The sequence below is a fragment of the Haliotis rubra genome, unplaced genomic scaffold (assembly GCF_003918875.1).
Source record: "Haliotis rubra isolate DU_JTF1 unplaced genomic scaffold, ASM391887v1 Scf852, whole genome shotgun sequence".
NCBI lineage: Eukaryota > Metazoa > Mollusca > Gastropoda > Lepetellida > Haliotidae > Haliotis > Haliotis rubra.
The window spans coordinates 30,482-102,570 of record NW_025767582.1 but is presented as its reverse complement, the minus strand read 5'-3'; the positions used below and the strand labels follow the sequence as shown (position 1 = coordinate 102,570).

The following is a 72,089-nucleotide window of genomic DNA, read 5'->3' as shown; positions in this document are numbered from 1 at the left end:
ATGCTGTTACTGTTTATATTGGTTAAATAGACGTAAATTGAATAGCCTAAGATCTGTTTTAATATCTTATTGCCAGCCTTTCAAGTTTCTATAATAATCGAATATTCAGAAACTTGACAGAAGCGCTTTATTCCTTACATTTCCGGGTACTCGATTCCGATTCGGGTAATTACGTGCGGGTACTCGATTCCAATTTTTCCTACCCGTCCCAGCACTATTTGGAATCTGTCATATTCTTTTTTAAATGGTTGTGTTGAAATTTGCAGTCACGTCGATATTATTTCAGCCATATCGTGATCAAAATGAGCAATTTTATGGATAAACAACCTCTTTACTGCAACACATGCGACGTTTCGGTGTAGATGCTAACAAGCAGGTGATACAGAACATTGGGGACAAGGATAATCTATACACGAAGGGTATTTGAGTTTGTACAATAGAATCACTTGCTTGATAACGGCTTTAGTATCTGCACCAAAATGTCGCATCTATTAAAAACGTTGTTTATCCAGAAAAGTCTTCCTCTTCATCACATCAGCTTCTAAATACCACTTAAAGAAGACCTATCGTGACCATTTGTTGTTTCTTGGAATACTCCTACTTGTTTTAATACTTTGCTAAATTTAAAAGGAGATTCAAGACTGGTCTGGAAGGTTCGCGAGCTTCCAGAATAATTCACCATATTCTTACATTGCATTACGTTGCAGAATACTTCTGGGAGGCTACGAAGGGAACATTGTTATATCACGGTTTTTATTTCTAACAGCACTGCTTTCGTGTAAGTCAATGTATTGTTATTAAATTTGTTTTTTTTTCTCTTTGTAGCAATAAAGACAACAAACAAATGAATAATTGTTGATTGTAGAATATTTCTTTGTTGCTTGTCCGTTTAACACCGAATTATTTTCAGACAAATTTCAGACCTATTTCCATAACAAAGAACTTAGTTAAGCACATCATGACTTATCTCACTATTGAATGAGCCCCGATCTTAACCCTATGGAGCATATCTGGGACATGATTGGTCGTCGTGTGCAACAAAGGGATCATCCTGTACAGAACCTGGCCCACGAGTTATGGCATAGACTATCCTTTCAGAGGCTGAGGAGGCTGACAGGGGGTATGATGGGGAGAGTGCTGGCTGCCATACAGTCACATGGAGGTTACACTCGGTATTGACCTTGAATCGTGTAAGACACGCAAAATGACAATCTAAATGTTCACATACACCAATAAATTCAACATTCAACATTCCAGGGCATACTTGTACAGTTATAGTTTTGTATGAAAATCAGTGTGTGTTTTTAAATGAGCAATTATCATCATAATATCAACATGGATTCAAAGCATTTCGTCTTTTTTATGAGTAAAAGAATCCATCGTGGTCACCGCGAAAAGCTTTATGTACGTGTTGATACCTATCATGGCAGAAATACAGGGGTGCTAAACTAAGTTATTTGCGTATAATTTCAGAAGTGAATTTTTTAGAAAGATGCATTTCCAAGAAAAATCACATTGACATTGTCGTTAAAATTGTCGTTATAAGGGCCCCATGCCTGAAAATGTACCTACTTACAATGACACATGCATTAAGTCGTCTTGATAACTACAACCAACAACTTTGTGAGATCTGTTCAATCGCGACACCTTGATCTTTTGATCAAAACGTTTAAATTAATTATTCTGACTATGGTGCACTTCTTGGGTGATTACAGGAATAAGTATAACTTGGTTAAACCGCATTTCGTTGCATGAAATTGTGGTATACTCTTAAAAAAGTATGGAACCTGAACTTTTCATTTGGATAGGAAGTATAAGCGTTAACAAACTTTACAAAGACAGACATGTTATGAACGCACCACCACATCGTTTTATCACCACACCTAAATACAACGCACGTTCATGGGTTGTCATTCTTGATTTTGACGGATGCCAAGAAGGTCGACAAATCCCTGTCGACCATTAATTTCGTTATCATCTTGCATCACACAGTTGTTTTCACATTCTTTTTATTCATTTCACTTCAGCAGGTGTAGAATGCATCACACAGTTGTTAGTGTTTGTTTCTTGCCGGGTTTTTTATGTTTGAAAAATGAAAGTCGTATACATGCAAATTTTACGTCATACGCCAATGATCTTTCAAGAGGGATTACTGTACAAACAACTATGGTCATAAGGAAGTGCAAGTGGTGATGCACTCTCAAAACATTCATTATGATCATATCAACATTGATTGACCTCGATACATCGCTCAATGTTTTCCATCCAGTGATTAACAGCATGATAATCAATCTGCGCAAATGGGATACTATAACATGTGTCAACCAAATCAGCAAGCCTGACCACCCGATCCCGTTAGCCGCCTCTTGCGACAAGCATGGGTTCCTGAAGGCCAATATTCTAACCCGGTCCTTCTCGGGTCCTTCATTGAGTGCTGTATCGAGAAGTATGACCCTGTTCTACTTATATCGCCAATCAAATACATAAGTTAATATTTATTTTCAAGCACTGTTCTCCTCCGTAAATTCATAACATAGAAAGCACCTTGCATAAAAAAAACCGATAAAGAGAGGATGAGGGTTGCAAGCAATATTTTACAGTAATTTTAAATTGCAAACGTCAAATGATATGGTTATTTGAAACTGTCTAATGTCATGAACGGTTCCGGTACATCATTTCAGACAATATGGAACAAACATAAATGTTGATGAATTACACTGAATTTCCACGGAGGATGAGTGCCGAAGGTATATGCAAAGGTTAATTGAACTATTGTCGCTTTTGACCGATTCGTGGTATGTGTAAATAATGTCATAAATTCACATTTTTAGTCTTGGTAATGAAGCTAAATTAGGCATCTAAACGTTTCAGAAGGTTTAATGTCGTTTTAAATATTGTTTCCTTGAGACATTTTTGAGTGAACTAATTTTTCCTGGCTCAACCCGGTTATGTTTCAAGGTTTGTCAGGGAGGGGGGCTATGTTGTTTGTTTGTGTTTTTTTGTGTGTGTATGTTGTTTGTTTTGGGGGGAGGTGTGTGTGTGTGTGTGTGTGTTTTACTAAACTGGTAAACACTTCAGGACAGCCTCCCACGCTAAGCTGACAAGCCGTGACATAGCTCGGGAATAGGGCTTAAAACAGCGTTGAAGCTAAACTGAGATACTAAAGAAAGCACACAGTCATCTTCTTTTGCTTGTTTGTTTTTTGTTTGTTTCGTGGGTAAGTGTGTTTGTTACCGAAAAACAACAACCGCGGCGTAAATATTTTGAAATGTGCATTGATTGTGACATGTAAATCAGACATTGTTTGTATTCGTGTTGTCAAAACACCACAGCTGTTCTGTTTCTTTGTTGTTTTACGCCGCACTCAGTAATATTGAGCATCGATGTTCGCAGTGTGGATACTTGCATTCTTGTCACTTCGCAGTTGACATGTGTCAACCAAGTCAGCGCGCCTGACCACTCCATCGCGTTAGTCTCCTCTTACAACGACATTCTGTACAGTATGTGATTGGGATATCATAAAAATCATGATTGATCTTTATCGCAGGAGCATGTATGTTATGCGGTGCAAACAGCCTTCAGTCGACTGAGATTGTTAGTGGTATACCCGTTAAAGGCACACATCACAATGCGAAGAACGAGCCAATGGAATAACGCCGATTGGCGCTTTAAACAGTCATATTTCCCAGAACGTTCAGCTGTAGAAGGCATACCCTAATCAGACGTGATGTCAACCAAACTGGGTAGAGTTCTGATAGTCCTCAGAACTGGTAGACCAAGAGTGACCACCTCGCAAGATGACCATCATCTGCGTAACTTGATCCTCACGGTGACGTCATCAGCATCAACAGTATTGGCTCGCCACATGAGCAGGGACACTGATGAGACAACTGTGTACTGTCGACATCCGGGCCTATCGACCATTTCGGGGCAAGTCATGGACCCGTCAACGTCGAATGATTCATTTTCGTTGGATGGGAAAATTGATACGCTGAAAACATTGCATTTGGGTACTTCATCTGTGGCGTTTTGCAACACGTACACAGTTTGCGACTTTCTCACAATAAAAACAAATCCAACATATTTTCGTTGTATTGGGGAAAGTAATTCCACAGCACTTGGTGTGTACTTTCTTTTCTACGTCAGTTTATCTCTAAGATCCATGTTACTTACGCCTGACGCATGTTTGTTGAGTGTGGATGTACGAGAACCCAGGAGTACACAAGCACGTCCCTTTGAAGCATACTGTGTTGGGAAGGCGGCATTCCACGTCATTTGAACAGTCCGCGTTGATGATACCTGCAAAAGAGAAACAGTAATATTTGTAAATCCAGTACTAATGTGTATATCTTCTGTTATACGCCATTGTAATATGTTGTTAAACAAGTTGTAGTTGTAGTCGTGTTACGTTTTTTCTGTTAAAATTCAGTAAAATTCCATAACATTTTGTTTTAATAAGAATCAGTCGTCAGGAATGTTTTACTGCCTAATGTAAGCGGTGGTGTGGAAGATACCATTGTCATCTTGAATCGCCTCATTCTTAACTACTCGTGTTATTCCGGTAAGCCGGATGGCAACTCGTACCAATCTCCATTCGTGACCAACTCGTGTTATTCCGGGACAAGCCGAATAGCGACTCGTGTCCTCTGGAAGGATGTCATATTGGCGCGTCAGAACTAGTTTAGGTAAGAACGATAACTCTAACTTCCTCTTTTATATTAAAATGGACCCCGTCCGTCCGTGCGTCCGTGTGTGCACATTTGTCTTTTCCGGAGCAGAACTTTCAAACCATTCAATATTTCTTCAACACACTTGGCACATAGATAGATCTGGTGCCTTTTGGTACTTTTGGAATTCTGAATAAAATATCATTTGCGTTTCCATGGCAACAAGTTTTACTTTGACTGAAATTGGTGGTAGTTCTCTTATCCGGAGGGAAACTTCAAACCGTTCACCGTTTCTTCACCACATTTCGTACATAAGTAGCTCCAGTGGTGAACTGGTGCCTTTTGGTAGTTTTGGATTTCTGAATAAAAATGTTTTTTGCGTTTCCGTAGCCACAAGTTTGGCTTCAACTGAATTTGGTGGCAGTGCTCCTTGCTGGAGCAGAGCTTAAAAACCTTTCAATACTCTCCTTCCACTTTGCTATATACACTAAACACCAAAAGAAACGTTACCCTCCTACATTTATGGATTACTTAAGGTATTAGTTGACAAGAATGCTTAACAACACAGCTTTATGCAAATCACGAAAAGAAATTCTCAAATGGATTCATATTTAAGTGAAATGCAAATTTTTCAGAAGAGTTAAATTGTCCTATTTTCGTCCATGCCGACATAAACCATTATCCAGCCTCATGTAAGAATGTCGAGTTTTGATTGGTTCACGTGACTCTGATAAAATACCATGTACACCCGTCATATCCGCGAGCAGGGAGTACAAAAGTCATATTATCCCGCCACGCCTCGGTGACCACGTGAAGTGAGAAAAGCGTGCATCGCCAAGCCTTTAATAACGTGCGCTGCATTGAGGTCAGTCGATCAACTGGTGTCAACATGGCAGCAAGGAAACGCTTTGCCACAACAACTGGGAATGAAATTGATGCGTATTGTTTTCTTTTGATTTAGTAAAAAACATTCGGCTAGATAAATGCGTTATCACATCGTGATAACTTATAATAACAGTGATTATGAAGAAAGGTTGAAATACAATTCTGCTTTGGGACAAAGATAAACCATTTAAAGTCCCCATGTTTCAACTATTAAAACAAGAAAAAAACTGTTGTAGAGTGTGTAAATTAGTTATGAGACTTATTCAGGGACTGGGGTCACTGTAGACAGACCAAGAAGTGGACGTCCACGCATCACAATGCCAGCTGAAGATAGGTACCTCCGTCATTAAGGAAGGAGGGTAACGTTTCTTTTGGCGGTGTACATAATCATAACTAGCAGACATATTCATGAAGAGTATTATGACTTTGCGGGGGATATTGATGACTTTGTCTTTCTGTTCCAATGGTACTTAATATCACCGAAGCACTCTTAAATTGTATTGCTGCTTGTTTTGTTTGTATGTTTTTCGGAGTTTGTGTTGATGTTTTGTGTGTCTGTGTGTGTGTGTGTGTGTGTGTTTTGGTTTGTTTTTTTATGTCATGTTGTTTGTTTGTTTGTTTTTGTTGTTTTGTTTTTTGTTTTTGTTTTTTGGGGGTTTATTTATTTTTTATTTTTTTTTTTGGGGTGTTTCTGATTTTTAATTAAACCTCTTTGATACAGCTAAAAGAAGGAGAAAAAACATATTCTAACGCAATTATTACAAGGTGTTCACCTTACATTTGCAAATGAATATTTCTATGTAGGGTTTAAGCATGAGAAACGGGTTTTGTTTTTGGAATATGCAAATACTCAACAATAACTTCAAAAATATTTCTCAAAATGAACTTTCATGTAACCTTGCTGCCATACCCCTGGTGGAATTTTATAATGGATACGCTGAACAAAATATGAATGATCCCCCCCAATAGTCAAACTAAAATATCCCTAGAGATGTGAAATATAAACCCAATGTTAAACACTAAAGCTAATTAGTTGTATAGTTCTGTAATATGTTTGTTTTGAAACTCGAAGCGATTCATGATTTATATTTCCTAAAATGTTGGAAAACGCACGTACAATCTAAAACAAACAAGCACACATGATCGTCAGAAATACACACAATTGCAACGATGACAACCGTTATGTAAACAAAGGCACGCGCGTGTATTTGAATCTCTCACCGTGCATGGCATAACCCTTATTAAAAACTTTACGTGAAGCAACACAATCCTGTTAGCTGCGTTCTTTGTACTTTCAATATGACGATATATATTTTTCATGATTTTTTAAACAATCACATCAAGCAATAAACGATTTAAGTACTCGGGATTATTTTTATAAAAGCACCGTAATCATTACGCGCGATTTGATTGGTTTGCCACGATTCTTGGCTTTTCAGGTACGAGCCTTCTTGTAGGTCACGGAAAAGGGCGAGTAGTTACGAATGACCCCTCTCGTGGGCCATGTTCACAACTGGGCCCTGTCTAAGCGCAAACGGACGCAGAGATTAAAAATAGTCTAGTACTATTTCCAAGGAAAGATAACTCTGATTTTCCAAACATTTTTCCATATCCCGTGTGCAAAAGAGCTGTACAGTCATTCCTTTATAAAGATGTTTCAGTGTTGAAATTTGCTGATCCTTTAGCTCAAAGTTTATGTTTAAATTGTGTTTTGCACAGTTTCAAAGTTCGACAGTGCCGCCATTGTCATGCTTCGAAATGCGTCAACAATTTCCTACGCCAAATAATTTTAATACAACACGAAAGTCACTTGAAGTAAGTTTCTTATGTGGTTAACAAATATCAGTAACAACATAACTGTATAATCACGGAAATACAAATGAAAATCGATAATCGTAAAGAAACTGTTTGACCGCATTTCACATTTTACCACGCGCGATTTCATTAATTTGCCACGATTCTTGGTTATAATGGAGTGCTATACAGTCTTCTTGTAGGTCAAGTAAAAAGGCGAGTAGTTACGAATAGAATGTCCTTGGACAGTTAAGAGTGAGCGAGTGAGTTTAGTTTTACGCCGGTCTTTTTTTCGGTATTCAGGCAACATCACGGCCAGGGGCACCAGAAATGGGCTTCACATATTGTACCCATGTGGGGAATCGAACCCGGGTCTTCGGCGTGACGAGCGGACGCTTTAAACATTAGGCTACCCCCAACCGCCCCGATCAGTTAAGACTAATCAATAGTGAGTGAGTGAGTGAGTTGAGTTTTACGCCGCACTCAGCAATATTCCAGATATATTGCGACGGTCTGTAAATAATCGAGTCTGGACCAGACAATCCAGTGATCAACAGCATGAACATCGATCTTGGGAACCGATTACATGTGTGAACCAAGTCAGCGAGCCTGACCACCCGATCCCGTCAGGAATCCGTCCATTTTCAGAGACCAAAATGATTGAACCGATTGTTATTTATATTTGACCCCTGTTTGTCTGAACTTCCGTCTTATATCAAAAGAGAACTTACACATCGAGCAAATCGAGTTGTAGCAAAATACTTTTCAAAGAGGTGTTTTATTTTACTTCTCAAAGAAATTCAAGATCACACATAACTGGATGGATGTGTTTCGTAACACCAACCAGCAATAACACTATAACTACATTGATATAAAAATAATCAGGTATTCTCTAATTAAAGTCTCCGGTTTAAAGACCCTTTCTGATGTCCATCGCCGTGACATTGATGGAATATTGCTAAAAGCGGCGTACAGCCATACTCACTCATTTTGTGCAACAGATATTGCTTTAAATGGAGTGAGGCTTAATTGATGTCAAATTCTCTATTTTGAGGGACACACAGTTTTGGGGTGTATTCTTGCTCCTTCGTTAGGTGAAATGACTCGAAGTCCATCAAAATAAAGAAGTTTGCATCTGTAAATTCTTGCCTTCAGATATTAAAAGTTGTATGCTTCTCTCGTGGGTAATACGCTACAAAACGGCGTACATCAGACCGTATATACGTATACAACGTATACTGAGTCAAAAAAGAAACTTCACAAAATGTAATTTGAAAAATAATGAATAATTTTTCTCTGATGATACATCTATGTATCCGAAATGGGATCCCTATCTTTCGACTCTAGAAAAACGTTAGCAAAACCCACTCAAACCCATCCATTCCTCGTGCAAATGACGTTAGTGCCAAATCAGGTTTTGCACGTGCAGTCGATCACGTGATCTTCGCATCGAAGTTTTCTTCATATGCACGTGTTTGCATTGGCCTCAAGAATTGAAAAAACACTGTTAAACCACAGTTCTAACGGTACTTGAAATGCCACGATTGTCAAATGTGCAACGTGAACGTGCCGTTGGCATGTTGCAAGCGGGAAGATCCGTTATTGACGTCGCAAGAGCAATGGGATGCAGCCGTCGTACTGTGTATGACTTGCGAGGTCGTCTACAACAAACTGGCACCACTTCTGATCGCCCACGGTCGGGTCGTCCACGTGTGACGTCACGAGCAGAAGACCGTCAAATCGTTCTACGTCACCTACGTGACAGATTTCTGCCGGCTACACGAACCAGGGCTGAGATGTTTAGAGGTCAACTGTCCTCACAGACCATTCGAAATCGGTTGCGGGCTGCCAATCTCCATTCTCGACGTCAATATCGTGGGCCAATATTGACGCCGTTTCATCAACGTCAACGTCTGCTGTATGCCCAACGTCACCTCCGATGGACCCAGAGAGACTGGAATCGAGTCGTCTTTAGCGATGAATCCAGGTTTACTCTCAGATTCGCGGACGGCAGGCATAGAGTCTGGAGACGACGTCGTGAACGGTATGCCCAATGTTGTGTACAGGAAGTCGACAGATTCGGGGGCGGAAGTTGCATGGTGTGGGGTGCTTTCTGTGGGAACAACCGTTCCCGACTTCTGGTCATCCGTGGAAACCTCACAGCTGCTGCTTATCGCGACCAGGTGCTCACCCCTGAACTCGTTCCTTTCATGGCGGCTCATGGCTTAGGTCTACAGTTCCAGCATGATAATGCTCGGCCGCATACAGCGATGTTGACACGAAATTTCCTTCAAAACGCTGGAATCAACGTCATGGACTGGCCATCGAGGTCCCCTGACCTTAATCCAATAGAGCACGTTTGGGATGCACTTGGGAGAAGGCTTCGTGGTCTTAGGAACCAACCTCAGAATTGCAGGAACTTGGCGCTGCCTTGCAAGAGCAATGGCGCAGAATCCCCAACCACGTGTTCACAAGCATCAGGCAGTCGATGAGGAGACGGTGTTTGGCAGTGGTGAGTGCGCGGGGCGGCCATACACGATATTGAACTGAGAAATTTCGCATTTTTATTCTTGTGACTTGACATTCTGTATACCCATGTTTTGGAACGGCGGTGTAGCCTAATGGAACTGATTATGGCACTGTCAGTGTATCGAGTACATCACACAGATCTCAGCAATGAAATAATACCAATTTAACCATCTTACCATCTCTTGTTCTTTTATAGTGCCCTGAAGAAAGAATGTGAAGTTTCTTTTTTGACTCAGTATATTTATCTCACCGCCATGTTGAATGTACAAAATACAAATTTATTTGGAAGATTAATAAGCTCGCTATCTCTAAAACAAAATGGCGTCTGCTTCTCGACTGGATATTTAATATCATTGAAACATAGTCTGACAAACATAACACTGCTATAAATATGGTTAATTGTGTTTAAATTGAGTGTGCAAGCGATGCAATGTATAAAATAGTTTGAATAAAGCAGTGAAAGTCGGTGAAAAAATGTGTACATAGTGAACTAAATAAACAGCTAATCGAACGGTTTTCGAACTCCATACACTGCATGCGTCATATTATTGTTAGCGATACAACTTCTCGGCGGAGAGTTTGGCGGTTAATATTTTTTCCCAGTTGTCACCCTCCTGGGAGGGGTGACACGGACATTTGTTAAAGCTTCATTGACTAATGAAATTAAAGCATTTTACATGAAGGTAAGATAATGCTGTTTGGTAACATCCTACCTTTAAATACACAGAGCCTGTCCTTTTCGTCCAAATGAGATATACGTGTTTCTTCCTCGTTTCGTGCAACACAGCAACAGCCAGTTTTGTCATGACGGGAAAACACAAAGCCTTTTGAGAGAGCAGCGTGCGCTGAACAGATTGTCCCACACTCTGGTACCGAGCTTACATGGTTGTAACACGTCAGTAACAAATTGGTCTGAGGGCCCACAGCAACACAGAACGCCTGGAAAACATACACCGCCATCGGTAGAAATATTAGGATAAAATGGACCGGACATATGTGGTCCACAGCTAAGCTGTTTGTGAAGTATCAATCGATACCTAGAGTTCGACAGTGCTGACGTCTACATCCATTATGTATGTTGCATGAAAAGCAGTTTATCAATGTAATAGAGGGTGTCATTGAGGAAGTGTCAAGGTGTCAAAGCTTAATTAATGTTTTTTGGAAGTAGTCACATGTAAAGTGTTGGTTTTTTATTTCACGTGACTTGAAGCTGTTTGGCTATGCCTAAGTGTCTGCTTATGAGTTTTCAAAACTATTTGGAAGTTTGATGCACAGTTGATGTAACGTAAAAGGGAAAAACGTGACACATTCGCATTCGCCTCAAGTTTGTGTGTTAAATTTGAGGAGTATACTTGCTAACTCTATATGTTATAAGATACAGCTTATTACGTACAGATATGAGAGAGAGAGAGAGAGAGAGAGAGAGAGAGAGAGAGAGAGAGAGAGAGAGAGAGAGAGAGAGAGAGAGAGAGAGAGAGAGAGAGAGAGAGAGAGAGAGAGAGAGAGAGAGAGACAGACTATATGACTGTTTGGCTTGGAATACGACTTTTTCATGATAATTTATAATGATCAAATAATAACACAGTATAGGTTGATAAGAGACGTGTCAAGCCCTTACAAGGGGCAGTAATTAGTTTGTGGATTCAACGTCCACGTTTTCAGCAATACAATCAAGTCATAAACGTCCCCGTAGTGGCCGGCTCCACGTCAAGACAGATGGATTCCAACCACGCACCTCCGATACAGCTTCCAGCCAGCAACTCATAGAGCTTGTACATACCTAGCAAGAGAGGTGTATCTGCAAGAACAACTTCACGACGTCTATGTATCCATGCAACACGCCTAGCTCGACGGCCAATTCTGACGTCAGAACATAGACGTTGACGTTGACGTCTACAGAGGCGCAGACAACACTTGACATGAGGAGCTCGGGAGCGGAGAAGAGTTCTCTTCACCGAGCTGACGTCAGGACATGTGCCTCCAGCTCAGATCCACGTGTTCTGTAAGGGGATCGGTTGGAGGTGGGGCTTTATGAAAGCCTGGGTTGGGATAACCTCAACAGCAGGAACGCCTGTGATTGTGATTGAGGGGGACTTGCATACTGTGAGGTACCGAGGCGAGGTTTTGCCAGTTTTGCCGAAAACTCCAGACAAGACCACGAATATCACCATCTCTGCCCTTCTTGTTGTAATCACTGCTTTTGTATTATACTGCCTTTGAATTTGTACCGCCACTTTGCACTGCCATTGTAATACCTTTGTAGTGATTTGTAGTACATTCTTCAAGAAAATAAACGCATAAGCCATTTTTAGAAGAATTTATTGCCTTAATTTAAGAGCAATTATTTCATGAAATTTCAATAGACATCTTCCATTGAAAAGTGCACACTGTTTGCCAGACTTGATGTTTGCAAATAAAATGAAAATAAAACATTGTTATTTTGTTTGTTTTCATTTATTATTGTTAATGTAAATACATGTAATTCTAAAAAGAATTTTTTTTTTAAATCAATGTATATTTTAGAAAATACCACACTTTATTGCGAGTGCTAATGTCAGCTATGTCAGCTATTAGCAACAATTAGGTCCGTCATAAATGTGACATTAGCAACAATAATCACATGCCAATTAAAAAAAAACAATAGAAATTCATTATTAATATGTGTGCATTAGATTAGATTAGAATCATATCAACCGCACTGTGATAATTTCTTACAATTCCAGCTAATAATTTGAAAGCAAAGATTTAATGTACTGGTATTGTTGCTAATGTCACATTTATGACGCACCTAAATGTTGCTAATGTCTGTCAAATGTCTGTCAAATTCTGACACTAACATCCTGTTGTTGTTTTTTAAAATAACAAAAATAGGGTCAGTGTCTTATTTTTCATATTTTGCGCATTAAGTAACAACAGACAATTCAAATATATCCCACATATTCTGATTTTTGTGTCTCTTTAAAATTGTTGTCAGTAACCCCTGATGTGTGCACGTTTCAATGGAAGTTGTCAATAGTAAATAAGTGAAAATTCAAATGTCTATAGACAAAGTGTTTACCAACACAACAGCAGCCCTTATTGTTATGTTTCTGTTTACTTGAATCTGCAAATCAGTACTTCGTGTGGCCACCAATGGCAGCAATTACTGCTCGGCACCGTCTCGGCACAGACTGGATAAGTCAACGCAGTCGCTCTCCTTCCCCACTCTTCCTGCAATGTGATGGCCAGATGAAAGTGTCTGATGCGTGCTTTGACGTTGACGTACACGTCGATCGAGTTCATCCCATGGGTGTTCTATCGAGTTCAGATCGGGAAGGCCATGGCAAGACATTGACGTTAGAATTGGCAAGGTAGCGGACCGTGACACGTGCTGTATGTGAAGTAGCGTTGTCATGCTGGAACAACTCCCCGTCTGTCGGTCCATAATCGGAAGCATGTGACGTGCAAGGCCTTCGTACCGATTTGCTGTCAAATTTCCCTGAACCACAACTAAATCAGATCTTTCTGTGCTGGATGTCGTACCCCACACCATGACGCTTTCTCCACCGAATCTGTTATGTCGAATGCAATAATTATTAGGGGCACATAACATAAACTTTATGAAAGAAAGACACGTAAGATGTTAATCAATAGATGAGACATAGTCAGCACACATGAAAAAGCACAAAATATCTTTGAGATGCCCCCTTGTGCCTGTAGGCAGCACATGCATTCCTTGCCCGGTGAGTCGATGCTTTCCTATTACGCATCCCACTGAATGCCAAGTTAGGCCGAAGTGGGTTATTTCGACATATGCAATTTGCAGTTGTGTAAATTTTAGGGATACAGAGTAACAGCCTAAAAACAGGGTTTTTTTCTATTTCCTACAGTACTTTAGATATGCTCAAAGCGCTAACAATGAATAGTAGAGCACGTTATTACCCCGGATAAGCCAAGCTGCATGTTATAGGCGCAAGAAGGTTATAGTCACGTGACTCATCCGCCCGGGTACCCATTTGTCAGCTGGGTGAGCAGAGGCAATTTGTATGCAAAATCGGCAGCATACTGTGTGCAATATCTGTTACACAAGCTGGGCTTTCGATGAGTTATTACCCTTAAGAGTTTGTCGAATTCTGATTGGTCAATAGCCATGCAGGCGGATTTGCCAGGGTGTACGAACCGTACATCCTGGAAAATCTGTCACGTGACACACTACACTGGTTGTACACATGACCTTGACCTTAGATGGAATGTAGCTGACAAAAAGCTGATCGATCCGAAATTTTAGAGAAGGCGTATACAATTATGAGTATAAACAGAGTAATAAAATTGTTGCCATAATTTCTTATTTTCTTGTGTCAATAAAAATATCACAAAAAATAAAATGTTTCTGTATTTCACTTATCGTTTATCAAAACCTCAAATTCGATCGTGGTTATCATAAACTAAGCCATCACGAGTTATCTCCCTTTATGACCGTCCAGGAAAAATCATGGCGAAATGTTTTGCGTCTCATTCTGCCGAAGATTGAACGTTGGTTCTTAAAGATAAGCTAAATAAAGAGACCTTAAAGGTAATAAATTCGTCCTACGGTGTTTTGAAAGGGTCTACGGGACTGTAAGACCCTTGGAAATTCGGCTGCGCCTCAGGAAATACGGAGTTTACAAGGGTCTTACAGTCACGCAGACCCTTTTCAAAACACCGTGTAACTAATAATATTAGACAATGACGGGATGATGGAATGGAATGGTGTTAGGTAGCTGTTTTCATCACTGTTGTTGTTTTTATAAGGGGATATCTCCAGTGTATCCACCTGTCCACAGAGAGTCCCCCTGACCAAGTAATATTCCACAGAAAACCCTACTGACCATTGGATAGTCTATAGAACGCCCTGACCACGGGCTAATCTACAGAAAATCCGGCGGTATCAGGGATAATCCACAGAAAGTCCTACCTGACCAGCTTATATTCCACAGTGAGTCCCCTTGACCAATGAAGTTCTACAGAAAGACCTACTGACCATGGATATTCTACAGAACCATCCCCACCCCCAGTTCTCCTTGAACAGCTTATATTCCACAGAGTGTCCCCTTGACCAAAGAATATTCTACAGAAAACCCTACTGACCATGGGATATTCTACAGAACACCCCTAACCCCCTACCCCCAACCCACCCCAGGCAAGGGTATATTTCATGCAAAGTTCCTTTGACTGGGGTATATTCTACATGAAGTCTTTTTGACTAAGCGGTATTTCACAAAAAAATCCCATTGACTCATTGATTTTCACAGAAAGTATGGGAGATACAGGGATAATCTACGGAAAATCCGGCTGACTGAGGGATATTCCACAGAAAGTCCCCTTGACCAGCTGATATTCCACAGAAAGTCCCCTAGAGCAGCTGATACTCCACAGAAAGTCCATTAAGCAGTTGATTTTTCACAGAAAGTCCCCTTGAGCAGCTAATACCACAGAGAGTCCCTTTAAACAGCTGATATTCTCCAAAAAGTCTCCATGACCAGCAGATATTCCACAGTAACTCCCCATAACCAGCAGATATTCCACAGAAACTCCCCATGACCAGCAGATATTCCACAGAAAGTCCATTTAAGCAGTTGATTTTTCGCAGAAAGTCCCCTTGACCAGCTAATAATCCATAGAAAGTCCCCTTGATCAGCTGATATTCCACAGAAAGTCCCATGAGTAGCAGATATTCCACAGAATGTCCCTTAGAGCAGCAGATATTCCACAGAATGTCCCCTAGAGCAGCAGATATTCAACAGAAAGTCCCCTAGAGCAGCAGATATTCCACAGAAAGTCCATTTAAGCAGCTGATATTCCACAGAAAGTCCCCTAGAGCAGTAGATATTCACAGAATGTCCCCTAGAGCAGCAGATATTCAACAGAAAGTCCCCTAGAGCAGCAGATATTCCACAGAAAGTCCATTTAAGCAGCTGATATTCTACAGAAAGTCCCCTTGAGCAGCCAATTCCACAGAAAGTCCAGTTGAGCAGCTGATATTCCACAGAAAGTCCCCTTGAGCAGCTGAAAATACACAGAATGTCTGTTTGATCATGGAATAATCTACAGAAAGTCCTTGTGATTCCTTTTGCTTGGGTACACATTTTACACACATTAAAATGCTAACGTAAGGAACATATTGCTGTAATATTTAAATAACAAATATTACTCCTTGTGTTTCAGTGGAATCGTACCCAAAATCCTTGTTTCTGTCAGCCACCTTGTTTTTTGAGGAGCTTGTCTACTAGTATACGATGTATTTTACGGGCGTTGCCTAAGGTTCATGCATATTTCGGAAACTGTGTTGAACAATTTTCTTTCCAGTCGTAAGATTGGATTGAGATGTTTACAGTCGGGAACGTGGTGAATGTGAATGTACAAGCTGTACGTGAGTCTTGATCTCGTACGCGTCTGTGGGTTTTGTTTTTCAATTTAAATTGTACAGTTTTATTTAATACGTTTAATTTTAAAAAAATACTTTTAAGGGTTTCTTTTAAAAACAAACACTAACTACTGTTCAATATCTTACCTTTGAAAATCACTAAATGTTGCCTTATATTTCAAACAAGCCAGGGGTGTCCTGATCTTGTGTTACGCAAGTCCTACGTCAGCCAATATGAAATAAAATAATCAAACAAAAATCAACCAAAAAAAACTGCCACTGATTTCGTTAAACGAAATGTCCTAGGAATGGGTAAGGGTCACATACGCATATCATATTGAACAACAGTTCTTTATAGAAACACCCGTGAAGATCCGGGTTAGAATTGATCTTCAGTAACCCATGCTTGTCGTAAGAGGCGACTAACGGGATCGGGTGGGCTCGCTGACTTGGTTGACACATGTCATCGTATCCCCATTGCGAAGATCGACGCTCATGCTGTTGACGACTGGATTGTCTGTTCCAGACTCGATTCTTTACCGCCATATTGCAGGAATATTGCTGAGTGCGGCGTAAAACTAAACTCACACTCTTTATATAGAAACAGCCTCGTTATACTTTCTTTTGCTCTTCAGTATATCTAGTTTGTCCGTCATGGGAGAGAATTTCTGACTGAAATGAAATGTCAGTGAAAATAATTATTGTCCCCTTTAAATAACTAAACGGTGCCGTTGTACAAAGCGATCTTAGCGCTAAGGTGATCGTAAATCCCATACTTTAACATAGCCTTAAGGTAGCCTTAGCGCTAAGGTTGCACCCTGGACTCTATGCTTCAGAATATTAAGATAGCATGACATACAGTTGCTTACTTTAACCTTTAATACCCCATACGGATATCAATACACGTTCCAAAGCAACAATTTCTGTAACCGTGGCAGCAAGAGAATTCTGTAAACTATGAGCTGTATCACTGTATCTAGTCAAACCAACAAATCCATTTGGTAATGTGTTTCTTGATTGTGTATCAGTTATTCTATAACAGTTTCACTTTGGTCGTATTATTCATGTGCTTCTATGCGCGCTCTTTCATGCACAGTTGGTCGGGTAAAGAGCCCCATGCAACAGGGGGGCACATGGGGTAATTTACACGAAACATCTCAAATGTATCTGAAAAAACATCATTGTCATACAGGAAACGTATTACAGTACAACCAGAAATTATTGAGAATTTAAATATTGTAAAAAAAAGAATTCACTCATTACTCACGTATTAAATGTGAATATTAGCAGAACATAACTCCAGATTCAAAGACAGGTGAACAGTTAGTATTTTGTCAAGTCACCATGGGTAGCGATGCAGGCTTCAATGCGGCGGGGCATACTACTGATCAAAGAAGTTAGAAAGTCGTGGTCCATGCTGTCCCAATATCGGACCACCTCTTCTTTCATTTCAGCAATATTTGTCAGAGTTTTCTTATTGACACTTTCCTTCATAAGTCCCCAAACATTTTCTATTGGATTTAGGTCAGGGCTATAGCTTGGCCAATCTAATAATGTCATATTTTGGGTCCGAAACCAGGCCTGTGAATGCTTTGAACGATGTTTTGGGTCGTTGTCCTGCTGGAAAATCAAAACATTTCCATAGAACACGTGAGCAGATGGAAGTAAATGTCCCTCGAGAATATCTTTGTACCGCTCACAGTTCATATACCCTTCAAATGCACAGAGGGGCGTTGCCCCTAACACAGATATGCCACCCCACACGTTAAGTTTCGGACTGTACTTTGGGCGCGGATACAAAGGTCTTTCAGTTTGTTTGGTCCAGAATTTCAGTGTATTAGGAAACAGCCACACAACACTTTCATCTGAGAAAATCACATTGTCCCAGTTAAAATTTCTATGCTGTAAGCACCAGTTCAATCTTCACTCCTTTTGTTCAGTTTCATGGTCGGAGATGGAATTCCTCGACTTTTTTGCCAACCCATTGCATGCAGCTCATTTCTAATTGTCTCCTTACAGACAGCCACAGTTCCTCTATCAATCATATCCAGCCTTAAGTTTTCTAAAGTCCTTCGTTTGTTTTTTGAAACAAGAATACCAAGCGGCCTCCATGTCACCGACAGTCAATTTTCTGGGCCTACCTGCGCCTCCCTGGTCCTCAGTGCCATATCCATTTGCAATATTTTTCAAAACACGATAAACAGTGGACAAAGGGATGTCTGTTCTACTTGAAATCACTTTAGCTGATCTGATGACCTTGTTAAAATACTCTAAAATCAACTTCCTCTTCTCTAATCATCCATACTGAGGATCACTGAAAATGTCGTCTGCTGGCAAGTAAACAAAGGGGGATAACTCTTCACAAACTAATGAAAAATGATTAACGGAGTTGTCTCTCTTGAATGAAACCAAGCACTTGATAGCTGGTCAAGGTTGTTTTTCTAGAAATCCAATTAAACATATTCCTAAAATTCTCAATAATTTCTGGTCATACTATATAAGGCAGTTAGTTTTCAGGACTGATTTTATTGAAAGTCTTGTCACACAAGCCTTTGATCATTATCTGTCTGACAAAGGAAAGGAGAGCACATTTCCTCAGTCACCGTTTGACATTCATCTGGTTACATCTTTACCATAATCGACCCGTGAAGATCCGGGTTAGAATTGATCTTCAGTAGCCCATGCTTGTCGTAAGAGGCGACAAACGGGATCGGATGGCCAGGCCCGTTGACTTGGTTGACACATGTCATCGGTTCCCAGTTGCGCTGATCGATGCTTATGCTGTTGATCACTGGATTGTCTGGTCAGGCTCGATTATGTACATACCTCCGCCAGATAGCAGGAATATTGCTGAGTGCGGCGTAAAACTAAACTCACTCACTCAAGTCTATGTCATTTAGACGTAAGGTAAGGTCTGTCACAGTGAACGACTACAGTATATGAATTCATCGTCCACCATTTTATCTTTTGAATTATAGCATTGTAACTATTGCTATCACCATTATTTTAACTATTGCTATTACTATTGCTATTACTATTGCTATTGGTATTGCTATTGCTATTACTATTACTATTGGTATTGGTATTACCATTATTTTACTATTATTACTATTGGCTATTGATATTGCGGGGGCTATTGCTGTTGCTGTTGCTACTACCCTTACCATTAATATTGCTATTACTATTACTACCACATTGAAGGATCCAGCGTTGGTGGGGGTGTTCATCCATTGACGGGTTCTGAACCACCCCACCCCTTCAAAATTCCTGGATCCGCCCATGACTACATCTGCGATTACTAATATTGGCATATGCTACTTGGTGTCGTGTGTCAAAAGTGAAACTCAAATACATGCATGTACTCAAATATCTTCCTGTATAATGATTGAAAGCTCTTGCAAAGCAAGGACTTGTCCACTTGAAGAGAGAGAACATACTATATGGCCTTGTCATATAAAAGAATAAAATTAACTGTCGTAAATAATTCAGTGCACGTCGTCAAGCCTTATGCTGAGGATTTAATCCCTCAAAGGGGCTGAACTTGAAGTAAACATGTTTTCAGCTTGTGTTGCGGTTATCTCCCTTTGACTAGTCATTATTCAGGTTATTTAAGGATATACGTTGAGGGTGTGTGTGTTGTGCACTTGGAGGTCACACGGAGTAGTGATGTGGCGAATTGTGTCTATTCTTCTTCCAGGTAGGCCGAATACATTAATATCATTAACACAATAGCCAACTGTTACATTTTATTAACATATCATAAACGAAGGACTCCACTTGAAGCGAGCTTTGTTAATTAATGTCTGTGAATTCGAGCATTCAACGGGATATAAATACACAGTTACATTTGACGCTATTTGAACATTCTGCAACATACCTGACAACATATCTGCAGGATATGTCACTACCATGTATGGGTAGCGAACCTCGTTTTATATTTTAAATCTTAATCATACTACTCCCTTTTAACGTATTTTTCACGGATAAGTATTTATGCAACATAGCATCAGAGCGTCTTGTGTTACGGTGACTGATGTCATATTCCCAAAGTTACTACAGTAGTTATAGCAGTCACACATATTGTTGATATGGGTTGATATGTCATTGAGTGAGTGAGTTTAGTTTTACGCCGCACTCGGCAATATCCCAGCTATATGGCGGCGATCTGTAAACAATCGAGTCTGGACCAAACAATCCAGTGATCAACACCACCGTTCCACGCAATGGGGATACGATAACATGTGTCAACCTAGTCAGCGAGACTGACAACCCGATCCCGTTAGTCGCCTCTTACGATAAGCATGGGTTACTGAAGATGAATTCTAACCCGGACCTTCACGCGTGATGTGTTATGTATTTGAGTCACTCTCTTATCACTCAACTTGCAAAACAACAAAATATTTCTTCATATTACGTTGGTCACTTGCTGTCCCCCATGTTGACCATTGCAAGTCTGTATATTTGGATAAAGTGAACATACAATGATGTTTGGAAACTGGTTACAGAAATGTAACTTGTAACCACTTTCTGAAAGGCATCGATATTCGTACATACTTCAGCATATTTCAGCATATTTCCGCATATTACCTTAGTGACTTGCTGTCACAGTTGGTGACCATTAACGAACAAGAAAATTCGGAGTGAATACACCTTGGTGTTCAGAAAGTGGTCTGAATGATGTAAGGCGTTACCACGTTCTGAAAGGCATAGTGTATTCATAGCTCCGGCTATGTGTGCGGACTCCTTTATACTTGTAAGGCGGGTAGACAAGTAAGTGATATAGGTTACCAGCTGTCACACCTACAAGCCGCAATGGATTGCTGACCTTTGACCTGCCGCAATTCGGTTTCAAATCACGGATGGATTGGGGGGAAACATATCAATGAGTGAGTGAGTGTAGTGTTATGTCGCTTATCACAATATCACAGCGAGTGACACCAGACATGGGCTTCACACTTTGTACTCTTCTATGGGGTCTCCGGCGTAAGGGGCGGTGGGGTAGCCTAATGGTTAAAGCGTTGGCTCATCACGCCGAAGACCCGGGTTCGAATCCCCACATGGGTACAATGTGTGAAGCCCATTCCTGGTGTCCCCCGCCGTGATATTGCTGGAATATTGCTAAAAGCGGCGTAAACCAAACTCAGTCAGTCAGTCAGTCTTCGGCGTAATGAGCGAAAGTTTAAACCACTAGGCCAAAACATTAAAAAAAACAAGAGAAAAATGTAAATTACTTAATTTGCTGACAAAGTGATATTATGACCACGGTTTGGTTTGCGTCCAAGAATTATAAACTGAGCAAAGGTGAAAAACTTGATACTTGGTTTTGTTTGACTAGATTTATAATATTAGGTTTAAGACAATAATTTTAGTTACGTGCTGTACACGAACATCTTGACACCAAAGAAACACAAAAAACAAGTCTCGCCGAAACTCTTTAACAACGATAACGTTCATGATGTCAAGGTACCCTCCAAGATGAAGTTCACAGCGTGGAGAACAATTCGATTGGGGTCTTCAGTAAGGGCTGTGGCCTCCTACAGCGTCTCTTACAGCCACACAACTTCTCCTCGTGGATCAGAGAACGTTAGTAAACATACCCTGAGGAAGACGTCACCGTTGCTCAACAAGATGACGTTGAAGATCTTGCAACGTCTGTGGTGGATTGACTTGCTGACGAACACGTCGACCCAGCTCGTCCCAGATGTGTTCGGTAGGATTGAGGTCGGAGCTACGCGACGGCCAATCCAGAACTTGAATACCGGCATTTCGTAGAACATTCTGTGTAATTCTGTGCGGTCTAGCGTTGTTTTGTTGGAACGTCAGTCCAGGGACATGTTTCTGCAAAAATGGAATCAGGACAAGCTGCAAAATCTGCTCCTTGTAGTGGGCAGCATTTGTGTTCCCTCGAACGACAACAAATGGAGAACGTCCGTGTGGGCAAAACGAACCCCTGCGGTGCACTCGGGCTGTGCCGATAGCAAATCTCAGCGTGAATCGAGATTCGTCGCTGAAGACAACCGAATTCCACTGTCTTTGATTGAACCTTATGTGTCTTGTGGCCCACACCAGTCGGTTGCGGCGATGAAGAGGCGTTAAAGTTGGTCCAGTATGGGGTCCTCGGGCAGTTTGTGCAGTTATTCTTCCACCAATCATTTCCCAGCTTGTAGACTGACTGACTGACTGACTGAGTTTAGTTTTACGCCGCTTTTAGCAATATTCCAGCAATATCACGGCGGGGGACACCAGAAATGCCCAGCTTGTAGAAGTTGCAATAACAAATCTGTACCGAAGATGTAATCGTGATGCTCCTGGTCTCGGGCGGACGGCAACAGTTCCGAATTGTTGCACTCTCATCCCAATATTAAACATTGTTTGCCCTGAGCAAATTAAAGACTCTTGCAACAGTGACCACAGACTGACCAGCATCAAGCCTCCCCATTTGAAAGGCGTTGCATTCCAAACAAAGATTAAAATAGAAAGTGTGTTTTTCAGCTCACATCCAATGTTCGTGTTCAGTTTAAGCAAACATGCACCGAATGACATTATGATTTTGCTTTTCACACGTGCTTTTCGCGTTTTTCATCTCTATAGGCTACAAAGTCACGGTTTTCACGTGAACTCACAATTTCACGAAATGTAAGCATTCACACAGTTTACTACTGTTTAATATACTTGTAAATTAATTTAATTAAACAGAAAAAGAAAAATGTCGAAATGTATCAGTGTTAAGTTTTTAATTTTGCTGAGTATAGTTTATGAAGTCACTTGTTCAAACTGTGTTGCGGCCGTCATGCAATACTGTGTCCTTAGGGTTACAGGGAACGAATCCATGCATATCGTTGCACATGAAGAATGCATCCTCGAATGCACTTGCTTGTCTGTCATCGCATCCATACATCACGAAACGTTGCTGGAGGCAACGTCGTTGATGTGCCTCACTCAGATTTTATCAACAAAAAGCCGCCCTAAGACAGCTTGAATCTTTTCAGTTAGTTGTTAAACACCACTCCCAGTCTTATTCGCTACGGGTCGACTTTGTAACGCTCATGTTGATTGAGACCCGTGAAGATCCGGGTTCGAGTTGGCCTTCAGTAGCCCATGTTGTCGTAAGGGGCGACTAACGGGACCGGGTAGTCAGACTCGCTGGCTTCATGTCATCGTATCTCGACTGCATCGATCGGTGCTCATCATGTTGATCACTGGGTCGTCCAGGCTCGAACATATTTACAGACAGCCACCATATAGCTGTGATATTGCTGAATGCTGCGTAAAAACAACAAACAAAAAAACAAACATTTCGATACAGATAAGCTTTATTCTACAGCTGGAAAGTTGCTCTTTGCGACTTAACGCAGTATTCACTAATTTGCAAATACTAAAACATATTTGTCTAAAAATCGCTGTGTATTGGTCAAATTCACCTAACAAGTATTAACCAAAAACTAACAGAATACTTTAATGACACAAAATAGCAGTTCTAAGACACAAAGAAATCACTCGCTGACTCATGCCTCTGATCTCGGAAAATATTTGTTCCACATTTCAGTGTTTTCCAGCAGGATTACATGGGATTCTGTTTTAACCTGACCATCAAACAAACATCGTGTGACTGCGTGGTTGTAACACTGGGACACATGGCAGCATGGAGGTTCGAAAGCCAATCTGAACCTTGTTTACTGTGAGATTGAGACCAAATAAACACTGTGTGTATAAACAAAGATTCCCACAAAATTTAACCCGAGAAAGAACAGTATGTGGGTAAGTTGGCACTGTTTTGAACCACTGTTTGGAAAACACTGACAAAAATAGGAACGGGCCAGTCTGAGGTGGAATTTGGAATACCATCAGGTTCAGAATTATGTGCCTTGAATTAAGTGACGTTTGAGGGAATGCACAGCGTCGATCCAATAAATATTACTTTTTAGCTTGGCTTTTTCTGTTAAGAACAATGCACAAGCAAACGGAAAGTCGTTACATTCAGCACATAGGTCTTGACTATATTTGTGAGCATCAAATATCCGTGTTGATCTGACTTAAAGCAGCAATATAAAAGTATAAAAATTTGCGAAATCATATTTAGTGTACAGTCTAAAAGTCAAATGAATCAATAAATAAATGAAACTGAATGCTGCCATAAATTCCATGTGGCACTTTCGTAATATATGAAAATCCTTCAATTCGTGCTTCAATGTCCGTGAGGCGTTTGAACAAGCTCATATATTCGTACTACACGGTAGCCAAGCCTTTTAGAGTGTCCGCTCGTCACGCCAAAGATCCGTGTTCGATTCCCCACATGGGTACAATGTGTGCAGCACATTTCTTGTGTCCCCCGCCCGTGATATTTCTGGAATATTGCTCAGGGGCGTAGGAACAGGGGAAGGGGACTTTTTTCAAGACGAAACCATATCTACCTTACCATAACTACAATTTCATTTTGATTTTCTATACTTTTCATAAATTAGCCACCGACCCCCCACCCCCACCCCCGCTCTGAAAACCGTTCCTACGCCCCTGTTGCTAAAAGCGTCGTAAAACTAAACTCACTCACGCACTCGCACTGCAGTTATGCGACATGATTGTTTCAGCCATTTAACATGTTCTGCAGGTGCGCTGAATTAATGCACGGGCTAAATTTAGCATTTCAGAAAGTAGGTCAATTATCAACATTTAGAGAATGTTAAAGAATACATGTATCAACAATAGCGCAACGTCATTTTTGTTATACAATTATGTCTGACGGGAACAGTTGTACAGGTATAGCACAGGGTGTGTCTTTGTGTGACTAAAGACAGACACTGTATCGGGTATCCTCTTTGATAAGGTATGCCAAAGCATTAACCTCGATTAGATGTTCAAACAGTGTGCTTTTACATGAAGGATATACAATGGGTCAGGTGACCCTGTTCCTCAGGTTCCCGTTTGTTTATCATCCCCCGCCCGGTACAGTGTACGTACCCCGGTTACACGACCAGCACCACACAGACTAGTCTGTCTCGCAGTCCCTGAACCACAATATTTTATCTTCCGCTCAACACTTTATGCAGTGCTAAAGCCCCAAATGAAGTCTAGATTTCATCGGTTTCTGAATCTTACGTCCTGCTGGGGTTCTTTTTCAATTTAAAAGGAATTATTTGTTGAATTATTGTACAATTATTTCATGTCTGTCACATCTCGCGGGGCCTCATTCATTCCAAATCAAGCCCTTCCGGTTTCGGGACAACAATTGTAGTACGTGGTCTGACTGCAATGCGGGCAGCACCTGCTCCCTCGACCGTGACAGACACAGGGACTGGGCAGCTGTCCACCTTGGCAGAATTCTTCAACCTAAACAATGAAACAATAAGAACGGTGGATGTAATAAAGTACTCCAGCAGTGTAAACTTTTTTCAGATTTTCCGGTGCGTTGATCGTATGATGACCGATCCAATTTGATCCTATTTCTGTGTTTTTACCTCGATATTTAATCATATCTAGAAACAATGTGATGTTTGATGACCTATTATTTTAAAACCACACAGCGTATATCCCTAAGATTTTGTAGGCAATTAACACTGCATGCAATACAGCGATTACTACTCCCTTGCTGTAACCGTGTTTGGTTATATAAACCTACACCCGTTTATTTGTCATCATTCACTTGATGGTCAGTTGGTGAATTAATAACAGGTATAATTAGTGGTAACATCACTCAGATTACCCGACAAAGATTCCCATTTAGCATTTCTCATGTCTGCACTAAATATTCAACATTTTATATTAAGGTCTTATGTACTACATGTTATGTAATAGATGCATGGAGGTGCAGCAAAAGGAATTATCAGCTGAGTTAAAAAAAAACACAGATGAAAGGATTAACCGATAACACGCTAATTGATTTATTACTTTCATCTTGCACGACGTATTTGTCAAGGTAGGGTTTATGTTTGAAGAGTTACGTAGAGGGTAATGTCCGAGTAACTGTCCATTCCTTAAAAATAATGGTGCCGAGGCCCCGGAGGGGCCGAGGCACATTATTTTTAAGGAATGGAGAGTTATGAGGATATTACCCTACTTAAATTACATTCGAAGTATTGGGAATATTTCTGTTATCAAAATTAAATGTCAAAATGACAAAATGAAGGTTGTATTTTGAAACTGGTACACATCGCTCCATCCCTTAAAAGTAATGGAGCGAACAGACAATGGAATGACGTCACAAATGTAATTTAATAACGTATACTGAAGAGGTATATTACCGTGAATGAGACATTTGTGATGTTTATAACAACAATAAGGGCGGCACGCAGGGATTTTCAGGCTGACCGCATTTGGAGAACATTAGACATAATCTGTGATGATAAGGATGCAGGTAACACTAAATTGAAGTTGAAACTAAAATAAATAGTACAACAAAGTGATATACGTAGAATATACAAGATTTTAGAGAATATTTTACTTTAATCATGATATGGCAACAACAATAAAATCACGATTTCTTGCTATGGCTTACTCCTAAATAGTTAAGGCTTTCTCGTCTCTTGTTATGGCTTACTCCTAATCATTTATGGCTTTCTCGTCTCTTGTTATGACTTACTCCTCATTAGGTATGGCTTTCACGTCTCTAGTTATGGCTTACTCCTGATAATTTATGTCTTTCTCGTCTCTTGTTATGTCTTTCTCGTCTCTTGTTATAACTTACTCCTAATTAGGTATGGCTTTCACGTCTCTAGTTATGACTTACTCCTAATAATTTATGGCTTTCTCGTCTCTTGTTATGACTTACTCCTAATAATTTATGGCTTTCTCGTCTCTTGTTATGACTTACTCCTAATTAGGTATGGCTTTCTCGTCTCTTGTTATGACTTACTCCTAATAATTTATGGCTTTCTCGTCTCTTGTTATGACTTACTCCTAATTAGGTATGGCTTTCTCGTCTCTTGTTATGACTTACTCCTAATAATTTATGGCTTTCTCGTCTCTTGTTATGACTTACTCCTAATTAGGTATGGCTTTCACGTCTCCAGTTATGACTTACTCCTAATAATTTATGGCTTTCTCGTCTCTTGTAATGACTTACTCCTAATTAGGTATGGCTTTCTCGTCTCTTGTTATGACTTACTCCTAATCATTTATGGCTTTCACGTCTCTAGTTATGGCCTTCTCGTCTCTTGTTATGGCTTTCTCGTCTCTTGTTATGGCTTACTCCTAATTATTGATGACTTTCTCGTCTCTTGTTATAAGTTACTCCTAATTAGGTATGACTTTCACGTCTCTAGTTATGGCTTTCTTCTCTCTAGTTATGGCTTTGTCCTGTCTAGTTATGGCTTTCTCGTCTCTTGTTATGACTTATTCGTAATTAGGTATGGCTTTCTTCTCTCTAGTTATGGCCTTCTCGTCTCTATTTATGCCTTTCCCGTCTCGTGCTATGGCTTTCTTGTTTCTAGTTATGGCTTTCTCGTTCCCTGGTACTGCTTTCTGGTATCCTGTTTTTTTGTCTCTTGTTATGGCTTTTTCCTTTCTAGTTATGGTTTTTCCCTTTCTAGTTATGTTTTTTTCGTTTCTTGTTATGGCTTTCTTTTCTCGTGTTATGTTTTTTTCGCCTCTGATTTTGGCTTTCTCTTTTCTTGATATGGCTTTGTCTTCTCGCGTTATGGCTTTCTCGTTTCCTGCTACCGCTTTATCGCGACCGCAATGAAGTGTTTTGGCGTTACATACAATAAAACAACGCAATAAAATAGCATTAAATGTCTCTGAAACGCTAGTACCTACAATATTACTCTGCTCTCCTCGGACGATAATTTACAGGTTGAGCCCTTTTGTTTCAGTTCTGGGCCGAAAATATTTGGCTGCAAGGTGACTGGTGAAATCAGCTTTATTTAAAGTGTAACAGCTGCTCGTCGCGAACAGTCTTCTTCATCCCTATTCTCAATCAGGCGTACCAAAGCAAAACTTTGCCACTGTGCAGAGAAACGCAGAAAAGCCCACATCTATCGTGGAAATAACAACATAAACATAATACCTCGCTACTGAAACAGTAAAAACATTAAATCGCTAAAACGGGATAAAAAACGAAAAACCGGCAACTTCGATGTTGCGTATGCGCACATGGAAGAGGAAGTCTCGACCGCATGTTGACATTTTCCAGCTTGGACAAAAGTTACATTCCCTTTTTAAGTATTTCTGTCGTGTTATTTTTCATCATGATACTTGTGTGAACACTTGTTTAGTTTACTTTCCATTCGTATGAAATGATTGACAGCAATTATTTCGACATATTTAATACTTTTTTCTGCGGTAGGCGATTCACGGTTGCTCGGAAATTGGAAAAAAGCGCGGATCATAATGCGCATGCGTAGTAGAGGTCAAAGTTCGCTGACATAAATGTTGCAGTTTCATAGTTTTTCGTTGCCGTTTTTACTGTTTCGGTAGCGAGGTATTATGTTTATGTTGCTATTTCCACGATTAATGTGGGCTTTTCTGCGTTTTCCTACACAGTGGGAAAGGTTTCTTTGGTAGGCCTGTCAATCATATATCTAAAAATAACACGTGCTTTCAATTTCTTGGTTAAGCATCCTTCGCAGGGACCAGAAGCATTTCTAGAATGATCTAAAATGTATTTACAAAGCAATTCTATTAATGTTTTTGCACTAGAAGACTCTACAAACACATATGACTCACTTGTGTGACGTGAAACCGGTTTTACTGTTATTTACACCTATTTCCATTTGATAATGTGTGTTTAAACAGTGTTTTCTTGTTTAGTGCTTGTGTCAAAGAGAACGTGCATGCAGATACATCATTTGTACACATTATCAGTCTGGGCACAAACACGACACATTTAACAAACAACTGGAGTAGAGGGAGGCAATCTGTTGGTCGGTAGTACAACTGATGGCTGTTAACGGTGGTAGGCCGGAGACTGATACGGGTTGAGGGATGGTCTAGTTTCTTTGTCCTCATTGTTATCAGATTTTTGAAAGCCTTTCTCGGTTTTCTGGAAAGTTTTTGTACCAGGGATTGGTGTATTCCTGCATCATAGTCTTTTGTGACCGGTGAGTGAGTGAGTATGGATTCCAGCCATCGACCTGCAGCTCTTCGGGTACACGTTACTCGATGGAGTGCGTGAGCGCCAAGACCACAGTGTGAGTTTAGTTCTACGCCGTTTCACGATATTCCCACCAAATCACGACGGGTGACACAAGAAATGGACATTAACGCATTGTACCCATGTGGGAGTCGAACCCTCGTCTTCGGCGTGGCGAGCGGACGCTTTATCCACCTGGCTACCCCACCGATCCCTGTGATCAGTGGTAGGTGTTGGTTCACAAGTTGAAACTACATAGTTAACCGTGATTCATCCCGTAAAGAACTTGGTGTAAAACCAACAAGCGACTTGGACATGTGCTGTAATCAACAATTGTATTCTAATTGTGTATTCTCTAGTTTAATTTTACACCGCGCTCAGCAATATTCCAGCTATATGGAGGCGGTCTGCAAATAATCGAGTCTGGGCCAGACTATCCAGTGATCAACAGCATGAGCATCCATCTACGCAATAGGGAACCGATGACATGTGTCAACAAAGTCAGGGAACCTGACCACCCGATCCCGTTAGTCGCATCCTACGACAAGCATGGGTTACTGAAGATCAATTCTAACCCGGATCTTCACGGGTCGTTGCACAACGTATAACGCTGCCTCATAACATAATAATATAATAAGTAATTGTTTGTACGTATATTTTATTGAGGTGGTTGTTAATTCAATGAGACAAGCTTTAAGCGTTCGCTGATCGATCCGAACGCCTGGTTTCGAATCCCACATAGATGTGGTGTTCAAGTGAATTGTTTTGTCCCCCATGTGTTGTTTATAAGTCCAAACCAGATAAAATAGAAATTGCTAAGTTAAAATGCAAAGTTTCATCGGCAACATGTCATGCACAATATGTCTACATACCGCCAATCTACATATGGTCAAGACTGGTTAAGACAAACCAGGGATTGATATCATGAACATCCGATTTCGGAAAACATCCATATACAATTTTACCAACCCCAACAGGCCCCAGTCTGGCCCGTATTCACCACGAGGGTACATCCTGGGGTAACGCTGATTTACAATGCGCATGTATCCAGGTACACAGTTCTCCTGAGGATCGTGAGGCTCTCAAGGGGTGCCCATCAGTCGGCCAATAAATATGTACAGAACGAACTAGTAACCTGATTAAAGTGCAAATATAAAGCAAAAGGTACAACTGAGTACGGCATCCCTATTAATATACTATTGACACTTTGCTAAGGATCAGATCATTGATTCAACAGAAAACTATTATGTGAGGTCTGATTTGGTTTAAATATCTAAGCTTATTGTAAGCGTAGTTCCAAGGTTTCAGTATGTCACTGCATCTTGTGGATCCCATACCTGCTATAGACAGGTGTTGTGTCCTTGTCAATGACTCGTTCCATGATTTGCAAAATAGTTGATTGGTGCCATGAAAACCATTTTAATGGTTACTCATGTACCAAGTGCAACAGGTTAGATTAAAGTGGTTGTTTGCCTAAAGAAAGTTTACCATGTTATTATTTATCGAGGTTTAAATGGATACAATTTCAAATTATGTATCGATGTTTAAGTAAAGTTGGGAATTTTTGTGATACTTAGCAGTATATGTAGTGAGATAAAGAATTTTTCTACAATAAATCATAAATAAAAGTACGTAAAATATATTGCACATATAGTAAAAATTGAGCACCCGGCGATCAAGGCCTACGAGACACTATTTATTGTCATTAAAATACACATTATATGATTAAAGCGGTTTGCATAATTCACTAGAGGTGACGTGACGTAAAATAACGTGAGGTCACCTGACGTGGCGTGGCGTGGCGTGGCGTGGGCGTGGGCGTGGGCGTGGGCGTGGGCGTGGGCGTGGCGTGGCGTGGCGTGGCGTGGCGTGGCGTGGCGTGGCGTGGCCTGGCCTGGCCTTGCCTGGCGTGGCGTGATGTGAATAGTGTTTCATCACATTCCGTTTAACATGACTTCACTCACATAACAATGTTCAAACACGCGTGCCTGTGTCTGCTTGTACGAGTAGGGACCTGCCATATTGTTTATAATCCCATTAATTTATAAGGAAATTTCCGTTGATTTCACAATGATTAATTACAGAGGTGTCTGCTTCAAAACGGCAGCCATTTTCATTAGTTGGGAAGATTTAACAGCTCATTCAGGATGGGTTCATGCGCAAACACAGTCGTGTCGAACTCTGATTGGTTGAAATTAGAGTTGTCTCGACGTGAAACTTCGTATCCTTGTCGAGCCTCAGATAAGTATATACAATGGTCCCTTCAACTTCGACACAACAGGACCCGGAAGTCGAACAACTGGTAGTCTAGGCTGCTGTACCCATGAAGGTCCAGGTTAGAATATTGGTCTTCAGTAACCCATGCTTGTCGTAAGAGGCGACGAACGGGATCACTGGATTGTCTGATCGAGACGTGATTATTTACAGACCGCCGCCATATAGCTGGAATATTGCTGAGTGTGGCTTTAAACAATACGCGAACTTCAAGTCTTCGAGTACAGTAATGTACGGTTATAACGAAACCCAAAAGGGACCACTCATTTCAGTTCGGTATAACGTTGTTCGAAATAGGCAGTTCGACTAAAATGGGCAGCAAGTGTCCGGATCACAAACAAAACCAAAATTCGTTATATTCGTTGTTGTAAGCGCGGTCGTGTTATATGGACATGTATAACAGTTCGTTTTCAGTCGCAAACGAGGCATCATTGTTTCTTTTGTTGATATCCATAATCTTGACCTTGGACTCCTGAAATGTTTGTGTAAATACTTTCACCTGTTGTCAAAGCCGTCAGTCTCACTGGGTCGAATTGACATGTCATTGAAACATAGTGATCTCTGACACAACAATAAATCATTGTCTGTTTTCTCATGGCGTGGGTTTCCGCATTTAATGCCTCTTAAAAAGACTTTAAGAGCTCTTTAAAGGCCTTGGTGTATCTCGGATAACTGTCGTGCACGGCAACCTGTACTGGTCGTAAAAACCGATAAACGTGTAGCTTACCCTGACGGCATGAACCGTGAAGGTCCGAGCTAGAATTGATTTTCAGTAACCCATGCTTGTCGTAAGAGGCGACTAACGGGATCGGGTGGTCAGGCTCGCTGACTTGGATGACACATGTCATCGGTTTCAACTTGCGCATATCGATGCTCATGCTGTTGATCACTGGATTGTCTAGTCCAGTTTCGATTATTTAGAGATCGCCGCAGTATAACTGAAATATTGCCGAGTGCGTCGTTAAACTAAACTCACGCACTGATGGCATGGATCGATGCTCATAATATCAATCACTAGTTTGAAGGATCGAGCCTGCCCTCATATAGTATGAACAGTGCAGATATGCTTTTAATCCAGCATAACTGACATGGATCAGCGTGACTGACTCTGAGAGTGTGGGTTCGATTCCTGGATGGGACCGAACAGCGAGCAGAAGCTTGAGTTTTTTGGTCATTTTATAGTCACCTCGACTTGTGCCGACCGATCCATTTTTTATGCAGCCTTGGCGCTCAAGATAAGCTTCTAGAAAAAAATAATGAAAAATGCATTCTGTTCGGTGTTTGAAAGATTGTTGCTGCTGGTGTTCCGGAGGAGGAGGGTGTATATCCTCATGATCATCCTCCAGAAGCTCCCCCCTCATGAATCAACATCCTCCTGAGGAGGGTGTTGATCCTCCTCATGATCAACACCTCCTCAGAAGATACCCTCCACCCTCCTCATGAGGATCAACACCCTCATGAGGATAACACACCCTCCTCAGAAGATACACCCTCCTCGCGAGGATCCACCCCTCCTCAGAAGATACCTCCTCATGAGGATCTCCTCATGAGGATCAACACCCTCCTCAGAAGATACACCCTCCTCATGAGGATCAACACCTCCCTCAGAAGATACACCCTCCTCATGAGGATCATGAAGGATCAACACCCTCCTCAGAGATACACCCTCCTCATGAGGATCAACACCCTCCTCAGAAGATACACCCTCCTCATGAGGATCAACACCCTCCTCCACCCTCCTCAGAGGATCAACACCCTCCTCAGAAGATACACCCTCCTCAGATACACCCTCCTCAACACCCTCCTCAGAAGGAGGATCAACACCCTCCTCAGAAGATACACCCTCCTCATGAGGATCAACACCCTCCTCAGAAGATACACCCTCCTCAGAAGATACACCCTCCTCAGAAGATACACACACCCTCCTCATGAGGATCACACACCCTCCTCACCCTCCTCATGAAGATACACCCTCCTCATGAGGATCAACACCCTCCTCAGAAGATTCCTCACAACACCTCCTCAGAGATACACCCTCCTCATGATCAACACCCTCCTCAGAAGATACACCCTCCTCATGAGGATCAACACCCTCCTCAGAAGATACACCCTCCTCATGAGGATCAACACCCTCCTCAGAAGATACACCCTCCTCATGAGGATCAACACCCTCCTCAGAAGATACACCCTCCTCATAAGATACACCCTCCTCAGAAGATACACCCTCCTCATGAGGATCAACACCCTCCTCAGAAGATACACCTCTCCTCATGAGGATCAACACCCTCCTCAGAAGATACACCCTCCTCTCATGAGATACACCTCCTCATGAGGATCAACACCCTCCTCAGAAGATACACCCTCCTCATGAGATCAACACCTCCTCTACACCTCCTCATGAGGATCAACACCCTCCTCAGAAGACACCTCCTCAGAAGATACACCCTCCCCTCCTTGAGGATCCAACACCCTCCAACACCCTCAGAAGATACACCCTCCTCATGAGGATCCACCCTCCTCAGAAGAGATCACCCTCCTCAGAAGATACACCTCCTCACCTCATGAGGATCAACACCCTCCTCAGAAGATCCCTCAGAAGATACACCCTCCTCATGAGGATCAACACACCCTCCTCAGAAGATACTCCCTCAGAAGATACACCCCTCCTCATGAGGATCAGACACCCTCCTCAGAAGATACACCCTCCTCATGAGGATCAACACCCTCCTCAGAAGATACACCCTCCTCAGAAGATACACCCTCCTCATGAGGATCACCTCCTCAGAGGATCAACACCTCCTCAGAAGATACACCCTCCTCATGAGGATCAACACCCTCCTCAGAAGATACACCCTCCTCATGAGGATCAACACCCTCCTCAGAAGATACACCCTCCTCATGAGGATCAACACCCTCCTCAGAAGATACACCCTCCTCATGAGGATCAACACCCTCCTCAGAAGATACACCCTCCTCATGAGGATCAACACCCTCCTCAGAAGATACACCCTCCTCATGAGGATCAACACCCTCCTTCCCCGCCCTCATCGGAACACCAGCAGCATGAACGACTCCGAAACACCCAGTTTCCATGTACGTTAAAGGAGTCATGAAACTGGGACCCCCTGGACGGAAATCGTCAAAACGGATGTCAATGGATAAGAAATAGCCATACCTTATATAGAAGACAGAATGACTAGATGGGAGCCGCCAGTGTGGAAAGGTGACCTCAAAATTCAACTACAACGCTTAATTGTGAGTCCCATACGACAATGGACGTATCATCCTGTGAAAGTATAGACTATAATATCTACCATGACTTGCATCAGCATGTGACTACAGAGACTGAACTCGAACGGTGTTCCATTTTATCACAGTTTTCTAGATGGAATCCTCTCCGTCGCTGAAAATGTCGGTGTGCATCACAGCTTTATATAACCGTTTTGGATTTCTAATAAATAGATCCTGAACGATTTCATCGTTTTGTTCTCTGTCCGTAAAGAATGCTTGTGTCGATTTGAATGGTTCTTGAACTCATAAATGATGATGTAAAACGTCACAAGTTTTACGTTTCAATAGCGTTTTGATTGTTTTATTATCATCATCATCATCATTAAGAAAGTCGTGTTTTTAGCAAGAATAAATACACTTATATTTTGAGATGACCCCCGCAATTGTTTGTTTCACTAAGTCGTCATAGAACCGTACTAGATCTATTGAGGCATTTGGACATATTGGAAACACAAGCAAACTCCCCTTATGGGAATCGTGATTAGGATCCATAGTTTGTGTTGAATATAGATGAAGAAAGTTTTGTAGACCTGGGTGCCGTTCCACTAACCGATCTTAGCCCTATGCCAATCGTAAACACCTAAAATACCAATCTTAGCGTGACGTTACGATCGGCATACCGTTCCACTAACCAATCTTACCTAAGTCAATCGCAAGGTTAAGATTCAAAGTCTAAGTTGCTCATGACCAACTTAGGATAGCTAAAATCAATCGTAGAGAAACCAAAATGCTGGCTTTCCTATTCTATGTGAAAAATAAGAGCGAGCATTTCACCGTGAGCGTAACCTAAAATCCCCCATGAAATGAATTTGTATATTTCTGTGATGTAAACAAACACTGCACTAAAGCCTTACAAATGTCAGGCCAGTCTGACCACTGTCGTCATGGGAACACAACCGAGCGAGATAGTGTAACACATTTGTACAACAATATTGCAACGTCATGGTTAAGAATAGGGACGGGTCATGAAGTGATCAATGTTCTGAAACAAAAAGATACAAATATGTTTGATTTCACGTGCGCTTATTTGGTGGGGGATTCTAAAGACAGGCCGCGTGTTATTCAAGACCACTGACAGATTCTACATGCGTTATAGAGGATGCCTCGTCACGCCTTGTTTATTCTGATTGACAAGGTTCAGGCACATAATAAAAGCTCTGACACAATTGACATGTTTTAAAAAGACTTAAAACCTGTTCTCAGTATATTACTTATAACCTCGGCTGTAAATACTCTCGTGTAAATTATCTGTACATAGCGCTTTGAGCATGCCCCAGGATGTGGAATAGGCGCACTATAAATATGCATATATTATTATTATATTATGCCTGATACCCATCGTTCACACACACTTGCACCTGAAACCAAGGTGCTCACTACCCTAATATTTTGCTCTAGGTTGTTTCTCCACGTTTACACTTGGTTGGAAAAATACCCATGAAGGCCCGGATTAGAATATTGAACTTCAATAACCCATGCTTGTCGTAAGAGGCCACTAACGGGATCGGGAGGTCAGGCTCGCTGACTTGGTTGACACATGTCATCGGTTCCCAACTGCGCAGATCGATCCTCATGCTGTTGATCACTGGATTGTCTGGTCCAGACTCGATTATTTATGGCTAAGATACATAGCGTTGACTAACATGAACGCTCATGTTAGTGAACGCTATGCATCTTAATTAGCTAGATTATTTACAGACCGCCGCGATATAGCTTCACTATTGCTGAGTGCGGCGTAAATCTAAACTCACTCACTCACTCAGTTGGTTCGTAAACTACTTCCATCATTTGCTAGACTATGCAAAGGGAAATAACTCGTGCCTCGCATTCCTCTATCTCTCTAACGAAAGAGTCTCCATCTAAGCTTTGATCGGATCGTAAGATCGGGACCGGCTACGATCGGCCTAAGATCGGTTAGTGGAACGGGTGTAACTTTTACCTAAGACGATTGTAAAATTGGTGTAACTTGCTAAGATTGATCTTAGTTAAGATCGGTTAGTGGAACGGCCTCCAGTGTTTTCTTCCAAAACGTCGTATATTCATTACTTGTCTAGGGATACTAACCTATATGAACATTCGTTCATACTTCACCACTAGTCAAGGAAATATATTGAATACCGGTTATATGTATGACAGATAACAAATACACAACAAATAAAGGTTCAACAAGGTGAAAACCCATGACCTCTTTGATTTAAGCACCTTCAAAATTAAAACTGTACAAGACATCAACTCTTACCCTATAATGTGATATAGTATGACCAGAAATTATTGAAAATTTTAGGAATATGTTTAATTGGATTTCTAGTATAAACAACCTTGACCAGCTATCAAGTGCGTGGATTCATTCAAGAGAGACAACTCCGTTAATCCTTTTTCATTAGTTTGTGAAGAGTTATCCCCCTTTGTTTAATTGCGAGCAGACGACATTTTCAGTGATCCTCAGTATGGATGATTTAGAGAAGAGGAAGTTGATTTTAGAGTATTATAACAAGGACATCAGATCAGCTCAAGTGATTTCAAGTAGAACAGGCATCCCTTTGTCCACTGTTTATCGTGTTTTGAAAAATATTGCAAATGGATATGGCACTGAGCACCAGGGAGGCGCAGGTAGGCCCAGAAATTTGACTGTCGATGACAGGAGGCGGCTTGGTATTCTTGTTTCTAAAAACAAACGAAGGAGTTTAGAAAACTTAAGGCTGGATATGATTGATAGAGGAACCGTGGCTGTCTGTAAGGAGACAATTAGAACTGAGCTGCATGCAATGGGTTGGCAGAAAAGTCGAGGAATTCCATCACCGATCATGAAACCTGAACAAAAGGAGCGAAGGTTGAACTGGTGCTTACAGCATAGAAATTTTAACTGGGACAATGTGATTTTCTCAGATGAAAGTTCTGTGTGGCTGTTTCCTAATACAATGAAATTCTGGACCAAACAAACTGTAAAACCTTTGTATTAGCGCCCAAAGTACAGTCCGAAATTTAACGTGTGGGATGGCATGTCTGTGTAAGGGGCAACGCCCCTCTGTGTATTTGAAGGGAATATGAACAGTGAGCGGTACAAAGATATTCTCGAGGGACATTTACTTCCATCTGCTCACGTGTTCTATGGGAAGTTTTGGATTTTCCAGCAGGACAACGACCCAAAACATCGTTCAAAGCATTCACAGGCCTGGTTTCGGACCCAAAATATGACATTATTAGATTGGCCAAGCTATAGCCCTGACCTAAATCCAATAGAAAATGTTTGGGGACTTATGAAGGACAGTGTCAATAAGAAAACTCTGACAAATATTGCTGAAATGAAAGAAGAGGTGGTCCGATATTGGGACAGCATGGACCACGACTTTCTTTGATCAGTAGTATGCCCCGCCGCATTGAAGCCTGCATTGCTGTCCATGGTGACTTGACAAAATACTAACTGTTCACTTGTCTTTGTATCTGGAGTTATGTTCTGCTAATATTCACATTTAATACGTGAGTAATGAGTGAAAAAACTAAAAAACTACAATCTTTAAATTCTGAATAATTTTGGTTGTAATGTATCGCTTCACTGGTTAAGCAAACGCGCGTGTCACGAATATATTGAATAGATGTTGCGACTTAAATGAATCGGCTTGGCGAGGCCACTTTTCAATAAAGGTATTTATCGAAGTGTTTAAGTAAAACTGTATAAGTAATGACATGTCCAACCTAAACCAAATTGCCCCACCTCGTTGTTTATTGTGTAACTGCTGTATTTTGGTCCCTTTCCGGTACATTCCGACTCCAGGACATATTAACATATTGGTGAGGTGTGATCAGTCACGTCTCACCTTAATACAGCAGCTTTAGACAGCATATTGAACTTTCACCATATAATGAACTTTCACACACACACACACACACACGCACACACACACGCACTGTATCCGATATGGCGTCCCACGCACTCAAACCTCAGTGTATCCGATATGGCGTCCCACCCCATATCCCTCAAACCTCAGTTATATGTTGTGTATATCAATCTTATGTATATCAGTCTAATAATATAATACATGACTAATTATTTGCATCTAGATGTGAAGTGAGACTGAACAGTCCGCCAGTCAGTCATGCCTGAGTACCTCCCTATCCTCTATTCAAGAGGTTTATTCGCAGGAAGGCGACTTTTTGGTTTTAGCTTTTCGCACGAAGGTGAAACACGGTACCCCTGATGTTTAGTGTTGTATCAGTAATGTTTATGTAAGGGCTTACCGGGGGATTAGCGTAAGGGTGGCGACTAAATTTGTACTAATTTCTACGTGAACACACTTCATGGGTCGGTTCATGCTGTCACTGATTTTGTGAACTGTTTATTTACAGCCGATGGGTACCCATATGAATTGCGAGTTCGTATCAATCACAAAAATAACAATGTCAACAGTTTTATATAAATATGCCGATTCAGACATATATTTTATCTACGCCTCACTGCATGTACAACATGAAATATAGACAAAATAACAAATCATCAATGAAAGCACATGCACCATACCTAATGGAATTATGAGAGACTAAATCAAAATATACACAGGCTACTAAAAGCTCACTCACTCACATTCACTGGTGCCGAGTCTGCATCAGACAATTGTGACGCGGGAGACCGGACACAGAAATTTGTGTGGCGCTTCAAACACTTCAGCCAGCTGACATGAACTGGTTTTGTCTGAGCAAGTTATCGGACAAACTGCATGGAGGAAGACATTCAACATGCGACTTCACAACCGTTAATCGATCAAATATGGAATGTCAAGACAAAGCTGAGTTTCAGATAGAACCTACCAACAAACCTTATATCACTCAAATCGATAATCAACTAAACAAAAACGGGTACGGGTTTTAAAAAATAAGAACTGGACACCACGAAATCAGCACCAAAATTCGTATTCAGGAAAGAGTCTTTAATGCACGTTTGTTTTCAATGACCGAGGTTTATGATTGTTTTTGTTCTGACGTTTATTGTTGCTCTGTCTTCCAGCACTGGTCAGCTGCCAGGTGTGGACACAAGACCAGCTGGACAACTTCGCCCAGACTCTGCAGGTCAGATGGAAGGTCAAGGACAATATAGAATTCGACAACAAATACTTCGCGGAAGTGACCTTGACAAACAACGGGTCATATACTCTGAGTAAAACCGGCCAATGGAATATATACTTCGACTGCATCCAAATGATAGAACCCGATGTCCTACCCCGACCAGAAGGGGTTGTCCTAGAGGGTCAAGGGGTCAAGGTCACCCATTTGCAAGGTTCCCATTTTCGACTGGAACCAACGGACGAGTTCCTTGACCTTCCGCTTAATACAAGCAGGAAAATAAAGTTTTATGTGCAGTACTGGGAAGTTGCTAAAACAAGCATTATGCCGAACTGGTACCTGATGGCACCGGGGTTAACGCCCAATGTCATAGAAAGCACTGTTGGGGAAGATTTATCTTTCGTTGATGACTTCATAAAACCCCAGCAGGTGAAACGATACGGGGCGGACAAGTATGCCCCCTTCACCCCCCAGGAGAGATACAGACGGAACCACCTGACCGATCCCGCCGACAACGGAGAAGTGAGGGTCATCCCCAAGCCCCTGAATATGACGGTGGTCAAGGACCAGAGCTTGACCATCGATAACAGCACATGGAGGGTGTATGCTCTGGACGGCTTATCTACCGAAGCCGAATACTTCAAACGTAAGTATCTATTGTCCTTATATGATAGAAAAAGAAAACTGAAATTACAACTCCTTGTCAATCCGTCTCCGGATCCTTTAACAGTTAGTGCTTCCTGTCTTTCTGGCAATATTTCATGAATGGTGATGTTGTACTAAATTATGTTTTATGCTGGTTAATTTCTGAGTTCATCTTAAACCTTTGCAAAACACTTTGATGTTTGTTTTTAAAATCAGAAACCTGAGTCTTCTTTTGTTAGACTCAGTGTAGCAGTGTAACGAATAATCCATATCCATGCCATACAGTGGTTAGAACCTGCGTGAGTGTGCACTTTGACAGTTCAGGAAATGTTGCATATTCTCCCGTCTACGACACTAATATAACTGGGTCAATGCCTCTAACAGGGTAGGTTCAGTTTCCATTACTTGTGAGAGAGTGATGTCATCGATTGTATCATCCCGGAGTTTAGCACCTTCAATATCGTCAACTATTTGTGACCGTGTAATGTCGTGTATAGTATTATCCCACTCGCGACACAAGCTGCAAATTGCTTAGGTACTTTTCTGTTTATGATGTAATTTGAAACTTTGAAACTCTTTACACGTGGGAATGACTGAGCTTTGAAGTGACCTTGATATTGGACACAATCATGGCAGGTATTGAGTAAGTGAGTGAGTGAGTTTAGTTTTACGCCATTTTTAACAATATTCCATCAATATCACGGCGGGGGACACCAGAAATGGGCTTCACATATTGTACCCATGTCGGGAATCGAACCCGGGTCTTCGGCGTGACGAGCGAACGCTTTAACCACTAGGCTACCCCATCCAACCACTTATATGTGATTATTATGGGATCGCCGCGCCTAACAGGCTGTATGAGTTGAATAATAGCCAGGAAGTTGAGTTAAAAGATTATCAGAAAAAGACGTCCACTCCAGCCCCTTGAGCATGTACTAGTTGCGTGGCTATGTGCGCTAAATAACTATCCTATACTAATAGAGTACATCTGTTTTGTAGCTCTAGGCGGCGCCAATGTCTTTGCGGAGTTGCGTCCCTTAGTTGTTGCAGTATCCACCGGTTTAAATCCAACATTTGAACTAATTATGATCTTAAGTGTGCCAGCACTATAATACACTCGTGGATTTCAATAGTGAGTGGAATCCACTGATTTCTGGGAAGCCCAAGGGACGTAACTCTCAACATCAAGACATAAGCGGCTAAGACGATTGTACGACCCATTAGTGCTCATGCACTTTGACACATAATTGGCGTTCAAGATAACTTGCCATATTATGCAAGTTATTATTATAAACAAAGGTGTCAATTCATTTAATATGCAAATCGTAGGCTTGCAAACGGATTAAGTTTATATCACAAAGATCAAACAACTGAATGCTTTGTAAAACCTTTCCAGAGATGACTAATATTGACCTCGGTGGAGCAGACGTTGGAAATGATGTCATACGCATGCGCATTGGCAACGTTGATGTTCCCGAGGGAGGAATTCCGAACAGCCCCGACGCGTACAGACTGACAGTAGATGTCGGCAACCGAGTGATTGAAATCACGGGACAAGGAGCCTCGGGGGTGATGTACGGAGCTCAGACCTTGCTCAGCCTCATGTCTCAGAGGGGAAATATGATTTACAAGATGGACATCACTGACTCGCCGAGATACGCATACAGGTGATATCTCTTATATCAGATCCCGTAAGAACCCATTCCTGCCCAGTATGTCATCTAAACTAAGTCTTTCATTGGGGGACGCCATATTGGATTCTCCACCATTGAAGGGAAGCCATTTTGGATTTGTTTGTTTAACACCGCACTCAGCACCTGCGATGTCAATCACTGTATTGTCTCTCACTCGCCTACAGACCACCGTCTTTTAGATGGAGTATTACTACAATAATTGCTAGTGAGTGAGTTAAAACTTTACATCGCATCGAAAATATTATAGCCATATAGCGATGAAAACAAGGTAATCAATATAAATAGCTGCCGACAAAGGACAGTAAAACCAACTAGACTATCACGGATATATACTTAAAACTAGTAATTAAATCTAAAATACTTTAACTCTTGAGGACGATACAATACAAAAACAGGCTATTGATCGCCAACAACTGAAGGTAGATCACCATACTAGGGTCCATAGGGACTTACAGTGCCTTTGCTACCAGCATGGACTTTAGTTGGATTTACACCATCCCTTCAACCGCTGGCGATTGTAGGAAAAGTTTAGCCGAATTTTAAAAGAACAAATATACTACGTTTAAAAATCTGGTAAGCTTAAATTTAACTTTGAAAGTTTTGGGACTTACGTACCCTCTCAGGAGAACAATAAATTTATGATACTTTAGCCCACTTCGAGGATACAATAAGTACTACTACTACTTCTTAAATGATCTACATTGGCTCCTAATATGCTTATAAATGCTCGTAAAGATCCAGGTTAGAATTGGCCTTCAGTAACCAATGCTTGTCGTAAGAGGCAACTAACGGACTGGGTGGTCAGGCTCGCTGACATGATTGACACATGTCATGGTATCCCAGTTGCGTAGAATGATGTTCATGCTGTTGAGCACCGCCGCCATATAGCTGGAATATTGCTGTGTGCGGCGTTAAGCCACAAACCAACAAACAAGCTACTACTACTACTACTACTACTACTGCTGCTGCTGCTGCTGCTACTGCTACTACTGTAACTACGACTGCTTTCATTGCTAGTACTAAAGCTACTAATTCTGCTGCTGCTACTACAACTCCTAGTACTATGTTGCTACTACTACTTCTACCTACTACCAATCGTGCTAGTCGTAAGGTCCAAAAAGGATCGGGTGGTCAAACTCCCGATTGCGTTTATGGTCCGGTGGCATTTAGCTGTGAATAGCAAGGTGTTGTAATTGATCTACAGGGGTCTCCATTTGGATGTTGGACGGAACTTCCATCCTAAATCGGAAGTGCTAAGGCTGCTGGGTAATATGGTCATGTACAAACTGAACAAGCTCCACCTTCACCTGTCTGAAGACGAGGGATGGAGATTGGAGATTCCAGGGTTGGAGGAACTAACAGAGGTGAGTCGGGACCAGCCAGAATTATAGCAATATTCGCTTTGAGGTTTTCAATGAAAGGCTATGCTTTGACAATGTTGTTTATAAAATCTTGGTTTATAACAAAGAATAACGCCTCATTTTCAAAGAAACGTTGCGTGTCTTCCTACCCAAATTATTTTCGTGACAAAGCCATAGTCGACAGGAACCATTGTGCCCCGAATTAATTTTGAAGAGATTGGTGCACACATTAGCATGATGACGTATTTTGGGTGAAACGAAACCTGTCAAATGAATGAAAAAAGTATCAATCGCTACATATATTTCAATATAACATACGTAAACAGAGAGTATCTCCATCTCTATAAAAATCTATATTTCAAGAATGGTGAATGGTGAATGGTGAATGGTGAATACGACGCTTCCAGCAGAACAATCTGTTCTTCAGCGCCGCAATTATCAAATTTTGTCCATCTCTTTTACAAGCTAAATTTCATATCTATCAATGTAACCTTAGTAATCGAGTACTGCATTTATCCGTATTTCAAAAAGAATTGAACTATTACCGCAAGAAAAATATCAGATATAAGGTTTCAGGAATACCATCACAAATGGACACAATACGAAAATCATTTTCGATGCAAACATTGATAAGGTTAATTAATTTATCTCGGTAGTATTATACTCATTTATAGTATGAATGTGTGAGTGAATGTTGTATCTATGTGTAGAAAAACCCCAAAACCTCGGATGTGTCCGCTGATATACTTATTATACGTCATTGTACCTGACTTTTTTTTCTCAGAGAATAAAAAAAATCCAAAAATCCATCAAATATATATTTATCTTTCAAGAATGGTGCATGGTGAAGACGACGCTTTCAATAGAACAATGCGTTCTTCAGCACCGCCATTATCAAAATTTCAAAGATTTGACGTCAGCCCACAATAATCGTGTCTCTACCAGACACCGCCGATGTTGTTACCCACGATTCTCGCCGTCAGGGCACGATGACACGCGATCAATCAAGCCGCGAAGCCTGACCCCACAAGTATTTGGTCATCTCAAGCTTTAACTTTACCTCAAAATTAGCTCAGAATACAGGGGGTCAAAACGTAAGGACATATTTCAAATAATGTGCTGAAGACGAACATGATCACAAGTACTTCTGAATTCAAGATTCAGCACCTGAAAAATGGACATATACTGAGAGAAACAAATAAAGGATCACATGAAAATTCAATCGTTCCTTTATTATTTTCCAGTTTTCATTCCCACAGCGCTATTCAAAGCTGGTGATGAAAACTGGAAAATATTAAAGGAACGCTTAAATTTTCCTGTGACCCTTTATTTGTTTCTTTCAGTATATTTAGTCGTGAAACATAAAGATTGTATTTTCAGATAGGTTCCAGGAGATGCTTCGATCTCACAGAAATGACGTGCCTTTATCCACAACTTGGTTCTGGTCCAACAAATTCCACTCCCGGTTCCGGGTTTTACACAACAGACGACTACAGGGAAATTCTACGAGAAGCAAACAGACTGCACATTCAAGTCATACCGGAGTTTGACATGCCGGGGCATTCCCGCGCCGCTGTGAAATCAATGGAAGCAAGGTTTAAGATTCTTCAAGGTCAAGGCCAGGAGGAGGAAGGCCGGAAGTACCTCTTGGTTGAAGAAGGAGACACCTCAAGTTACATCACTGCGCAGATGTTTACAGACAACTCAATAAATCCCTGTCTGGAATCTACCTACACGTAAGTGTGACATAGAAATAGTATGTGTGGTATCGGTAGTGAGGAAAACAGTAATTTCTGTCACAAGTGTCAAGTTTAAAATGGGAACGACAAGTCTTTATGGATGATCAACATCTGTAAGGTATAACAGCGACCTTTCGGTATAGATACTTATACCATCTATATCTAAACGTTGCTATTATACAATAGGGGCGGTGGGGTAGTCTAGTGGTTAAAGCGTTGGCTCGTCACGCCGAAGACCCAGGTTCGAATCCTTGAACCTTAATTCGGATGCCAAAATAGGGATTAAACACAGGTATTTTTCACAGTGGAGGAAGTCGTTGACAGTATGATCTGATCATAGTCATATTTTTATATTCCCTTTGCTTTCATGAAGTATATACAAGTAGATTTCCACGGATACAAACATGTCCACAACATGGATATTGATCTTCAGTAACCCATGCTTGTCGTAAGAGGCTACGAACGGGATCGGGTGGTCAGACTCACTGGCTTGGTTGACACATGTCATCGGTTCCCAATTGTGTAGATCGATGCTCATGCTGTTGATCCCTGGATTGTCTGGAGTGCGGCGTAAAACTAAACTTACTCACTCACTCTTTTGATGGGATGAAACTGATTGGGTCTTTACATCACGTTCAAAATTCAGTCATGTATAAAGCCACTGGCATGCCCCTGTGTGTACATGACTGCTTGCACCAGTCGTAATTCTCATTGGTTTTAGTGTACTACCCTGTTGAGCTACCGTATTGCAGTTCAACATTAATATCACACTCACTCACATAATACACTCATTATTGACTCATGGGGAAGAACACCATTTGTGTTCATATATATTGATTTTCAGTCATCCATTCATATCATTTCCACAATTATATTTCAATTTTAAACGGAATATGTGAAGATAATCAAGACTGGGTGTTCTTTTGCACTGACGCTCTTTGTTAAATTTCAGTAATCAAATATCCAAGTAATACTAATTATTTACTTTCATGGACTGTTTGTTATAGATTCATCGACCACGTAATTCGAGAAGTGATCATCTTACATCAAGATATTCAACCTCTGACTGTCTATCACTACGGAGGTGATGAGGTTGGTAGAGGGGGCTTGGGTCAACTCCTCTGCCTGCAAGACCCTGCTTGGCTCGGACACAGTGTCCACGGGGCAGGTCAAGGAATACTTCTTCACACGTTTGGCCAATCTAACAGTGGCGAAGGGCCTAAATTTGGCAGCTTGGGAGGACGGCCTCATTCGGCAAGGAAATGAGGTCTTTGACAGAAGCCTTGCGGAGAACGAAGACGTGTACAGCTACGCCTGGGACAACATATGGGAGTGGGGAACTGGAGGAAGGGCATACGACATGGCCAACAAGGGTTATAAGGTATATGGTCCTCAATTACGATTCATTTAATGGTGGATTGGAGCGGATGCCAACTCTGCCGCGATCCAGTAAACTACCAAAAGAAAGTATACCACTAATTTCGAAATCCAATTAAGAAACAACAAAAACGATTTCAACAAAATCTGTTTTATATTTCATTAGAGTGTTCATTTCTGCATTTTTGTAACATAAACACAATTCAGAAATAACAATGATAAAGACATGAAAAGGAAACAAACACATGGGGGTGTCCAAAAATGGATCATAACAATAAAATTGAACAACCAGAATGTTTTTCAAAATGCCCGGTACACAATTTAGAGCCATGTACTGCCTCAGTAGCGAGTATGTTCTCCTTGAGCATTGACACAAGCAACAATACATCGGCGCATGGATGACGTCAATCGTCTAATGACGTTGCGTGGAATCGGTTGCCAGGCGTCATTCAGGCAGTGTTCCAGCTGTCGCACGTTGACTGGGGGTACTGGTCTGTTCCTAATCTGCCTGTCGAGGTGGACCCACAAATGCTCTATAGGGTTCATGTCTGGTGAACACGCTGGCCATGGTAAGACGTGGACGTTTATGTTGTTCAGGTAGTCTCTTGTCAGTCTGGCGGTATGAGGTCTTGCATTATCATGTTGGAAGACAATGCCACATGGCTGTTGGTGAATGAATGGAAGGACCACCGGTCGCAGAATGTCATCCCTGTACCTCTGTGTAGTAAGGTTGCCACGAATGATGACTAGCCTTGTTTTCAGTTCACCAAACCATCCTCCCCACACCATAACATCACCTCAACCATACGCCGGAACTTCCTGGATACCGTTCGGAGCTAACCGTTCTCTAATACGTCTGTAGACACGTTGACGGCCATCAGCTGTGAATACGAGAACCTGCTCTCATCCGAAAAGAGGACACGTGACCAGTCTCGGACTCGCCAACGTCGAACTTGTCTTGCCCACTGGAGCCTGTTACGCCGGTGTTGTGTCAGTACCACCCCTTGGTATGGACGCCGTGCTCGAATACCATGTTCACGCAGTCGTCGTGATACTGCCTGTCGACTGAAATGATGTCCGAGTGCCGTTGCTGCCGTTGCTGTGGCCGGGATGAAGCGGTTCCTGAGGTGGATCACCCGGATGTAGCCGTCCTCCTGGGGCGTGGTCACCCACGGTCTCCCACTTCTCGGCCTGTCTACTGTCTGCCCTGTCTGGCGGAGACGCTGAAACAACCTAGTGATGCATACCCGGATGCATCCGAAGGTTCTCGCGATGAGGGCATGTGAAAAAGCCTCTTGTTTGGCCATTCCTACTGCTCTCTCTCCCTGTACTGCGGTACGCATGGCATTTTTCTTGTGTGCTTTTTTATTCTGTGACAATGCCTTGTGTCAACAGCTGCTTTTATACGGTTTTTCTGCACGTGCATTTTGTGGAGCACGTGCATGTTACGTTTTCAGAAAAAGAGAATTTGAGCGAGACAGTTCGCGAGACGAGAAATGTGTCATTATACATCAGTAGCGATTACCTTGTCACATGTTTCTGTAAATTTTCCTGGATCTTGGATCAAAATATTTAGTATACTTTCTTTTGGACGGTAGTATAGATGAAATTTCGGACCAGGCTGCGAACCAGTCACGAACCAGGAGCAACCAAATCGAAAGCAGATTTGTGAATGGTAACGAGCATTTTCAGTTATTATATGGTACGTGAGTTGTTATGACAACTGAACAACGCGGACAACTAAGTTGGATTAGGAGCCAGTGGTGAATCTGTTGCCACCAAAATGAGAGCAGACTGTCCTGGTCACAATCAAGTATTGAGCGCACCGAACTTGATTGATATTTAACCCGTTCTTTGACATAAAATTTCTATCGATTGTAACAGAGTGGGCCTTTGGGAAGATGTGCACTATCCATTATACGAGGATTGATTGTTTAACAACTTCTCTGATCCGTGGTTGTGCCATATGAATTGCTGATTCTTTGAGAGGCATTTTAGAAGTTGTTACTATGAAGGAAAACTAAGTTCTATGGGTGGTCAACTTCTTTATTGCAATGAGTGCGACGTTTCGGTGTAGGAACTAGCAATTATAGCAATGAGTGCGACGTTTCGGTGTAGGAACTAACACCGTTATCAAGCAAGTGATACAGACAGGATTGCTGATTGTTTTTATCTTTTATCTACAGGTCGTCATGGCTCACGCCTCCCACCTCTTCCTGGACCATCCCGACGAGCCCGACCCAGAAGAAAGAGGCTATTATTGGGCAACAAGATACACTGACGCTAAGAAAACGTTCAGCTTTACTCCCGAAAATCTCTACTCCTTGATTGAAGTGAGGCGGTCAGGAGCCACACTCCCGAGGGAAGATGCATGTGGAGTAAACGACGAGAGTTGTCCCCCTTTACAGAGGCCAGAAAATATTGCCGGTAAGCAAGAACAAGTGATAAACATTTTAAAGATAATATTATGATTTTGTTGTACTGTAATGTTATGTTTCAGAAGCCGCTTAACTACCAGACGCAGGAGTAGAGCCGAACAGAGAACTTCTACAACTGATATAGCCCTTAATGATACCGTTCATCCAGCTAGTAGGAGTAGAATTTGTACAAAACATTTAGCAGAAGTCCTTTAACTATCAGACGCAGGTGTAGAGACGAACAGAGAACTTCTACAACTGATATAGCCTGAAAGTAATGATAACGTTCATCCAGCTAGTAGGAGTAGAATTTGTACAAAACATTTTACAGAAGTCCTTTAACTACCAGACGCAGGAGTAGAGCCGAACAGAGAACCTGAAAATAACGATCGATACCGTTAATCTAGCTATAGTTTGAAGTGAAAACGTACCAATGAATTTCAGTTTAAACAAAAAAGTAAATCAAATATAGTGAAATTAAGATTACGAATCCTCATAATTTTACCTTGCCAATTGAACATTTAAATCTCAGAATTTTATTCAACTTATGATAACAGTTGTTTAACAAACGATCATAGATTCAAATCGCTATTATTGCGGTGTATTACAAGGGGGTAAGCGCAGTAGTTGGAACAGTGAAACAAATGCACGTGCGGTTCGTGATGAGCGTTAACTTAGACCAATCCAACTTATTCGCGGTGTTTCATTTAATGTGCATACACCCTTGTAATACAAACCAATAATAGTTAAGTTGAATAAAATACTGAGATCTAAATGTTCATTTGGCAAGGTAAAATTATTTGCATTCTTAATTTCACTTTATTCGATTTACTTTTTGTTTAAAGTAAAATTCATCGGTACGAGTTCAATGCAATGTGAGTTTGGTTTCACGCCGCTTTTAGATAAATTCCAGCAATATCACGACGCGGAACACTAGAAATAGGCTTCACAAATTTTACACATGTGGGGAATCAAACCCGGATCTTCGGCGTGACGCGCGAACACTTTAACCACTTAGCTACCCCAGCACCCTCTTTAATATATTACATAAACAACAACTAATTCTTTGTTCAACTGAAAATCAAATTTAGATTGTAGGTCAACCGTTCTTTTACACTGTCTGTTTTCATATATGTCTGATTATCAACATTTATTTCATCCTCATTCTAAAAAAGCTAAACTCGATTTGATTCAAGGAATCCAAGCTTGTTCATGGACAGAAACTTCCAGAACACAAGATCAGGTGGACTTAAGACTTTTCCCTCGACTGCTGTCATTAGCTGAGCGAGCGTGGCACAAAGCACCATGGGAAGACGATAGCGGAACCGAGGCTGGCAAAGCAGCCATGAAAGAAGACTGGGAGTCCTTCGCGAAACAGATTGGTCGTTATGAACTTCGACGTCTAGAAACTAACGGAATTAAATACCGACTTCCCCCTCCAGGAGCTGTGTGAGTATTTCGCTATGATGTAACCACATGCGGAATATTGGAAAGTATTCTTTCCCAGAGGGGAAATAGTAATTACCGTCCGTTTGATTTCATTTGAGACCGATGAATGGCTCACTAACACAAAATCTAATAATTGCAACGAAACCAAATTTGCACAGTCACATGAAAACGACAGACCAACTCTGATGATTTGCCTCTCACTTTTAGCTATTTTTTACGAGGGGGTTCATTTGCTGGTAGAACAGCCAGGTGTGCGAGCTGCACGTGTGAAATTGAAATTTCACTTCAAATGCCTGTTGATTACCTGGTTGTTCTACCTGCAAGCGCCCCCCCTCACACACACATTCCCCACCCCTCGTACAAAATATCGAAAAGTGGCAACAAAATAATGGTGTCCAAACTAATGAGACAAATCATCAGAGTTGGTCTGTCGATTTCACGTGACTGTGCAAAATTTGGTTTTGTTGCAATCATTAGATTTTGTGTTAGTGAGCAATTCATCGGTCTCAAATGAAATCAAACTGTATTCGTTGACATTCGATTGGTTTGAGTTATTTTTATATTATTTGAGGACCTGTAAATGGCGTCTGAAATTGATATTAGCACTGAGGTTTACCATCAGTTGCCTTTGCAACAAACTATTATTCGACCATATTTTAACCGGAAATCTTCAGGGAAAGTATTATAGTGTCTTTCGATTACTCTGCAGTCTGTGATCAGTATTCTGCATCAATATTAATAATAGTTCGGTATGACAGAACTAGCAAATCCGTTTTGGTTTTAAAGGTTGAGACATTTGTTTCATATGTAGTGCAAAACTCACATTCTCACAATGGCACCATAAGCAGAATGTATGCACATATCCCACTGTATTTACAGGGAAGAGAAGGGGTTCCTCAAACTCACCACAACGTACCCAGGGCTGACTGTTCAGTACAGCAAGGATGGCGGAAATACCTGGTTTGTTGCCAACGGTAACGTCCTTGTCAAGCCTTCAGAGACTCTTCAGCTCCGGACAAGGTGAACAGAGCTGGTCTTTGGGATGTCTCGAGCAAAGTGGGCCATCATAGGGCCTTTAACAACCTGTAGTGACCTGACCCTTTCTCTTTGGCAGTGTTGCACCTACAAACATGTGGTAACAGATTGTACCATGTGATATGACATATTTCCCTACTTTGGTAACTGACTTCAGGAAATAACTAACCTCATTTGATGTTGGGATGCATTCGTGACCAACTCGTGTTATTCCGGGACAAGCCGAATAGCTTCTTGAGTTACGGAAAGGGGCGAGTGGTGACGAATGGTTGGGATGTTGTTTTGGTTTCTCTTAAAATAATACACATTCCCGAAGTTGTGCTTGTTTAACATAATTTGACCTCAGATTTTTACCTCAAAAGATACGCTGGAGGTCGTGGACAAAGTGATGGATTTAACATTCTTTTGTCATCATTGATAACAATAGTATAGATGAGCAGTGACAGAAATAATATTAAAGTTCGGCCAATAAAGAGTGGAAGTCCTTCAATGACGACTGTATCTCTCTGCTTCAGATCCCTCAACCAGCAGCGGTTCAGCCGGGTTGTAACACTAAATGGAAGTGAGTGTCTCTCTTTCCCTGATATTCTAAAATGAATCCAAGAATTTCGAATCTTATACTTCTTATCGCAAAATGTGACAGTGTGTGAACCTGTAAGTAAAAAAATAATTGTCTTTCGGATTGCCACTTAATTTTTTAAAACACCACATTCTCCCCCTCTCTCACACATACGACCGCCGCCATATAGCTGGAATATTGCTGAGTGCGGCGTAAAACTCAACTCACTCACTCACTCACACATACGTACACACTCACGGTGAAGAGGTAAGGTAAGTTGCCGTTTGCTTTGCATTGCATTTAGACTTGAAATGCAGCAGAAATGATGTGTAGATCTTTGGTTTAAGCGTTGTGGACCTTTACGGACGATGCTTCGTTTCTAAGATGTAAAGTTTAGGGTATACACATAAACGATATTCAGTATGAAGATGATACAAGTTCGTGAATAAAAATGGCTTTGTGTCGTGTCTCGTGTAACAACTTTGAAAGACAGTTTCAAGTAAGAAGGGCAATTCTTCTTCATCTTCCAGTAGAACCTTTGCCGCTGGTAGACCAGTCTGTCATTGACTACATGGCAGAGCAGGTCACCCTCAGTTACTCAGTCTTGGACAACTTCCAGGATGGCACCAGCACGTATCTTGCAGAAGTCACTCTGAAGAACACGGGTTCAGAAGACGTTGTCAAGGGCAACTGGGGCATCTATTACTGCAGCATCTACATGGTGCCTGATGACCAGCCAGAACTGAAGCTCGAGCAGATGACGATTAAACATGTTAAAGGATGCCTGTTTAAGATGGAACCAACAATTGATTTTAAGCCACTGAAGTCGAATGAGGTGCGGAAAGTTAAGTTCCGGGTTCAGAACTGGTCCGTGTCCAAGACGGACATGATGCCAAACTGGTATATGTGGGCGGAAGGACTCAAGGCTCGCACTATCGCCAGTACCAAGGGACCTGGGCTAGAGTTCGTGGGGGACTTTAGTACAGTCAACCAATGGAAGCGGTATGACACTCCTGATCTGAAAGACAGGTAAAGGAATTACATTATTTCCCGCTGACTTGGTTTATATCATTTTATTGGTTGACACATGTTATCATATCCCAATTGCGTAGATCGATACTAATGCTGGATTGTCTGGTCCAGACTCAATTATTCACAGACCGCCGCCATACAGCTGGAATATTGCTGAGTGCGGCGTAAAACTAAACTCACTCAGTCCCTCATTATATATTTTTTATCCCCATTGCGTAGATGATGATGATGATGATGATGATGATGATGATGATGATGATGATGATGATGATGATGATGATGATGATTCCTGAGTTGTCAATTCCAGATTCGAATATTTACAGACCACCGTCATGTAGCTTGAATATTTGAGTGAGGCGTTAGGCCAAACTGAAGAAAAACAAAATTAACAGAAACTGAAGATGTGTATTTCTTTTGTTTTATTTTCAATTCATAAACAAGGCAACCTTTTTTAAATATTTGTACTTACGAAACTAAGTAAAATACGATATAGTATTTGTTAAATTGTTGCCTTGCGTGTGGTATTTTGAATACTATTCTAGGGAGCGAGTCTAATGTTTCAGATACGACCCGTACACCCCAGATGTAAGATATGGAATGGTCCAGGACGTAACTGACATGGGATCATCTCAGCATCCCGTTATTCCTACTCCAGTTACCATGGTGATTGATGACAGCGTTGAGATGATGATATCAGCGATTAAAACAATTACAACTGACCCCTTGTTCCAATCTGACGCCTACTACCTTAAAGGTCAGTTGCGGTCAAGGTGTTAAAGAGGTGAGGTGAGGTGAGGTGAGGTGAGGTGAGGTGAGGTGAGGTGAAAATTGAGTTTAACGTCGTGCTTGAGAATATTTCGCTCATATGACGACGTGCATGCGTGTGTATGTGTATGTGCAGCTGCTTGTACTAGCCCAGACTTAAGCTGGTTTTATAGTGCTAGCCCACTGAGATACCATGCCGCAGTGAAGCATAAATACCCTACTCAGACACATTATACTGACTCCGAGCCGACCAGTCCTTGTTGTACCCATTAATGCCGAGCGCCAGGCAGGCACCAACAAGTACCATATTTTAACGTCTTTTGGTATGACGCGGTCGGGGATCGAGCCCGCGACCTTCCGCTCTCCGGGCGGACGCTCTAACCACTACACCACGGAGGCGGTCCAAGGTGTTAAAGAAGCAGATGAAATACCTTGGAAGACCAAAAAGGTCATCACCTCTCCATGAGAAGTGCAGCAGACAAGTGATTCAGACATATTTAAACCAAGGCGGTACTTGAAATTACCAATTTGAGCATTTTTATTTGCACAGCCTTTAAATGGGCAAGTTAATATATATGGAGAGAATTAATCTTTTGACATTGAGAAGTTTTTCAGATAAAGAAACCCTCTCCATTATGGGAATAGTTGTTAAGTTCGGCACTCCCTCATTAAATGACCAGCTTTCAAAACAGCTGTTCTTAACAAAGTCAAAATGATTATAATTAACAGTACTTGACAATTTTCCCAGTGATAACTTATGGTTGCATAAAAGAAGTGACAGTTTTCCTCATTCAAACGGTAAATAATTACTACGGCTATGACGAACTCAAAAGGACAACCAGTTTCAGTGCGTAATGCACATTTCGACTAAAATAGCAAATAACCGTGACAAAAAACAAAACGAAAGCAGTTCGATATATGCATCCGTTCGTTCTAAGCGTGTTTACCTAAAGTCGCCCCAAACCAACCTACATAACTACCTACCTACCTCATGGAACAAAGCATGTTACTTCATATTACTTCATTATTTTACCCTAAAGCAAGATACAAAGTTTATTATATATATCAATTCCTGAGGCAAACGTTTCAGACAAAACATGTAAAAATACGCAACTGATCACGTTTTCTCTGTGGAATTCGAAGAAGGTTATGGCAGCCATGTTGTATTTGTAATGTGATCAATGCAGTGATACAATTTTAATCCAGACGAACTCTCCAAGGGAGGCCACTCTAACATCAGTGTCAGCACCGCAGCGCCGCCACAACGTGGCTACATCCAGCTACTTCAGAGAGACCCACAAGTCATCATCAACGGAAAAATTACCTCATCCCAAGAAGCATACACTCTGACTGTCGATCCGGTCAATGAAGTCATCCAGATTTGGTCTAATTCGCCTGAAGGAATCTTCTATGGTATACAGACCCTGCTCAGCCTGGCTCTCAAGTACAGCTCTGACGGGAAGTTGTACAAGAGCACCATTGAGGACGCTCCTCGGTTCTCATACAGGGGGATGCATTTAGACGTGAGCAGGAACTTCCATGGGAAGGAGTCGGTGATGAAACTGCTGGACGCCATGGCTAGGTACAAACTAAACAGGTTCCACTTTCACCTGACTGACGACGAAGGCTGGAGGGTGGAAATTCCAGAACTGGAGGAGCTCACTCAGGTGAGTCAGTGAAGGAATGATTCATGGAGATTCTCAGGTGAGTGAGTGTAAGCTGGAGGGATGGAGATTCCAGGTCTGGAGGAGCTCACTCAGGTGGGTCAGTAAAGGAATGATTCATGGAGATTCTCAGGTGAGTGAGTGTAAGCTGGAGGGTGGAAATTCCAGGTCTGGAGGAGCTCACTCAGGTGAGTCAGTAAAGGAATGATTCATGGAGATTCTCAGGTGAGTGAGTGTAAGCTGGAGGATGGAGATTCCAGGTCTGGAGGAGCTCACTCAGGTGAGTCAGTGATGGAATGATTCATGGAGATTCTCAGGTGAGTGAGTGTAAGCTGGAGGATGGAGATTCCAGGTCTGGATGAGCACCCCCGGGTTAGTGAGTGATGGAATGATTGAATCATTGAGGGATGGCTTGTGGATAGAGATTCTAACCCTGTGAGAGCTAGTAGCCAGGTGAGTGAGTGAAACCTGGAGCTTCTGGGAGAGCTCATTCAGGTGAGTCAGCGAGTGATGGCGTGATGGGGTCATTGAGGTATAGTTGGTGGGTGGAGATTCTGTACGTATTGGAGCTAGTGGCCAGGTGGGGGAGTGGAAGCTGGAGGATGGAGATTCTGGAAGAGCTCACTCAGGTGAGTTTGTGAGAGATGGAATGATCGATTGAAGGATACCTGGGGGTGGAGGCTCCAGATCTACATCAGGCTTAACTTATTTTGGTGAGTGAGTAATGTCAGGTGCAGATTCTAGGCCTGATGTTTTTTTCTCTTAAGTGCATGAGTTTTATGTTTTACGTAGACACCAGATTCTGAACATGGGTCGGTCGGTCGGGAAAGAAAAAATAAAAAATAATTCTGAATAATGTTCTTGATTCTCATTTATTGTAATTCTTACTACAATTTCTCGAAACACAGAAAATACAAATGCTGCCCTAATGGTCATATCGTGTCAGAGAGTCATATCTGGTGGCTGGATGTTCTATGCTTGGAAGACCCCACTCAGGACAGTGAGTGATGTGGCCAATGCGTAAGAGCTGAAGAGGGAGGGAACGAGATGCCTACTCGATGGATCAGTCAGTTAGTCAGACCATTAGGGCCAGTATATCAAACCACTCAGACAACTATGCAAGTCCGTCGGGATGTAAGCTATCAATTAGCTTATCAAATCATTCAACCAGCCAGTGAATCATTCAGCGTAATCGTTTAGGGTCTTAGACAGTGAGTCACAAAACGCATAGTAGATGCGTCTGGCGCAATTTATTGATAGCTGTAGTCAAAGTTGCAATTCACATACGAAATACAATATCTAATTACTCATTAAAGTGCTGCCGCCGATCATGTCATGTTTTTCTTTAACTTTATCTCAGGTTGGAGGTAAAAGATGCCATGATATTGATGAAGAGAAATGCGTCATCAGCCAACTCGGGTCAGGTCCAGATGCTTCAACTTCCGGGTCAGGATTCTACACAGTCGAGGACTATAAAGATATTCTGCGATACGCTAAGAGTCGCCATATTGAAGTAATACCGGAAGTAGACTCTCCCGGACATGCGCATGCGGCTATATTCGCCATGCAAGCTAGACGGCAGCGCCTTCTTGACATCGGTGACCTTGATAACGCCGACACGTACAGACTGGTCGACGTTGATGACCCATCGGATTATCTCTCCGTTCAAATGTTTAAGGACAACGCCATCAACCCGTGTATTGATTCAACTTACAGTTTTATAAAAACATAGTTGATATTTTTGTTGACTTTCACAAAGACATCAGTCCCCTGAAAACCTTCCATTTTGGAGGTGATGAAGTTGCTAGAGGCGCGTGGATGGAATCGCCAGCTTGTCAGGCGCTGTTGAGAGCTAATGTCAGTCTAAAGGAACACTTCACAAGGAAGGTCGCCAATATCACGAGTCTCCAGAACTTGAATCTCGGAGGATGGGAAGATGGTCTCATGGAGTCCGTGTTCGAACCCTTCAATAAGGAACTCCTGGCTAATGAGGACGTGCTGGCGTATGCATGGGACAACGTGTGGGAGTGGGGTGTTTCAACCCGAGCATACAGACTGGCTAACGCTGGATATAAGGTCAGTTTGTCCGAAACATTCCCAATGTAGGACACGGACAGATTGTAATGCTTGTTTTACTTTGTTCAGTAATAGTGTAAGGATACCATAGTCCAGCCAACAAAAATGAATTTCCCAAGACCATAGCATGATATACAAACATCGAACTGTTACATATTTTCATTTTATTTGAAAAAAATTAAGTAAATTATCCTAATTTCTATGCACAATAATGGAGCAAAATAACAAACAATGATATTTTAACAACACAATAATATTTAACCTTTTACCTTCTTGAAAGATCCATGAGTACAAAATCGTCCGCGATGACGTGTTACACCTCAGCTACAGTTCATGGCGGCGTGAAAGCCATCTTAGTCGTTCCTTGTGTAACCCGTAAAGATCCGGGTTAGAATTTGTCTTTTATCATGCTTGTTGTAAGAGGCGATTAACGGAATCGGGTAGTCAGGCTCGCTGTCTTTGTTGACACAAGCCATCGTATACCAATTGCCTATTGGTGGCGCCTGGTCCTGTGCACAGAGCTCAGGTCACAAATCGGTTAAAGTTAAGCAACGTCGAGCTTGGAGAATCCTTGGATTGGTGACCGTGTTTGGCAGCTTGACTTCTGAGAGTTTCTAGGATATCAGTCCTGCCCCACTACGAAACACATGAAATACATGTGGTCTCATCTTGGGCAAGTGAGTTTGTTCAAAATTGCCTCTGTTCACCCAGCAGAAAAATGGGTACCCGGTGGGATAAGTCAACCTTCTAGCGCCTCACAGGCAGCTTGGGTTATCCGGGGTAATTATAATCCGATTGTAACAAAATTTTGAGCTTTTGAGCATGCACTAGTGCATGGAGTCTAGCACTCTACAAATACACTGTATCATTATTACATCGATGGTCATGCTGTTGATCACTGGATTGCTCGATTATTTACATACATATGTCATATGGTCAGTGTATGTCTGAGTGTGGCGTTAAACAACAACCAAACATTCCTTGTGTAACCAGGTAGTTCTGGCGCATGCAACCCATCTGTACTTTGACCACCCGTATGAACCGGACCCAGAAGAGAGAGGGTTCTACTGGGCCACCCGTTTCACCGACACGTGGAAGACGTTTGGGTACATGCCTGACACCGTGTACGAGAACGTGGACGTCCGGCGCAACGGTGACCCCATGACGAAAGAGGAGCTGTGCGGCAAGGACGGTAGCCAGTGTACACCTCTTACAAAACCGGAAAACGTTGTTGGTGAGTCATATAAACTCCAGAGTGATGATGTAGTATGGGTCCTCTCTTCTCCTACAAGACTATAGTACTCGATGGAACCCGTGAAGATCCGGGGTAGAATTGATCTCCAGTAACCCATGCTTGTAGTAAGAAGCGACTCACGGGATCGGGTGGTCAGACTCGCTGACTTGATTGACACATGTCATCGTATCCCAATTGCGTAGATCGATGTTCATGCTGTTGATCACTGGATTGTCTTGTCCAGACTCAATTATTTACAGACCGCCGCCATATAGCTGGAATATTGTTGAGTGCGGCAAAACTAAACTCACTCACTCAATACTCGATGTTTGACGCGCACCCTGTCAGAATGTCAAAATGAAGGACCCAAATGGTCAAATCAAGCATAATTTTTATCGAGAAATTTTGCAACCTTTGGTTATGTTCCAATATGTAAATATGAATGGAATGTACCAGTACAGATATCATGCTTGGTCTGAGCCAAGGACTGACCCTGGTACTCCTTGTTTTGGGATTCTCGTGAAGAAAATACGAGCAAATATAATACGTTTGTTTGCCGACATGCCTGTGCTGAACAGCGCGTCCTGTAGTTCAGCTGAAGGGATAAGATGTAATTGTTTACTGTGCATAATACTCGAAGATTCTTTTTGCCCAGAATACTGCATCCACAAGAGTGAGTGTGTGAGTTTTGTTTACGCCGCTTTTAGCAATATTCAAGCACTTCAATATTCACGGCGGAGAACACCAGAAATAACCACAAGGCTACCCAAACGACCTCCGCAAGAAGAGAGGCCCTCTTGTCAATGACAACTTCGAGAGTGACATAAATACGTGGTTATTCATGCCAGTAAAAGACCATTTTAAAATGTATTTCACTTTTTCATTAAGTTCAAGATTTACAGTACCTATTTCTTTTTATTGGGTAAGTTCATGTATTTTTTAATTCTCTGATTTTTCAGGAATGCAAGGTCACTTATGGAGCGAGACAGTTCGGACACAGGACAACCTGTTTTACATGGTATTCCCGAGACTAATTGCTCTAGCAGAAAGGGCGTGGCACAAGGCACCATGGGAAGATATAATGGAAGTGGAGACACGCAACAGTGAAAAACGAAAAGACTGGATAAAGTTTGCAAATTCATTAGGATACCAGGAGTTACCTGTCCTTGATAAACTGAACATCACATACCGGGTGCCGCCCCCTGGTGCAAGGTTTGTACGGAGACGGGTTTGTAGTATAAGGAGTAATGACATTTTCGAGCGAGTCAGAGCTCAGTAAATACAATTAAACCTTGTTGATCAGACCAATAATTAGAAACTAATTGAGCTTTAATTTTAAATACTTCTTTAACTACATATAAAACAGCCCATGTAATTAAAAATTAAATGACATGTATGTTGACATATATAAATATTTGTAGATGGTGTTTGAGAAAATGTGCTGGTCCATAGCATTCATTTACTTATTTAATTGAGTGAGTGAGTGAGTATGCAATATTCCAGCAATATCAAGGCGGGGGACACCAGAAATAGGCTTCACACATTGTACCGATTTGAGGAATCGAACCCGGGTCTTCAGCGTGACGAGCCAACGCTTTAACCACTGGGCTACCCCACTGCCCCTTTTTTTATTCAAAGACTAAGTCCCCACATCCAAGGATTGGTTGCTGGTCGGTTGCTTAACGCAGCAATCAGCAATATTCCAGCTATATGGCGGCGGTCTGCAAATCAGCGAGACTGACCACCCGACCCCGTTAGTCGCCTCTTACGACAAGCATGGGTTACTAAAGACCAATTCTAACCCGGATCTTCATCTGTCTAGCGATCTGTGAACCTCAAACCTTTATATTTTTTCAGAAATAGTAACGTTCGACTAAGTCTCAAGTCGCCGTTCCCTGGCCTCGCTTTGGAAACAAGCACGGATGGCGGAAACAGTTGGCAGACAGCGTCAGCGGAAATAACGGCCAAGCAGGGAGAGACAGTCCTCGTGGCTCTCAAGTACGTTAATCAAATCTGACCAATCACGGATGTCCATAACATCACCAATTAATTTATATTTTGTCTGACATAAATGGGATATCAAAAATAGAGAGTGAGTTAAACTTTAAAGTCACATCGGCACTATTTCAGCCATATCATGAGTGAGTGAGTTTAGTTTTACGCTGCCTTCAGCTATATTCAAGAAATATCAGGGCTCACCAGAAATGGGCTTCACACATTTTACCCATGTGGGAATCGAACCCGGGTTTTCGGCGTGACGAACGAACGCGTAAACCACAAGGTTATCCCACCGCTTCACATCATGAGTGAGTGAGTGAGTGAGTATGGTTTTACGCCGCTTTCGGTAATATTCCAGCAATATCACGGCGGGGGACACCAGAAATGGGCTTCACACATTGTACCCATGTGGGGAATCGAACCAGGGTCTTTGGCGTGACGAGCCAACGCTTTAACCACTAGGCTACCACACTGCCCCTATTTCGGGGTGATAAAATTTGGGAACCAAGTTGTACCGTTACATTTGGATTTAGAAAATGTTTTTTTTATTCACCATTCCTGAAAACACGCCAAGCTCTCAAGTTACCACCACTTAAGTTAATGAGTGTGTTCTCCTTTTCAGATCGGCTGACGGAAAAAGACGTGGACGGGCGGTTACCGTCAGGGTACCCGGTAGTAACACGGTGACGGGTTCAGGCGCAGGCAGCAGACTACAAACCACATCAATATCATTGGTCGTGTATATACTTCAATTGTTTTACAGACATATGGAGCTATAGGTCACAAAATGTGAATATTGTGTTGGGTGTCTAAAATATTCCACTCTCCTACCTATCTACAAAGAAACAAACTACACTAATAACTGTAATCATTTACAAGTTTTGATGACAGAAAATTATATAAAATTCCAACCAAACCAGGCTTACGGAATAAGAATAGCTGGAATTACATTTCACTTTAAATGGTTTGTGTGAGCTTTTATGAATCAGCTCCAGTTTATGAGGGCGGTGGGTGTGGGGCCCATTTCTGGTGTACCCTGCCGTGATAATTCTGGATTATTTCTAAAAGTGGCGTAAAACTAAACACTCACTCACTCCAGATAATGAAATGCATTCTTGTGCGCATTACGCCGAAAACGCTTAAATATTCACTAGTCGAGAGCTTAGAATGGCGTGTTTCCTCAATACCAAGGTACAACTAACATGCTGATTTCGTCTCTTAGAATAGTTACGTAAGCATATTGACTATATATTTACCATGAATGGAGTGTCTTCGAATAACAGAAACTTACATGAGTAACAACGTACTGTATATACAAAATATTTTGTACGGAGTTTGATGGCTGGATTATACAATAATTTGACAATCCTTACAGATAATTTAATAGTCAGATTAGGGCATTATGTTTTGCTGACTGAATGGTATCTCTGTTCAATACCCAATGTCTATTGTACTATACAATATTGATTTTTACGGCCTTTGTTGTTTAAGGCCACACTTAGCAACATCAGTGGCAACATAAAGCATGCAAAGTTTGGTACGATGCAATTGAAAATTGAAAGAATTGTTAAGTTTGATTACGTTTATTTCACCACCTTTCATTCCTCTAAGCCAGTAAATACGGGGGCGGTGCACTAGCCTAGTGGTTAAAACGTTTGCTCGTCACACCGAAGACCCGGGTTCGATTCCCAACATGGGTACAATGTGTCAAGCCCATATCTGGTATCCCCCGCGGCGATATTGCTGGAGTATTGCTAAAAGTGGCGTAAAATTGGAGTCACCCAGCACATGAACTATATGAGTTATCTCCCTTGTGACACATCCCGCGTGTGTCCCAATTCGTCTGTTTTGCAAGGTGAGAGAGCTAATATCGTTTAGTCTTCGTGTCACTCACTCTAAATGCTCTTGTTCTGTGCCTGGGTAGTTTCGTGTAAATATTCATTCATTGAAGACTGGGATAAGAAATGGATTTGCAACCATATGCCCCTGCCTGTTCTAAATGTAATTCATCCCGAAATTTAAAAAAATACATGGATATTAATGAAATTTACCTGTCTGTTTTGAATTTTCTAATAAACGTTATGGATCACTAACTGTTTACTTGAAAATCAAAAATATGATTATATTTTTGCGTTGCATTGTCAAAAACACTGTCCGTATTACGGGTCATACGTTATATACATAAGGATAGTAAGGTGGATCAGATCTTATAAGTATCTAACCGTCTATAACAAGAGATTAAGGCAGCATCGAGTTTCTTTCTCTTGCACATATCCCGTACATAAGATGGTATATTCTGGTGGGTTTTTTTCACATTTGTAATAAATATTCAAAAGTGTGTTTAGTCTTGTTGTTTCTGCACATTGGTTGAAACTTACGTCTGAAGATTGAGATTGAGATTCAATATGTTACAGGTGAGGTGAAATTGGGTTTAACGTCGTGCTTGAGAATATTTCGCTCATATGACGACGTGCATGCGTGTGTATGTGTATGTGCGGCTGCTTGTACTAGCCCAGTCTTAAGCTGGTTTTATAGTGCTACACTTCTGAGATACCATGCCGCAGTGAAGCATGAATACCCCACTCAGACACATTATACTGACTCCGAGCCGACCAGTCCTTGTTGTACCTATTAATGCCGTGCGCCAGCCAGGGACCAACAAGTACCATATTTTTACGTCTTTTGGTATGACGCGGAATGGGTGCGGCGTTAAGCAACAAACCGACCAGTTATGATCTGTGTTGAGAAATATTTATTGCACAGAAACCATCACAAGCATTTGGATTTGCGCGAATGTGAAATCTTGTTATCTCCCACGGGGAATAATCTGCCACCAACATAAAGACAACATAGAATAGTGGACTTGGGCAAACACTTTCTCGCTGAACAGTCTCCCAGACTTACCTCACCCTTTTATGATATCATACGTCACCCTTTTATGATATCATACGCCACCCTTTCATGCTTTTATGATATCATACGTCACCCTTTCATGATATCATACGTCACCCTTTTATGATATCATACGCCACCCTTTCATGCTTTTATGATATCATACGTCACCCTTTCATGATATCATACGTCACCCTTTTATGATATCATACGTCACCTTTTATGATATCATACGTCACCCTTTTATGATATCATACGTCACCTTTATGATATCATACGTCACCCTTTTATGATATCATACGTCACCTTTTATGATATCATACGTCACCCTTTCGTGATATCATACGTCACCCTTTCGTGATATCATACGTCGCCCTTTTATGATATCATTAGTCACCCTTTTATGATATGTCCAAGCTTACTGCACGTTGCTGTACCCACAACTAGGTGTTCCATGCATTCATGTGGCCACCATTAGGTCATATACCAACGGATTCGTGGGTTCTTTTAAGTGCACAGGGTTGTACTGCACACTAGGGGTTGTGACAACACTGAAAGGGTCTGCACACAAAGTTGACTCCAAGGTTTTAACACCCGGTCACGGGTGGGCTACATCCCGGCACCTTGAGGTCGCTGGATCACTAGCCTGGCGCTATATACAGCTCGCCCACCATGCCACATGTCTTTAAAAGTCTGCGACTATAAAAAACAAAACCGCACGTTAGTGAGTAGTTTAGCTTGAGACTCTTAACACTTTTAACTTACACTTTAAAGTTACATCACAGCGTGCCTGGCTAATGTGGAAGGACATCCCGAAGTAATGCAGGTCTCAGGGTAGCCTAGAGGTTAAAGCGTTTGCTTGTCACGGCAAAGGCACGGTTCGCTTCCCCACATGGGTACAACGTGTAAAACCAATTTCGTGGTGTGATGAGTGCTGTCATGGGTATGCTAGGCTGTGGATGTCCGAATATTCCATCGCTGTGCAACAGGCGTTACTTTCGCTCCCCTACGGAATGGGCACTACCCTGTTTCCTTGGGCGTTGAAAGTGGTCCGTGAGACCGCAGAGGCAGTCCGCGAGATGGATTCGAAGACATCCCTATGATGAGAGATGTGAAGACACACGCATCCACCGCTGTCGGTTCAAACAGTTCCTAATGTTTATATTTCAGTGTAGTAAATTGCATATTTTGTGGGTATTCAGCGTGACAAGCGAACGCTTTAACAACTACCCGGTCCGCTATCTGTCTGTCTGTCTGTCCGCGTGCGTGTGTGCGTGTTTACCGGTTTCGTACGCATCCAGGCTTCGTTGTGCATCACAATAAACACCGGGAGTTGTAAACATTCCCGGCGCCACTGCACCATTCCATAGTGTGCATTCTGTAGAGTAGACTAGAATAAAGTTATTCAAAATATGCCTCCAAAGAGCCCCTGAGCAATCTACACTTGCCAAATTATTGTACACTTGGAGTGGATTACTCATGCTGCTGTTACTCGATGTAACCTCTGTGGCCATTGAGGGTAGCAAAATTCACATCTTTTCTCAACATTAGTAGTGAAAATACACAAATAAACAGCCCTCCAATATTTGTTCGTGCTCAAAGCCATAATATTAAACGTCACATTTACCCAGCGATGCTCCAGAAGATTTTATGTATAAATAAGAGAATTACCAGCATTGTGATATAGTTGACTGTGGCGCAATTGGTAGCGAGCCGGGGCTGGTGTAACTATAATTTTGAGTTCGGTTCCCATTAAAGAAACACTTATTTGTTTCATTTTTCTTTCGTGAAAATATGTTTGTCTTGGTGAAAGAACGTGTTTCGACATGCCTTTGAAGAAGATATGGGTATAGTACAGTAGTATAGTATAGTGGCAGGATTTGTTTTTTACTTTGCTACACCTACTTTGTATACGGCTGTTTTTCACTCATTTTCGGATATTTATCTGGCGCTTCAGTCAGTTTGAACTGTCCCAATAAACCTGGCCAGCAGATTTACAGCCTTAAACACAAACTGGAAGTAATGTGACACAGAATCCAACAAGCTCGTCCAGTCCCTTCAGGTCCAAGAATGGGCTGTTGGGGACACAGAATTCCCACCCCAAATCCCCCCTACCCTTCCTCCCAAGTGATTGGTTGCCTGAATACAGCTAATTTGTCACACGTCTGCCGCCGCTGTCAGTCCGTCTGTCCGTTAGTGAACCCGGGTATGTAGTACAGTTGATAATGAGCGCGTCCGTCTGTCCGTCCATCCGTCGGTTATCATGTTTTTGTCCGTTTCACGCCTCTGAATCTAACATATTTTTATTCATGAAGCACATTATCCAGGTTGTCAACTGCTGCCTTTTATCACTTTCGGATCTTACAAAAAAATACAAAGCGCTACATCCCAACATGAATATATCGGCGGTTAGCCGTGCTTCAGGGGTACCAGGCAGTAAGATCACAATCTCTCCAAAGTATCTGAAAAGAGACATTTTCGACATATTTTGTCAATATTTCGTCCATTTTGTGTTTGACCCCAAACATGCACCCTATTGTAGGTGTCTTAGCATCTACTGTAATGCATGAATACATGAGATATTTGTGCCACATATGGTTGGATGGTACCAGCACGTGTTTTTCAAGTTTGTATGCTCTATGATAACTGGTCCGTACTCTCAAACAAAGTTGTAAAGAGACATTTTATGCCATTTTGTCAATATTTCGTCCATTCTGTGTTTGAATCCCAAACATGCACCCTGTTGTAGGTGACTTAGCGTTTTCTGTAATGTATGAATACATGTGAGAGTGACATTTCATTAAATAGGAACATTGTGAGCCAATGTTTGGAGCCGATCAATCACATACGGACTTGGAAACCGCATGTAGCAGACACATAACGTCGCACGTAGGTACGCAGAAACTACGCATAACTCGGTGTAGTTCCCACGTAGCCGTTATGAAACTACACATAACTCGGCGTAGTTCCCACATAGCTACACAGAAGCTACACACAAAACTCGGCGTATTTCCTAACGTAGCTACACAGAAACTACACATAACTCGGCGTAGTTCCCACGTAGCTACACAGAAACTACATAACTCGGCGTAGTTCCCAACGTAGCTACACAGAAACTACACATAACTCGGTGTAGTTCCCACGTAGGTACACAGAAACTACACATAACTCGGTGTAGTTCCCACGTAGGTACACAGAAACTACACATAACTCGGCGTAGTTCCCACGTAGGTACACAGAAACTACACATAACTCGGCGTAGTTCCCACGTAGCTACACAGAAACTACACATAACTCGGCGTAGTTCCCACGTAGCTACACAGAAACTACACATAACTCGGCGTAGTTCCCAACGTAGCTACACAGAAACTACACATAACTCGGCGTAGTTCCCACGTAGCTATACAGACACAACACATAACTCGGTGTAGTCACTAAGTAGCTACACAGAAATTACATGGAAATCGGCGTAGTTCAAACCTTGCTATACAGAGACTACACATTAAATCGGCGTAGTTCCCGTGTGTTTTCGGAAGAAGGCCGGATTCCAGTAATTTCGAAATGCTTCTGATGTGACGTGTGTTTTATTATAATTATCTGGAACTGTATAATGGGCATAGTAGGAATGGGTTTTAACATGTATAGGGGGACGACTTTGGATTAACGCTCATCTGTCTGCTAACATCCACGTTTCCAGACCTACCTCTCAAGATGCCTACACTGAACTTTCATGCTGCCGGATTGCTTCGTGCATGTTCACTTGGCTGGTGAAATCAGGAGTAAGGAAAATGGTTTTTGAATCTCTGTCATTCTATTAACCACTGATTTTTCTGAATGTCTGTCATTCTATTAACCACTGGTTTGTAGAATCTCTGTCACTCTACCAACCACTGGTTTGTAGAACCTCAGCCACTCTATCAACCACTGGTTTGTTGAATCTCTGTCATTCTATTAACCTTTGGTTTGTTGAATCTCTGTAACTCTATCAACCACTGGTTTGTAGAATCTCAGTCACTATATTAACCACTGGTTTGTTGAATCTCTGTCACTCTATCAACCACTGGTTTGTTGAATCTCTGTCATTCTATTAACCACTGGTTTGTTGAATCTCTGTAACTCTATCAACCACTGGTTTGTAGAATCTCAGTCACTATATTAACCACTGGTTTGTTGAATCTCTGTCATTCTATTAACCACTGATTTGTAGAACCTCAGTAACTCTATCAATCACAGTGTGAACTGCTTATTGTGTTTCCGCTCCTTCCCGAGTCTGACATGGTTGACACATGTCAGTGTATACCAATAGCGTAGATCGATGCTCATGATGTTGATCATTGTCTGGACCAGGCTCGATTATTAATACGGACCTCCGTCATAGTGTTGGAATATTGCTGAGTGCGGCGTAAAACTAATCACGCACTTATTGTGTTCCCGCCCATTGCACAGAGACAAAGAACGGCGTTTTATACATATTTTACGTACGTTTCTGTGGGCAAACATGAAGCGTCTCTAAAATTTCCCCACAAACTGTATTTATAGTGACAGAAGGATGCTGTGATGAAGAAATCGATACGCTTATAATTCGTAATGTCTCTCTGCAATAATGGTACTAAACACTATTGTATATTCTGAGGGAAGAGGCAGAAATGGGTTGTCTTACAGTATACACTCTCAAGGTTATAAATGCTGGAGGCGACTTGCTAACAAGAGGGTATGGTTTAATATACATATGTAATAGACCGCCTTCCTGAAGATAGATCCCCTACCGTGTGGACGGCTCACTCACTCACTTTATCAACCACTCACTCACTCATTCATTCTAACAAAGACTGGTTTGTCAAAGCCGATATTATTGCACTTTGATGGAGATACAAAGCTACCTACTGACAACAGGGTATGGTGTAACAGGCATCTGTAATAGACCTCCTTCCTGAAGATAGATCCCCTACCGTGTGGACAGCTCACCCACTCACTTTATCAACCACTCACTCACTCATTCACTCTAACAAAGACTGGTTTGTCAAAGCCGATATTATTGCACTCTGATGGAGATACAAAGCTACGTGCTGACAACAGGGTATGGTGTAACAGGCATCTGTAATAGACAGCCTTCCTGAAGATAGCTATTCCATCAAGTGGACAGCTCCCTAAGTCGGTGAGTGAGTGAGTGAGTGAGTGAGTGAGTGAGTGAGTGAGTGAGTAATAAACCACTAACTCACTCTATAAAAGACTGGTTTGTCAAAAGCCGATATTATTGCACTTTGATGGAGATACAAAGCTACATACTGACAACAGGGTATGATAGATAAAATATAAACCTTGCTGAATATAGAATCCTTAATAAGTGTACAGCTCCCTAACTCCCTTCAAACTGAGCCATGTGTGTGAGGCGGTCATACTTTTTGTTATTCTGACAAATGAAACTGATAAGCAATAAATAGATGATGCTATCTGACACTTCCTTGGATGTATTGGGAAATTAAGAAGTGGTAATGAGCACCTGATGTGTTGTTCCGACAGTTTAAAATAAAAGCGACGAAAGTAAGACAGGAAATAATTTCAACAATAATAGCTGAAATAATATGGCTGAATAATGCGACGTAAACCTCAACTCAACTCATAATGGAGCTTCCCGAAAGTTTGAGAAATAAGAAATATGTTTCCATCCAAACTGTCCACGACAATCTGATCGTGTAATCTTAAGAATATCATTTATAAGATGGCTGGAAATGCGTCATTGATTACCATTTAGGCATAAAATATATGCAACATTGATGTTTTCAGATTTACACAGTTTGAAAAGAAACTAACACCTACTGTCTGGCTTTTTTCCCCTCCTTTGTCTGTACCAACGAATTTTTCCCAGTGTGTCTCTCTCAAAGGTTTATCTCACTGAAAAATATATCTTAAAACATTTCCAATTACTGTCATTTAAGAACAATAAAGCATTTAAACCACTTAACGTTTTGATTTCAGGAAGTTGATACTACAAAGATAAAGTAGGACCAGATAGAAATATATCAATAGGCAGATCAGATAGGGCTCCTTGGGAGATCAGCAAGGCAATTCCATGTATTGTTTTAGAAATACTACAAATGTAAGAAAAGTGCCCTGGCCAAGTTTTGACCACTTTTTATCACCAGATTTATTGTTTGAATTAGCAGTGTCAACATACATTGGTTTATTTTCACAGGGATGATAGTTACTTTCTATTCAGTGAAGGTGGTAGTCTGCAGGAAAACGAATCTGTTTGATTTTCTGCCTGAGGATGTTACTGTATGAGTCAACTTGTGAGTTAACCTTTACGCCGCTGTTAGCAATATTCCGGCAACACCGGACACACGAAATGGTCTTTACACATTCTCTGCATATGGGAATTGAACCCAGGTCTTCAACGTGATGGCTACCCCACTGACCGAGTAGGTCACCAATGCTAAAGCTACTAGTTTCTGGTTCAGTATTGTTATAGCCCTTTACAAACATACATGTATTTCGAAATTTGTGTTATCTCCATGCCAACAAGTAAAATGCTTCAATCAGTTACTTTTAGGTTACTGAGTTAGAATTTTGAGTCACATCAAAATAATCTATCTCAGTCATATAGCGACGACTCTAAGTTTGCACACATAGAGAAGTCCATTCTAGATACAAAGTTTCTTTATAATTCATATCTCTTTATTACAGTATTATTTACAGCAAAATGTAAAGAAAGAAAGACATTTTTTGTTTCTTAATGTGAATCCCATACATTTGAAAGGTCTTCAAAAACTGAAAAGGTCGTATTTGAATCTATAATCTCAAAACAGCGAGAGCCCTCTCAAGACGGCATATGTCCAAATATGTATAAAAGCTAGTCGCATTTTAAAGCCTTCAAAGAAATACAAGGAAGAGAGTTCAGATACCTGTCTCCTGTTGCACATAACAGGCGGAGCAACACATGAGATACCCTTGCAATCCAACAACACCACAGATGGAATAGATCCTAGATGCTCTAGTTTATAAATACATACTCCAACATACATTGGATTGTCATATGGGCAATGGATATTTGACGTGCAGCACAACATATACTTGGATGGCTTACTAAAGCAGAAACAAGTCAAAACGTAATCTGGCACCTTCTATGAGACGTAAATATTAGACATATGTACCTTTGAACTAACTGTTATTGACATTTGAAACAAAACAAATACAAGGGCTGGTAAAACACTGATGGTTGAACACGGGGAATCTACGACTTAATTTTTTGCTTCCTTTCATCAGGATATATATACACATGTATGATGTTTACTTTCATAGTAGCTCCTTGCCTCAAACGTTCATTGAAAACTGAATAGGATATTTCATGCACAGCTGACTATTTCAGCAGCACTCTCTTGTCAACCTTTCAATAGATATCGATCAATGTAGATCTGCTTTATATCTGTAGTGCCAGTTATCTGAAACCAAATCATTAAAAACTTAAGTGCTTTCAAGTTTTAAAATGACATATCAAGAGCTCTTGGGAAGAAACATTTTAATGCAAAAACAAACTTGCTTCCTTAAGGGATACACTATCTGTAGATCACTGGAATAAAGAGAAAGGACACTTTGACATATAATGTCGGTAGTTTCTTTCAAATAGTGTTTAATGTAAGTCACCAATACTACTCACAGTTTGTAAGTTATAATTTCTTATCAACTATTGTATCTGGTAATTTGATTTGTCAAGGAAAGTTTTGCAGGGATACTGTGTCTATCGTCATGAAAGTTTACGCTGTAAGATCAAATACTGGGCTTCTGGGTTTTCGTGTTCACATTCAGATTTAAATGTATCTTATAAACACAGCCAGTTTTCAGGAGTCTGTCGGCACATTCATTTTGAAATCTTTTCTCATGAAGTCCAAACAGCCTTTAGGACACGTTTGGCACTCATCTTTTCATAATTAGCGATAGAGAATTGAAGAGATTCCAATGGAGAAAAGATCTAACTAGCACTTGGGACTTATAGATATTATAATCTGTGCCACCACCCATCCTGTTGGTTTCACTAGGACTTGTGAGTGCTATCATCCACCTGATGGTGAACGTAAGTCACAAAACTTTCAAAGTAAATTTGAACTTACTACTATTTTTTAACCGCAGTATACGTGTTATTTTAGTTTCTGGCCAGATTTGCAGCTGAAGGTATGGTGTAAATCCAGCTTGGGTCCACGCAGGAAGCAAATGTTCT

At 41.4% G+C, this 72,089-nt stretch overlaps 1 protein-coding gene across 1 annotated transcript; it reads left to right on the top strand.

The window, feature by feature from the left end:
* Positions 1-19,854: 19,854 nt before the first annotated feature.
* LOC124262748 lies at positions 19,855-63,323 on the top strand. The gene is given in 20 exon segments (XM_046697298.1): positions 19,855-19,954; positions 39,885-40,586; positions 41,982-42,252; positions 43,484-43,643; positions 45,021-45,376; positions 46,387-46,474; positions 46,476-46,760; positions 48,943-49,183; positions 50,370-50,622; positions 51,502-51,642; positions 52,173-52,219; positions 52,747-53,245; positions 53,812-54,002; positions 55,220-55,680; positions 57,038-57,401; positions 57,404-57,753; positions 58,747-58,987; positions 59,947-60,199; positions 60,845-60,985; positions 61,608-63,323. Coding segments are annotated over 20 exon segments (5,232 nt in total). The 5' UTR covers positions 19,855-19,923; the 3' UTR covers positions 61,765-63,323.
* The last annotated feature ends 8,766 nt before the right edge of the window (positions 63,324-72,089 follow it).